The 70,586-nt window shown below is 48.3% G+C and overlaps 4 protein-coding genes across 5 annotated transcripts in view; 1 reads left to right on the top strand and 3 right to left on the bottom strand.

The window, feature by feature from the left end:
- The first annotated feature begins 27,684 nt into the window (after window positions 1–27,684).
- LOC136516410 (casein kinase 1-like protein HD16) lies at window positions 27,685–37,723 on the top strand. The gene is made up of 16 exons (XM_066509799.1): window positions 27,685–28,086; window positions 31,495–31,629; window positions 31,707–31,780; window positions 31,914–31,983; window positions 34,236–34,291; window positions 34,382–34,453; window positions 34,544–34,638; window positions 34,744–34,810; window positions 34,919–35,048; window positions 35,146–35,364; window positions 35,534–35,676; window positions 35,746–35,920; window positions 36,334–36,424; window positions 36,712–36,869; window positions 37,066–37,254; window positions 37,331–37,723. The coding sequence occupies exons 1-16, from the start codon at window positions 27,997–27,999 to the stop codon at window positions 37,388–37,390; spliced, it is 1,824 nt and encodes a 607-aa protein (XP_066365896.1). The 5' UTR covers window positions 27,685–27,996; the 3' UTR covers window positions 37,391–37,723.
- Window positions 37,724–40,743: 3,020 nt separating this feature from the next.
- On the bottom strand, window positions 40,744–42,398 carry LOC136518123 (protein trichome birefringence-like). Of its 2 annotated transcripts, none has more exons than XM_066511786.1 (4): window positions 41,684–42,398; window positions 41,437–41,616; window positions 41,195–41,353; window positions 40,744–41,101 (listed from the first exon to the last, which is right to left on the bottom strand). In XM_066511786.1, exons 1-4 carry the CDS (start codon window positions 41,773–41,775, stop codon window positions 40,759–40,761), a joined length of 774 nt encoding a protein of 257 aa, XP_066367883.1. In that variant the 5' UTR covers window positions 41,776–42,398; the 3' UTR covers window positions 40,744–40,758. The 2 variants fall into 2 exon arrangements, with proteins under 2 accessions (XP_066367883.1, XP_066367884.1); XM_066511787.1 differs by having other exon boundaries at window positions 41,437–41,630.
- A 14,157-nt stretch (window positions 42,399–56,555) lies between these two features.
- LOC136516187 (uncharacterized) lies at window positions 56,556–56,858 on the bottom strand. Its single transcript, XM_066509552.1, has one exon. The coding sequence runs from the start codon at window positions 56,856–56,858 to the stop codon at window positions 56,556–56,558; it is 303 nt and encodes a 100-aa protein (XP_066365649.1).
- A 9,625-nt stretch (window positions 56,859–66,483) lies between these two features.
- LOC136517825 (cytochrome P450 90D2-like) overlaps window positions 66,484–70,586 on the bottom strand; it is a 12,582-nt gene continuing 8,479 nt past the window's right edge. The window contains exons 5-7 of the mRNA XM_066511470.1: window positions 67,870–67,959; window positions 67,365–67,681; window positions 66,484–66,777 (exon numbers count right to left, since the gene is read on the bottom strand). Of these exons, the coding sequence (XP_066367567.1) occupies window positions 66,690–66,777; window positions 67,365–67,681; window positions 67,870–67,959 (495 nt within the window). The 3' untranslated portion in view covers window positions 66,484–66,689. The remainder of the gene's footprint in view (window positions 66,778–67,364; window positions 67,682–67,869; window positions 67,960–70,586) is intronic.

A 70,586-nucleotide genomic window follows, 5' to 3' on the forward strand; every position in this document is an offset into this window, starting at 1 on the left:
CTACAAGGATGGCTGTCTACTCAAGAAAGCAGTATGATCAAATCCCACACCCAAAAGGGTGGCAAAAAACAACTCTACAAACCAGATATCAACATGCAGTCGATTATTATTATCCGAAGAGCAACAAAACCAGTCACACAAAGTGGAAGGACTACTCAAAAATTACACAAAAGCAGTAAAAGAAAGGCAGGTCAAAGCCTGCTCATAGCAGTCAAAGATAGATTCAAAAGCAGGGCAAAGCCTGATCATATTCATAGAAACAAGTATATATTACAAGAAACCACAAGTTCATTACACAAAATGTCTAAGGAGCTAGAGGCACAGTAGGAAGCACATTCATCTATTCCAAGATTTGGTCTGATAGACCACTAAGCTCTACTTTGGCCTCCTCCCACTGTCTTGAAAACTCAGTCGTTACAGAAGCTTCAGTAATCTGCTCAAGAGGGGCATCAAGAGCAACAACCCGGACATATGAAACCACATTGTTGATGCATCTGTGAAAGCCACCCCTTACAAAATCATAAAACCGGGAAGAAAGCACCGGTATTATGCCTCCAAGGCCTAGATCTCTATCTTCTCGCCGACAGACTGAAGCAATGATTGGAGCAACTGCAGCATAAAGAGCCCGAAACTACTCATGGGCAGCCTTCAACTTCGCCTGCAGATCTCAAATATATTTTATGGCCTAAACAAGATCTCGGTTAGCGCCAGATTATATCAATTTTGCCTGAGCAAGAATATCTCAGGTTTCTTTCAACTTCAAATCAGTAAGGGTACTTACAGACTCAGTCTGATTTTGTGAAGTACGGAGGGTGTTAGTCATCGCCTCCCTATCTTTCAACTAGTTTTCTTTTTCATGAGCAAGAGCTGAAAGAAAGCAAATCAACAACTCAAAAAAGAAAAAAGAGCAAAACCAAGGGAAAGCAGTCGATCAACAAAAGATTAACTTACCAGCCAGCCTCTCCTTCAAGTCAGAATTCTTAGCCTGAGCGGTATCACATGCCTTCTCAGCATCAAGCACCTTGGCATTAAGGATGGCCTCCATCCGAGCACGCTGCTCCTTCTCATAAGTCAGGACAACTTTAGCCTGAGCCAGCTCATCTTCCTTTCTTTTCAAATTAGCCTCAGCAGTGGCAGTAAATTGTGCCTCATGAGGACTGAACAAGACATCCTGATCTTGAAGTAAAGACTGCAAAACAAAAATAGGTGAGACAGAAGCAGAAGAAACCAATATCGAAAGTCAAAAAAGAACTCGGATACCTTGAGCTCAGCGCCATAAGCACCGGAAAAGGTTTCCCAAGAAGAACCCAACTTGGCCAACCGTTCAACTCGGCCAAGCTGAGCCATTTCCTCTCCTAAATGAGTTAGCAGAAGAGTACTCGGCCTAGATGCTAATGGCTGGTCAGCAGCAGCAGCAGAAGCAGGGGGAGGGTAGTTATCTGAACCCTCACCCACTGCCGCATCAACTCGAGCAGCGGCCTCAAAGGAGTACAACAGAGATGACCCAAGTGCAGACAAGCAGCAGCAAAAATGCCCGAGGGACTACCCACAACCCGGTGCTCCTCCTGAGAGGACACCAGGGCCCCAACATTCTGTTCCTCAACATGTGGCTCAAGAGGAGCAACACGAGGAGGAGAAGCTACAAAAAGCAGAATTATAAGTCTACAAGGATATAGAATATATAAATTATACAAGAGATAGAAAGGCAAGGCAGAACAAGAGCTCACAAACAACAGATTCTTGTAAAGTTTTTTCAGCCCCAAGGGCTAGAGAAGACGAGGCATCCTCAGAAGGCCTACATTTGAAAAAAGAACCCGAATTAATCAAAGACAAAAGCAAAATTTATCAAGACAAAGAGAAAAGAAGCAGGAACTTACTTAATAGCCTTCTTAAAGCTACCTGCCACCCCCGAGAAGCCAAGACTCGGGAGTGGCACATCAAACAAATCATCCTCAACCACCTCAAAGGAGGGGATTGGGATGGCCCCCAGGATAGAAGCAGATACAACTATCACAGAAGGGGCGCAGGGTGCCGGTTCACGACTATATTGAAAAAAGCAATTCAGTTATTGTGGAAATGAGCAAAAAGACAAGCACAAGGAAATTTACAGCAGAAAACTTACGGCCAAGTGGTCAAGGGGACCTCATCCTCAGTCTCCACCTCGTCCAAGGCAACAGACTGACCTTCTATCAAAACAACAAACAGAGCTCGGATTAGCAAGACAAGTCAAAACAAAGCAAGGAAAACAACTCAGGAAAGGCTAAGCACAAGCTCACCTACAAGAATATTACCTGTTGAAGAAATTTGATGAGTTGAATGTCGCCTCTTGAGCAACGACTGATTAGAAACAGCCTCAGTTCACCGCTTCCTAGATGATAAGATATATTGAGCAATTCTAGGATCAGGGACATACTCAACATAGGAGTATTGACCTTCAAACAAGCCAGTAATAAACCTGGCAAAAGAAGAAGCTGGCCCGATGGCAGCAACTACCATAGGACCAGCAACAACATCATCATCTTCATCTTTTTCTTCAGCGGGCTCTTCAACGGCAGCCTCACCACCAGCAGCAATAGCTATCTTGAGCTTGAAAGCTTGGCCAAAACCCTGCAATAAGAGGTTAGGCAAAGTCAACAACAGATGCAAATCATAAACAACAAAAAAAAGAACTCGGGAAGGCATACGCATACCTTAGGAGAAGGGTGAGCAGCATCATACTCGTCCACACGAGTGGGCATCACTGAGACACCACTAAGAATCCACCCCAACCGTTCAAGGATGACTTCTTCAGACAACTCGGCATCCAGAATAAGCCAAGAAGGATCTGAAGAACCAGTGTACTCAAAACCAAAATGCACCCTCTGCATAAGAGGCTGCACCCGGCAACGCAAAAAACTAGCAACTATGCAGTTACCAGTTACGCTCAACTGCTGCAAAACCTTAACTCGGGCGAGTATAGGCTTGAGAGTAGCAGTTTCAACAGTAGAAAGCTTATCCTTCCAAATAAGTAAAGCACTCGGAGTCACAGAAAGATCAGAAGAAAAAAGAAGGAGCCGGTTTTGGGACATAAAACCATTTTTTAGCCCAATCTTTAATAGAATCAGAAAGAGTAAGAGAAGGAAAAGTCACCCCTTGATGGGTTTGAATAAGGCAGCAACCAAAGAGGGGAGGATTCTTAGAATCAGAGAGCCGCATATGAAAGAAGTAGCGGAAAAGAAGAAGACAAGGTGGAATTCCAAGAAAAACTTCACAAAAATGTGTGAAGGCAGATAGAAAAAGAACCCTGTTTGGGGTAAGATGATGAACTTGAATCTGATAAGATCCAAGAAACTCTAACAAGAAGTCAGACGGGGGATAACAGAGCCCCACCCGCACAAAAGGAACAAAAAGAACAGACTGATCAGGAGAAGGAGACGGAATCAAATGCTCACCAGGGGAAGAGAAATTAGAAAGAAATTTCTCCTAGATGAGTCAGTGGGCAACCAGCAAGTCCAGCTCCGCCTCCTACATCGTTGACTTCGGGAACTGCTTCTGCATCCGCCTCATAGCCATGAATTCAGGATTGTCAATTTGCTTAAGAGTTTTCTCCTCGTCAACAAACTCACCCTTGCCCTTGTTCTTCTTCACCATCAATCGAAAGCAAGGGCCAAATGCAGTAGCAGCAGCAGCAAGAGATTTGAGGCGGTGGATGCAATGCTAGGGTTTTCTCAGCAATGAGGATTGAGGAATTTTTCACCGCAAAGGCAAGTGGAGCAACAGTAACAGGGCAGTCATTTTTATAAAGGGAAAAATACACGGCCCACACGACCCAAGTGAAAACGGTCACCAAAAATTACCGTTCCGCAATCAATGACATGCACAACGGAAAAAGAAAGCAACGGTTCATTCAGATCTCAACGGTTAGATGCCAAAACCGTTCACAAGGAAGCAACGCAGAAAAAGGATACAACAAGTCGGCAACAATACTACACTATAGCCAAAGCATGTAGATACAAAGAAGAACTCGGATACAGTAATAGACAACTCGGCCTCCAGCAGAAACCATCTTATTCATTATTTCTTTCACTCGGAGAACATTGAGATTACAATGGAGTACAAGATTTGATAAATTCAAATAAAGCAAAGGAGATCATTCTAGAGTGGCAGCAAAGAACCTAGTGGAATTAGAGGTTGTAACCCTCTGCACCAAGATTCAATATAACTAGCAGAATAAACACAACCTAGATACATCACAACTATAGAGGATGAAGCAAATCCTAGGTTATGAACAGGGAGACAACCATGTTCTGGACAAGCACATCGATATAGTTACCTCCAAACCAAGACCAGCAAACAACAAAGATCAAAGGAGTATAAATCAAGAACCTTCTACCAGCTTCTTCTCAACAGAGAAGAACCCAGAGAAGGCTCGGGGGCTACAAGTACCCACCACAGAAAAGCACATTTTTAATTTTTTGACCCTCCAGCTTTTTGTACCAAAAAACAAGAGGCTCGGGGGGCTACACTTAATGAGTGCAATTTTTTGCAAAAATTGCACTCGCTGCACTCAAAAGAAAAGAACTCGGAGGACATCAAGACAGAGAGACCCTCTAGCTTTTTGTGCCAAACAGCTAAGGCTCAGGGGTTGCACACACTGAGTGCACTTTTTTTAGCAAAAGTGCACATCCGTCAGAAGAAGAATCAAAGAAGACCATATCAAGATTTCACTTCAAGAAGAACCCAGATCAAGTCTACAACAACTCGAACCTTGAAGCTCAATCATGAAATGCTCAGGGGCTTATCGATGGGGAACCCTACGGGCCCCCCATAGACCATACTATAGGGAAGTGGGCCTTGGTAACAAGGCCCACAACCCAATCACTAAGAAGAGCACGGAGCAAAGCAACGTGCAAGACCAAAACTCCAATTCGGACTATACAAGGAAAGGCGCCTGAAGCATAGCTTAGGACTCTAACCTTGTATCCGAGTAGAACACAAACAACTCCTCTCAGCATCTGGACTATAAAGGGCTAGTGAGGATATCCCTTGTAAACGATGGAACACACCCAATACTCAAAGCAACACGACACAAACAGGCTAACACCAAACTGGACGTAAGGTTATTACTCGACCAAGTCGAGGGCCCGAACCAGTATAAATCGTGAGTCTCTTTGTGTGACCGCTGAGTTCCACTATTCATCGAAGCCCGAACAACTGTCCCGGGTACCCCCGTGGTAGGCTATCAGTGGTAAAACATCGACAATGCTCTTTATAATCCTTTTGTGGGTGTTAATATCATGTCTGTATCTTTTGCTCAAGATTTATTGAAAGACATGCAATTAACCCCTACAACAAAGTTATTGAAAAGTCTTTCAGGATACATTCTCCCAAGTTTGGGAATTCTTTATGTCCTCCCTATCCAGGTAAAAGGAACCATGGTTCATTTAAGCTTTTATATCTTTGATATCATGGAGTTTGACCTATTGATAGGACAACCAATTGAAAGTTGAAAATAAGTCTCGAGAAAAAATTTAAGCTTTCTATACCCATTACTCATTCTCTAAATGTTGAGACTGAGCCAATTCCTGAGGAAGACCCAATGAAAGAGGTTAAGATTGCATCTCTTGCTGATTTCATCAAACCCAACCTTGAAGATGATGCCTAGTTCTTCATCGAAGAGGAAGACAAAAATCCTATGTAACCTAAACCTCTAGATGAATTACTAGAACCACCTAAGCCCTCCATTGAGCTTAAACCCCTACATTCTGGCCTTAGATATATTTTTCTCAATAATGATCTGGATTCTCCTATGATCATAAGTGATAAACTCTCTTAGGAAGAATCCCTACGCTTGATAATTGTCATAGAAAAGCATTGCTCTGCTTTTGGCTACTCGCTTCAAGACCTTAAGGGAATTAGCCCTGCTCTTTGCACCCATCACATCCCTACAGATCCTAATTCTATACCTTCTAGGGAGCCATAACGTAGGCTTAATAATACGATGAGAGAAGTTGTTAAGAAAGAGGTTTTGAAACCCCTGCACGCTGGGATCATCTATCTCGTTCCGTATAGTGAGTGGGTAAGCCCTGTTCAAGTTGTGCCTAAAAAGGGAGGCATGACTGTTGTTAAAAATAAAAAATGAACTAATCCCTCAAAGAACCGTCACTAGATGGTGGATGTGCATTGATTACCAAAAACTTAACAAGGCAACAAAGAAAGATCACTTTCCGTTGCCCTTCATTGAAATGTTGAAGCGACTGGCAAATCACTCTTTCTTCTATTTTCTTGATGGGTATTCAGGTTATCACTAGATACCGATCCATCTAGATGACCAAAGCAAAACCACCTTTACATGTCCATATGGAACTTATGCTTATCATAGAATGCCTTTTTTACTATGTAATGCTCCAACATCTTTCCAAAGATGCATGATGTCTATATTTTCTTATATGATTGAAGAAATCATGGAAGTTTTAATGGATGATTTTTCTGTTTATGGAAAAACTTTTGATGACTGTCTTGGAAATTTAGACAAGGTTTTGTAAAGATGTGAAGAAAAGCACTTAGTCCTTAATTGGGAAAAATGTCATTTCATGGTTAGAGAAGGCATAGTGCTTGGACACTTGGTGTCCGAATGTGGGATTGAGGTAGATAGAGCTAAAATTGAAGTAATTGAACAGTTATCTCCTCCCATAAATATCAGAGGGATCCACAATTTTCTTGGTCATGGAGGATTTTACCGCCGCTTCATAAAAGATTCTTCACATATTGCTAGACCATTAACCAATCTTTTGGCTAAGGATGTTCCCTTTGAATTTGATGATGCATGCTTAAAATCTTTTCAGATTCTTAAGAAAGTACTCATCTTTGCACCAATCATTCAACCCTCTGATTGGTCGCTACCTTTTAAAATTATGTGTGATGCTAATGATTATGCTATGGGGGTAGTTTTGGGTCAAACAAAAGATAAGAAGCATCCTGCAATTGCTTATGCTAGCAAAACTCTAACAGGATCTCAACTTAAATATGCAACAACTAAAAAAGAACTCCTGGCTATTGTTTCTGCTATTGATAAGTTTAGATCTTACTTAGTAGGAGCTAAGGTGATTGTTTACAATGATCATGCTGCTTTAAAATGCCTGCTCACTAAGAAAGATACTAAACCCCAACTTATAAGATGGATTTTGCTACTCAAATAATTTGATTTAGAAATAAAAGATAAAAAGGGAGTAGAAAATTTTATTGCTAATCACTTGTCCAGAATGCAGTTTGAGAATCCAGAGGAATTGCCCATCAACGATTTGCTTCGGGACGACATGCTCTTCAAGATCACAAAATCCAACCCCTGCTACGCAAACATTGTCAATTTTATGGTTGCAGGATATGTACCACCAGGGGAGAACAAAAGAAAACTCATCTATGAAAGTTGTCTCCACATATGGGATGAGTCATACCTCTTCAGAGTCTGCTCTTATGGCTTGCTCAGAAGATGTGTACCGGCAGAAGAAGGCATTAAGATCATTGAATGATGCCACTCATCACCATATGGAGGGCATTATGGTGTATTCCGCACTCATTTGAAGATCTAGCAAACTGGATTCTTTTGGCCAACCATGTATGAAGACATGAGGAACTTCGTTCAAAGGTGTGGATCATGTTAGAAGCATAGAAACATCAATTTAAGAGATGCCATGCCACTCACCAACAACCTCTAGATTAAGCTTTTCGATGTCTAGGGAATTGATTACATGGTATCATTTCCAAAGTCAAAGAACTGTGAATACATCTTGGTGACAGTTGATAATGTCTTCAAGTGGGTTGAAGCCATGCCATGTCGAGCTACTGATGCAAAGAACTCTAAGAAGATGTTTGAAGAGACAATATTTCTACGATTCAGAGTTCCAAGGATGGTGATTAGTGATGGAGGCACTCACTTCACTAACAAGAACTTTCACAAGTACTTGTTAAGACATGGGATCCGTCACAACATTGCTACTCCATATCACCCTCAGATAAGTGGCCAAGTAGAAACATCGAACAAACAAATCAAGAATATTCTATAGAAGACGGTCAAAGAGATAGGGACTATATGGAAGGATAGACTACTTGATGCATTATGGGCTTATAAAACACCACTTGGGATGTCACCATATCAACTCATCTATGGGAAGACTTGTCATCTACCTGTTGAGCTAGAATTCAAAGCTCACTGGGCTATTAAGCGATGGAACATGGACTTTGAAGCCACAGGAACCAAGAGGAAGATGCAACTCTCTGAGCTCAATGAATGGCATGAAAAAGCATATCACAACACCAAGATATACAAGGAAAGAACCAAGAGATGGCATGATAAGAGGATCAACAAGAAAGAGTTCGCCTTGGGAGATAATGTATTACTTTTTAATTCTAGGGTTAAATTATTCAGACATGGAAAACTTTGGAGTAAATGGGAAGGACCATTCAAGGTTATAAGCACCTCGTCACATGGAGCGGTAAAACTTCAAAATGACAAAGGTACGTTATTCAAGATAAATGGTCATCATCTCAAGATCTTTCTAGAACCTAAAAACCCACCTGAGGATTTGGATGAGGTAGATTTTCTTATTTTTCCATAGATTTACACCATTGCCCTTCTCTTTACATTTCGTAATGCGAGAATATCTTTTTTGGGATTAGTTAGGCATTAGAAACCACCGAGAGGAAAAACCCCCATAAGGAGATGGCATGTGGGGCTGGCCGACTAGCCCACCTGTCAGTCCCCTCGCCTCCGGTCGATTTTCTCATGTATTCTAGAACCTTCCCCTTTGCTATCCTGTAGTTTTCCATCACATTCGTTTATCCTTTGTTATGAAACCCTAATGGATAAAGATCTTGACCCCTACTACAAGATTCCCCCCCTATATAAACGAGCCCCTGCCTGCCTCCATAGCCATTCCGTCAAAGCCTTCCATCTCTAGTAGCACCAAAGCTCTCCACCTCCCAAGTTCCAATGGCTGATAGAGAGATTGTCCCCTATGGAGTTGATGAGCCCATACCACTAAGCATCATCCCGCCGTGAGAAGTAGCTCCTGTTCCCCCAAACCAATCTTACTTCACCCAAGCCATTCATCGTCTGGTGATTGCTCCATCGCCACCATGTCTACTTCTTCAAGACAAGCCATGCCAAATGGAGGCACCGAAGATCAAGGTCCCGAAGGAGATCAACCTCCTTCCTCCAAGGGTGAACGAGACACTGACCAGGTTACACACCAACAAGTTTAGAGATGTCACATGTGTGAAGTATAAGTCAGTCACGCCTCTCTTGAGCATAGATGGTGTTCGTGCTGCTCCTGACCAAGCCAAGGTCGTGCCGCTGAAGGAGAAGAAGAAGAGGGTGCCACCCTTTGTCCTAGAGAACGATGAGAAGCGCCAATGGCTGACTATTGCCATGCTGCATGACAAGATCAAAACTCTCACTGACTATACCCATGCTCTACAGTTTAGGAAAGATAAGGAGCACGTTTATCGCAAGAACCTAGAATATGAGCTTGCAATCTTAAGTCGCTATGTTGTCAACAAGGAGAAATATGAAAGTTAAAGTTAGGTAGTGGATCATTAGGGCACAATTTGGTCAATGTTTAGGTTGTTTGCTTAGCTCAAAAGTTAGAGTAATTGAAGTTTGCCTGTTAAAAGTTTGTGGTTATGTTTGATTGTGTAATAAAGTGCCCTATGATATTAATGAAATCTTGTTATTATTACATGCTCTCTATTTTGTATATGTGTTTGTCTCCACATGTTGTGCATAAAGGTAAATAGGAAACAAGTGTGGGGGAAGCACACCACGACAACAGAACGAAATCCAATCGTGAAAATCATGAAATTCAGGAAGTAATGGACCAAGGACCATGTTGACCAAAGATGGACCGATTGGGCTCTGGGGTAGGCCGCCCAGCCTCCTACATGGGTCGACCGGCCCATCATAGCTCTGCCTCACCTCGTGCTTTGTCCACGGTTAGGTTTGAGTCCTGTATGTTCTATTTTCACCTATTTTGCTTTCTGTTTTGAGCCGAATTGAAAATCCTTTGATAAACAACTTTAAAATCTGAGGAAAGATTATTTCGTCATGACTTAAGGATAAACTCACATAGTACTTTTCCTAGAAGTCTTGTTACTATTGGGAACTTATTATTAGGGACCCCATGTTACTTAAGTTGTTGTGGAATTATATATAGTAGAATAATGAAAACTTGATTCTTGATGTCTTGTTATTGGAGAATTTCATTTCAAAAAAAGTTAAAAGAATAGCTACACCTCTCCTTTGTGGTAAAGCAATGTCCTACCAAAGCCATACATGATATGATAGACTAGGAAAACCTTCTACATATACTACTTGTCATTGTATTGAGTTTGATCAAACCTTGTGACCCTTGTTGAGAAATTTATCATGCTCCCAAGATTAAGATCACATACACTCCACATATATTTGCTGCTCCTACACTAGGGGTATGCAACAACATGTTTTCCATTCACCCAAAAATGTTCTACTCCTACACTGGGAGTAGACACAAAAATATGTTTGATAAGATAAATGCTCCAAGTTCTTGTAAATGTCTCTCTTGAAAAGTTTCAATTATAGAAGAATAGGTAGGGGCTATGTAAGAGTTATTCATAGAAGAAAAGAAAAACAATTGAGAAAAAATGGATAAGCATCTGAGATATTCAAAACAATGGGTACTTTGATGCCCGCCTAAAGAAAGAAAGAAAGAAAGATGAATAAGATATCCCATGTGTCACGGGGTTGGAACCGCAGCAAGCATAGTTGTTCGATTTGGTGTCAGAGTATGGGTCTCCGGTGGCTCGGGTGGACTCAAGAACACAAGAATCACGCAAAAAGGACGCAATGGTTTATCCTGGTTCAGGCCAATTTGGTCCCTATGTCTAGCAGCGGATGATCCTTATACTCAAAAGAACCCAAAATCGAGTGGTTACAATAGAGTGTAGAGAGAGATTTGGTAGGGGGTTAGCTCGGTGCTAATCCTAAGGTTGCCTCACCGCTGGTGGAGCATTCCCCTTGTCAGAGAGGAGGAAGATGACGGGATGCGGTGGAGGAGCTCTCAGTGCCCCTCTCTAGGTTGCCTTGCTCCCGGTATGGAGCGAAGGCGGATGGAATGGAATAGAGTGTCTAGTGATCGATCCAGGATCCTCCCCCCTCCTAGGTCTAACCTTGTCCCTTATATAACGAGATAGGCCAGGTATATGGTGGTTTGGGGGATCTAGTCTATGGTCTATGTGCGCTGGAGTCTAGGAGGGTCTTGCAGCGGTGCGTCGTGGACCGTGGTAGTGTCTTGGAGCTAAAGAAGCCTTGAGCATTATCCGGCTGCTCTGTTCTGACACTCTATATGTTTGGATGTGTCTTCTTGGAATCGCCTCCCTGAGGTAGACCTTCTGGAGTCTTCTTGGAGGTGAAGGAGGTCAGCTCTAGGGGCTGACATGCGGGCCCAAAAGTCCTAGAGCCCCTAGAGGCTGAGGGAAAGCTTTGTCTTCTTGTGTCACGCCCCGAATGTGACCCTATTAGGGGAGCAGTTGGTAGGGCTATGCCTAGGGAGCGGTGCTAGGGAGCCCCTAGGCATCGATAGCTTGGGGCTTGTCTTCTTACGCCCAGGCCTTGGCTAGCATCGTTAGCCAGGTAGAAGCCAAGGGCCAGGCTCGGATGCGCCGTAGATCGGGAGCCTAGGTGTAATGACCCGAGTTCTATTACACCAAAGGCTCTCACTATTGGTCATCCAAGTAATACCATCGAGCTCCATAGCAGCTCCTAACAACTCCAACCAAAAGGACATATCATCTCAATCATCAACCACTCGGCAACGCCTCAAGTCGACCCCTGGTCAACCAGAGTCAACCGAACAACCAAGGAAGGAGAACGTCACTTGAAGAACCCAACTTCTAGCATTGTGATCATCAAGGATAACCAAGGTGGTTTTAGACCTCAACATGGCCTTAAGATTGAAGAGATCAGGTTCCTAACTTGGAATCAATAGAGCAGTAACCTACCAGATAGTCCGCCACAACTACCGGATCATTCGACATGAATGCAGAAACTATAGAAGGAGTGGGAAATGAGCTGTCATCCATTAGCATGCAATGGCCCACATGTCAGCACAAATTGAAAACATATCTCAGCAGCCGATCCTCAGCTCCACTCACTCTCCCACTCTCCCCATTTCCCTCATTCCTCTCTCTCTCTAGAATGGAATGCAAGAAGGAGAAAGGAAGAACTAGAGTGAGAAAGTGGAGGGGATGGAGAAGAGAAGGTGGATCCAGCTTATCAAGGACAGCAAGAGCAACTAAGGATCAAGATCATGGACTTCAACCATCTCTCATCTCATGGTTAGCTCAAGAACTCTCTCTTTTCACCATCTTGAGATCAATCCCCAACCCTAACCCAAGTCTATTCTCTTGCATGGATGGATCGTGGGGATTGCTTGATGAGAGACACTTCAAGGACGAGAATCAAGTATGTTGCAGCCCAATCTCTCCTCGTTATCAGAATTTCTCTTAGACTAGTGAGTCTTTAGTTGTGCTAGCTAACCGAAGCCATAACCCTAAGTATCCTAAGCCTAGCAAGTCACCCAAGCTACACTAGAGATGTCTTGCACATGCATGAAGGCCATCACTAAAGATCTAGGCATGAATCCCCAAGCCTTCACTTAAGAACCTAAGAACATAGGTTCTGTCGCCTGATTGATGGAGTGTTCGTCAGTAGGATGGAGTGTCTATCAAACCTAAGATTGAGTCACCAATAGCCTAAATACTCTTTGGGGAGGCACAACAGAGTGTCCATTAGTTTGACGAAGTGTCCGCTGAATTATAGGAGTTCATAACCGGAGAACATGAGTCATTAGTTCTTACTAGAGTGTCCGTCAAGTATTTGAACCATCTGATGTTAGCAGTGAACCCTAGAAATGGCTTTGTCCCAAACCCATCGGAGTCTCTGTGATTCCCATGGAGCGTCTGCCAATTAGTACAGAGCTAAACCAGAGGCAACCCACCTTGGCACCTGGCACAATGGAGTGTCTGTTAGTAGAATGGAGTTTCTGTCAGACTCAGAGAGTGTGAGGTTGGTTAGCGAGTGTACACCGAAGGTCATCACCATTAGTTCATACCCAATGATCAGTAAAGCAATATTAGGGTCATAGTAGATGTCTCTTCCTAAGTCCAAGTAGAACTCCTAGTTTCTTTATCTATCACGCAATTGTCTCCAATCATTGGATCCTCTACTTTTAGGCTTGGTTGTCCCGTATCGTGAGAATCATGTGCAAGTCACCACCACTAGCCTAGAGTCGTCAGGACCAACAACATCAATAGGCAGGTACCCCACTATTATGAACCCTACTTTGAATACTTATTGTAACAACCCAGGTTTTTGTGTAACCAAAAATATGAGCTTTTTAAAAATTTTCCTACAATGTGTGAACCATGTAGTCATTAGGTCAAGCTTAGGTCAACCCTATAAGGATTTATAAATAAATTGTTGCATTCATATAGAATTGATTGTAGGGGAGTGCATGTGTCATGAGTTGGTTTTGTGTCAGGGTTTTGTGTCAGGGTTTGGAGTGCACATATTCGTAGCAAATTCCCCTCAGATCCTTTTTGGGATTCCTCCCAACTCTCTTTTGAATTCATCTTGTTTTCCTTGAGTCATACATGGGGAAACTCATATCTTTTTCCCTAACAAGAAATTGGAATATCTTTTCCCTCATCTTCTTGAAATCATCTCAATTCCTTTTGAACTCCTCTTGAATTCCCTGTGAATATCTCTTAAGTTCCTTAAATCATAATTCATTTAAAAGGAAAATCCTTCTCCTTTTCCACCTAATCCAGCCTACCTTTTTCTTCTTGGGCCAAAACCCTTCTTTCCCCCCTCTATCCCTTCCCTCTCACCCGTTGGCCTAGCCAGCCCCCTTCCTTCCTTGTCGGCCCATCCCTCCTTTTGGCAAGATCCACAAAGGCCTGCTCACCTTCCCACCTGGACTAGCCAGCCTAGCTCTCCCCCACCCTTCACTCCCACCAAGTGTCCCAACAACTGCCTTTGGCCCAGCTGCACTATCGGCAGTGCCATAGCCCACTCACACCCACGTGGCCCCCATAGGCCCACGCGCGTAGCCCCCGCTAGCCCACCAGCTCAACCTGGCCGTGCCCTACCTCGAACCCTAGGCGTGTGACATGATGCTCCCAACTTGAGCCACTGCTTCCACTTCCCCCATGCTCCCTCCATAACCATGCCTCGGTGTCTGTACCCCCAACCCTGCATCTACCACCGCATGTCTTAGTCTACACTTCAAATGGCACAATGTCAAGATGAGCACGGGAACCCTACCCTCCATGCCTATAAGAGGCCTAGCCGCTGCCACTCTTTCTTCCTCCACTGGTAGCTGATGCTGCTCCTCTGCCTCTTTCCCCCATCACTACTACCCTGGCTTCTAAGGCCATGCAGCAACCAGGCACCGTCATGCAACAGCAGCCACCTCACCGTTCTTCTTGTATGACAGGAGCCCACCAAACCACACCACCATCTCCTAGCTCCATGTCATGGCCACAACATCATAGCCACTCCATGCTGAGCACCACGAGCCTATTTCGGCTTCCACCATGGTCGCACCTCTGAGTCCACCTCTCCTCGCCCCTGAGCCCGCATTGCCTTCAGCGGGAGCAGCCGTGACCCACCTCCACAGAGCCCTGATCGACAAACTCTATTCGCTGAGAAGCTAGATGCGCATGACCTCCCTGTCCTTCCCTAAGCCACCAGCAGACCCAACTGAGCCCAGAACATGTTGTGACCAACTCTTTGTCCTTTCCACCAAGCCATCGCTGAGCTCCTCGTTGATCTCACGTCAAGCTGCCACCTTGAGCCACTCCGATGCACCTCTGGCCTCCTTGATGCCTAATCACTGATGGCACTGACTCGGACATCCTTTCCACTAGGTCAGTTACACCCTCACCATCCTTTGCTCCGCATCATCCACGCCCTCATCGTTCCTGCTATCCACTCCGAGCCCTCCCTAAGTCACATCATCTCGTCCCTAACGTCCAAGGTCGATGCGTCCTTGACTCACTGCTCTGAGTTGGTTTGCTCTACCATGACGCACCTCCTCCTCCTCAGACCATGCCTCAACAGCGGCCACGCCACCACCTCTGCCGCCTTGTCCATAGTGCCAGCACCACCTCATCGGGTAGCAGAGCACCATCGTGGGCTCCTTCACCTCCGTTCTACGACAACTACGTCTTGCCATCTTCACCATGCCACCGAACCCTTCACTGATGCCATCCACTATTCACCATCACCTTGCTGACCATAGTAGCCACTACTAATGAGCCTCTATTGCCAAAGCCTCTGCCTTTTCCCCTTTCTGATGACATTCATGTCTGAGACTGGCCTTCATCCCGAGTTCTATGCCCTGTAGGAAGGCTGCACCTAGCTTCTTCCTTGGCGTGGCTACCCTAATCACATCCTTGCCATCCTATGGTGCCCCTACAACCTCCACCTTGGACGCCACCAGGAGCAACAGCTAACGGACATCAACGTCTACCTCGCTAGAGCTCTAATCACCTCCCATCTGCCTACTATCGAGTCTAGCCAGTAGCAGCCACCTCCTAGCCACCTGCTGCCACCTCTAGCCAGCCGTAGCTAGCTGTAGCTAGGCGCGACCAAGCCATAGCTAGCGAGCAGCTAACCGCAGCCCGCTAGGACACGCCGTAGCAACCCTTCACCATCAAGGTTGAACCTTTGAACCCATCGATGCCAACCTCAATGTTGAAAAAGCTCTTGGTTTTCATTTCATTTTATTGCATACTTGTCATCTATACTTGTTCATAGATGATCTATCTATCTATGCCTATGTCATGCCTTTGTGCCAATCTATCTCTTGTGATATGGTGTCTATCTCTTATGCTATGGATATGTGCTACTCTGTCTAGTCGTCATCGTGTTGGTTTAGCTCTTGTTCTTGTGTTGTTGTGTTACCGGTTGTGTGTCATTTGTCATCATCTAGAGACCGTGCCTTCGAGCCGGTTGAGGGATCATACTTTGTTCGATTGTTTTAGTCATGGGTTCATCCCGCCGTGGCTGTAACGCCGAGCGTAACTAGTTCCCTCTCTTCTTAATTGGCTTTGTAGTACTATGAATGCTAGCTCCTATCCATGTCCCTAGGACATGGCCATTGTGGACTTGATGTCGATATCGACGTGGTTCTTACCCGCACATTTCGAGGCCCATGTGACCTAGTCTAGTGGAATATGAATTAGGGGACAACCTTCATGGAACCGACGAAAGCCAACTCATTTAGGTGAAGCTCATGGCTATGAGTTGCCTCGCCATGACCATCGAGCTTTACCTCTTTTGCTTGCTTGTTTATCCTAACCACCTCATATGCTTGTACCACATTGACCATAGCATTCCTTCAGTTCTAGCGGTGACAACCGCATCGCTATGGACCTTAGGGATAGCCTTGTGGCGACTTAGTTGCATGGTCGTGGTGCCCTACGAGTGGGTTTGGATCATAGGACCGTGTCTCCTTTCTTCCAACCTTCATTCGTTCCATGACAAGTTGGTCGAAAGAGTACGGATTCAATTCTCTCCTCTCTTGTTCTCAATCCTCGTTGATCTAGTAAGACGTGGATTGAGACCTTCGCTTGTTTGGTGTTTATTGCTCTCTTGATTTGATTCCTTCAATTCCCATTGTTTGCTATGGTGAGTGGATCAAAGGAAGTTGAATCTCGTGTCCCCCTCTTTTGGTTCTATCATGCTTAAGCCCATGTATGCTTGTACCTATTTAGACCATAGCATTTCTTTGGTTCTTGTGGTGACAACCACACCGCTAAGAACCCTAGGGATGTCTCAGTGCAATTAGTGCACCTAGGTCATGGAACCCTACAAGTAGTTTGGGCACTCGTGTTCTTTTATGTGTCGCTCCTTTTGATGCCCCGTCTCTTGCCATGGCGTGTGGATTGGAAGAAGTATACCACCTCCCTTCTTTTCTCTGCCCCGTTCCACCCTTTCTTAGTTCCCATCAATTATAATGGCGGATGGATTGAGAGGAACTAAAACTGCTTCCTTTCCCCTTTAGCTACTCTTTTCGATTCTCGTCAATCTCCATGACGCCCGGATCAGAAGACCATGAACCATGGTGTTTGCTTAAGATGAGCCAGGGTCTATGCCATTTTTATTAAAGCCATACAGGTCGACACGATCAACCTGGGAAGTACTGGCTAGGCTAAGACTTAAGCTTGTGCTTAGCAAACAACCACTTCTGCTTCTTTTAGCCCAGGGATCAAACATCCACCAGGAGGGCTAAGCCATTTTCCCTTGGTGTTCTTCTGGTGTAGTTGTTCTTCTGTGTCTTGTTGCCTTTTTAGAGTATTGATTACTTTCTATCTTGCTCGATGCTCTATCAAGGTAGTTGCATCAAGGTTAGCATTGATTGGATCAGAACCCATTGGAGGAAGAACATGCGGATGGCAGTAGGACCTTAGAGGAGAACGACTATGAGTACACTAAGGATCGTGGAGATGACATTTAACAGGTGCCATGTCCCACCCAACCTCATAGAATCCTATTAGGCATGCAATAATATAGCTATTAGTGCTTTATTTCATGCAATTGAACTATGATAGGTTGCATGGTAGAATTGCTTGAAAGCCTTTACCTTGATGCAACCCTTACCCCTGCACACCGCTAATAGGCTAGACGCTTGCTTATTACTTACTACTGCTTCTACTAAGCATTATATCTGTGATGTGATGCTTGCTAGAGGATTGTTTGTGAGTGGCTAAGGCACATGGTGCCACTAAAACTGGTGATAACTTGTGGAGATCTTGGCGTGCGTTTTGGGTGTGTGGTGAGGGTTGAGTCGACCGGACAGGATTCTATGATGAGTCTTTGGATGAGTCTTGCTAGGGGGTGTGACCTAGGCATCCCCTACGAGAGGTACCTGTGGTAGGTACATATGAGATTAGAAGGTCCTAGGGTAGAGTGTCTCTATGGGATGAAGCCCCGGGATGGAGGTGCCATCGAGGCACGGGGTGTTGGTTATCCCCTTTGAGAAGATGTCATGTCTGGTCCCCCTAAGGACTGGTATGTTGAGAGAACCAGATCATAGGACCCTATGTGCACACCACTCATTCCTGAATGGGCGGGGGATGGATGCTGACCAGCTAGGACGGTGACACTACTACTAGGTTGTTAGCAGATAGTGTAGAGAGGTACGAGCATGGGACCCACACCCTCCTAAGATAGCGTAGTGACCTCTAGGGGCCCGACACTATGTCTCACAGTCTCAGAGTGTCGATGGACTCTAGGGTGGCCTAGGGGTGAGTGGTACGGTGGCATCGCACCAGTTGGAAGGTAGCCTAGTATTAGCCTAGGCGGGGCACCGCCAATGATGGTGATCTTGTGGTTCTAGGTGTACAAGCTCTGCAGAGTTGATTGATCTATACGTATAGCCGCGTCCTCGGATATGGACATTCCTATGACCAATGCTTCCCTTGATTAGTGAGTGGAGTCCTTTTTTCTCTTCCCCTGGGTTGTTGTTGGTTTTTGGCATTGGCCACTGAGTCAAGGCACGAGAGGGAGTCATCCTTGTCGCCTAGAGAGTGAGAGTGGTGAGATGTGTGTGATGGGATGGGTGAACATGTGGATGAGATGGGTTAAAACTTGATGAACTATTATAAAATATTGATAAACTTGAATAGGAAAACTATAGCCATAAATAGGTCTTTTGCTCTACCCTTGCATTCCACTTACCACAAAAGCAAACGCAAAGCATAGGGTGGGAGCCAGTGGCTAGTACAAATCATACTAAGAAAATATTTGGCAGGTTCGGATGTCTTCTATGACAATGACAATGGAGATTAGAAGGAATAGGTGGTCTCATTCCTGCGCTCAAGTTTGGTTGAGAGGTGAAGTCTATGCCCGCTAACATTCTACGCCGACTTTGATGATTGCCTGTGAAGGAGGAGCCTTCACCCGCTGATGCTCTATGTCTACTCTGATGATGTTCTACGTGTGTTTCTGCTAGTATGCATTGTACATAAATGTGTTATCAAGTGTTTTAATACCCTATAAACTTGTAATTCTTTGATGTATGAACTATGGTATCAACTGAATAATGATAATGTGATAGTTTCATCTTCCTGGACTCTCACATTATGATGTAATCTATGGATTCCCCTTCGAGGAAATCGTGGATCGTTTGACTTATCAAGTCACATTATGAGTTATGCATTGCATGTAGAGTTGGACAATGATCTCTTTCACATAACACTTAGAGTAACTCTTTAATCTGTTAGAAGCCTCTCATCTAAACAACGAGAATGGGAACGCTTAATGCTTATTACTTAGTTGCTTGGGCAACGGTGGAAGTTGAGCATGAGAAGGGAACTCATACTCACACGTGTAAGATGTTACACCTAGATAATTAACTACTAAAACCAGTGAGGGTACAACTTGACTCATCTTACTAATCTAGCTAAGGAATAATATCCCTAATGTGATAATCTTGATGATAACTTGGATATCTTGCTCATGCGAGGGGTAGGTCATCATGAGTGTGGGATCTCAGATGACATAGCTTGTGGAGTAGTAAGGACCATGTATTGGGATACGTAAGTCTGAGTAACCACCCGTATAGACCACATGTCACGAATGGGGTCGATAAGCCAAGTAACTAGTTGCGACCTATTTATCCATGAAACTGGCAAGGGGGTGGCATCAGTCCAGAATGTCCGGGACATTGACTAGGAACCCAGTCAAACCTTTCATGTGACACTCAGGCTAGATTAGGGAAAGGTTGGAGAACGTGAGGCAACCCTTACTATCGGGCCCGGTGTATGGTGGTTAGTCCCGTTTCTCCATGTGGGTATAGTTATACACCTCTGCAGAGTCTTGAAAGCCTAGAGTCCTTTAGGACAGAACTATTTGGTTGTTCTTTCTTTCTATACCCATGGTGGAATGAATGATGGGCTACAAGCACTTTTGCTATAGATGAAACATACTGTAATTCTAATGTTGAGAAAGCATGTCATACTCTTAACGAATATCATTGCTTTTCGCAACCATACAAATGCCTGATAATTACCCTATGCATCCACCAAATCTTACATGTTGGAATTAAGTCCTACGAGTACGCAATGTACTTATGGTGCAGCCGTTAAATTGTTTTGCAGGCAATTAGGGCATCTTCCTGAGACTAGCCTCGGCGAATGCAAGGGTTAGCAGACCTTGGAATGGGCATTTTCCAAGATGAGTTGCATGTAACTCGATAGTTAGACGAGCGACAAGTGCGACAACTTAGTGTAGGGATAGATTTGTTCGAAGCATTAGATTTAGTAATAATCTTATTCTCTCAAATCCTATTTTGTTATCAACAATGTTTCAGGAATGAGCATGAGACTAGAGTGTGTATGGGACTGAGTTGTCCAGTATGCATTGTATTGGGTATGTGTGTGTAACTCAGCGCAAAGATCCTAAAGAGGAGTTGCTACGTGCACTCCTAGGGGACTCGAAGTTGTTAATTCGATAACCCCCATTGGCTTCGATGTCAGTCCTTGATAGGACGAGCCCCCAAGCCCTAGTGAAGGTCGTGGCCAAGTCAGACTTGGGCGAGTCTATTTGTCAGAGGGTGTGCATGAGCGTGCCCGATGGGCATAGCCCCCGGACTCCCGGGCGATCCTAAAGGGGTCGGTCGGGGGGTCTTCTTTGGTGGGGAACCATTGGACCTGAGGCTTAACATACCTATATGTTAGGATCTCATCACCATGTTCTCTTAAAAATGTTTGAAAGTTCTCAACACGAGAGATATGTTTCAAGGAGCATAGTATAATTAGGTTAGCTACCATATGCATTCATGCACATGCACATCTTGATCTAAGAGTATGACATTTTTCTCCTCGGATCCTTGTTTTGACTTTACAATATATGCAATGCAAGTATGTTCACGTATTTATCCCTACCTGAGCTCCACATAATCTTTTAGAAGTAGGCAAAAAGAAGGCAAAGTTATCAATGCCTTGGTGAGGATCCAAAAATACTACATATATTGAGAGATTTGAGAGTACCACAAAAGGAGAAGGTAAGCTATATTTTGTTTTCAAAAATCTTAAAATGTTTCTCCAATTGACTTGATTGAAGGAAGATGGTGATCTATTTCAAGCTGTTCCATTCTTCAACCGCCCAAAGTTTCATGGTAGACACTTTGAATCCTACAGAGCATGTATGACTGGGAATGGTTTTATGTTGATGACTTGTCCTAAGGTTATGTCTTAAGTAATCCATCCTTTTATCGAGGACGAGTAAAAGCCTAAGTGTGGAGGAGTTTATTGACGGTAGTTAACATACATCACAAACCGTCAATATACCTTGCATAAATGACTAAAATGAATCACCAACATAGACTTAGGGGTTTAAACTAACAAATTTCATGAGTTTTTGTGAATCTGTGTTTCCAGCTGGATTTAATCAGAAAATTGCCAAGGATGACCTATTTGTCAAAGGAAATCATGTTTATCCACGATGGTATCTATGTGGGAAGACTCTAGAAGACTCTAGGAGGTACTCCACCGTAGCAGGCCATGTGTCCATGACAGGTGGGACTGGTTAGCCCCACTGTCATGCCGGCCGGCCTGTGGGACCCCTATGTTAGCCTCCCATCCCTACGTTGGTTCTCCACCGCCTTAGGGTTTGCATCTATGCCATCCTTTTAAGTCGGTTTGATCCGAGGGTCTAGGATGCTTGAAGGCCCCTATATATACCTGCCTGTACCCCCTCTCTAGGGCATATCCATGCATATGATCCTAAGAGCCTAAGGGCTAGAAACCCTAATTCATATTTACACCAGGATTAGAGCTAGCAATCAAGAGAAGATTAGTCCTCAATAGGATCTAGTCTTGTATTAGAAATAGAGAGATAGAGTGAGAGAGAAGAGTTTAGAGGAAGTGTCGGTCTATCGGTGCTCCCTCTACGGCTTGTACCCTGTCAGAATCAAGTTATTCTTGAGCTTGCTTTTGAGATTCTCTGGTAATCAACTTCTAATTCAAGTAAGCATCTTATTTATATTGTTCTTCAGGTTTGCGACTCTTTTGAGTACTTTAATCCTTGTAGCTCCTGGGTTAAAGTAGTATTCATAGTGTAAGCGTGGTGATTAGACTTGGTTACTCATGGATGTACACTACTTTTCGGATCAGTGGTAGCTCGCGAGGGTGACTCATATAGCCTCGTTGAATCCTTTGTAGTCCACCTCCCGTTTGTAGGCCTAGCAGGACCTTGTTACTATAGGAAACATACTATGTCTGTGCTTTCTTTAGTAATATCCCTAGAATTGAACAATAGAAGACAAAGCTGACCGAAGTTAGAACTAGAAGACCGTAGTGATCTCCTTTATACTCCTGTTATCTAACCTTGATTGTGAAGTTGGGTTAAGTTAGATTTGGTTATTCTCACACACGTTTTCTTGAGATCGATATAAAACTGGGTTACTCCCGGGGAAGTGCTACATTGGTATATTATCTATGTGCTTGCGGATTATTCTGTGTGCATTAATTTATACCAACAATCGCCTCTAGCTGTGGGAGCATGGTGTTGCTTGTTGTAGATGTGCTGAGCTCACTATTGTCGGTATCGTACAAGCTCACGCCCTCCGGCTCGATGTCTATGGGCTTCACAACACCGGATCCTCCTCCGGGCTCCATACCTCACGCGGTGAAGCATACATGAGGTAACCTGCTCTAATACCACTTGTAGGATCTTTGGTTAGCCTATAGAGGGGTGAATAGGCTTGTTAAAACAAAACTTGAGCAAATGTTAAATTTCACCCGTGGCACTACTGCTCTGAGCCCACGGCACTACCGTGCTACGGCACTGCCGTGCTACGGCACTGCCGAGCTAGAATAGCGGCACTTCCACACCTACAGACAACTTTAAGGCACAGTTCAAAATCTATGAATGGAAACTTAGATGGGAGAAATTACTAAGCTTCCTGCAAGTATATGGATCACAGATCGATAGCTAGAAGTGGTAAAAGTAGCACACATAAGTAGATCGGCCACAAACCCTAGAAATCACCTCAACAACAATATGAATAACAAGTATGTAAATCAAGCACACGGTGATACAATGATTTATTCTGTGGCTCAGCTCGCCACTAAGGCTTGCCTAAGTCCATGTTGTTGAGGTTAGCCACTAAGGTTTAGGGCTTTGCAACCCTTCCTCGTTCTCAAGTCAAGAGACTTAACTCTTGAGATGAGGGGTAAGTTTACTAGCTTCAAAAGATGGTTACAAACCTTCTGGGACTGCCATACAAGTTGGCAAGCTCCATGGGCGACGCTCTAGCCGGCTAGGAGCAAAGCTCCAAGAGTAATAAACACAACCGTCGGCCAAAACATGAACCAAGTGCTCTTTTGAGTTGGGGAACCAATGAATCTGCTCTCTAATCGAGTTTGGAGCCTTTTTTTTCTCAAGGATTGATGGAGAAATCAAAGAGAAGAACTTGAGAGCTTTAGGGCACCAATGGAGGAGAGAGAGAGAGTGAGCACAAGTCTGTTCTTGTCGGTCTGAATGAGCTAGGCGAGAAAGAGGACCATTGTGGGGGAAGGGGAGAGGTATAAATACCTCCCCTAGTCCCAATGGTCAGATAAGTCGCGATAGTGCCGCTATGCGACATAGCCATGCTTCAGGTGTGGCACTACCGCACCAAGCCAAACAGTAAGGAATAGAAGGGAGTTGAGCTGGCTGTCGTGGCTGAGCTTTAAGGATGCGTTTGTGTAAGATTGAGCACTTGGTTGTACATGTTGACTTAAGCATTGTGTCCCCCTTTATAGTATGACTTTTTCTATACTCAAATTCAAAATATAAAATGAGATAAACCTCCTTTTGAGCTTGATGCCGTCATCTTTTGTAATTGGGGGCTCCTACGTTATGTACCACATCTTCTCTTATGATTATCTTACTTGTCATCTTGATAAATATTATTAGTTCTCTAATTGCGTGGTCATTATCATCAAAACCCATAATTAGGGCTTGATTGCACTTATAGGCTCGTTGACGCAGAGCTCGACGTCGGTGCGGAGCTCGATGCCATAGAGTGGCATGAAGGTCGTCCATGGTCCACGGACCTCGGAAGTGGCCACAACAGGTGGATGGATTGCGGCCGCGACAGGAGGCACTAGACGTGCAGCGCGATGCACGGACGGCACGTGGCGTGAGGCACGAGGGCAGACAGAATGGTCCCGTTCGAAAGAACGGACACCATAAGGGTATCATTATCGAATAAAATTCAAAGCCCAGTCTTCGATTGTTTTAATAATGGAAAGAGTATATGACTTCATCGTCATTGAAGAGGAGTCAGATTAACTTATTACAACTTACTTAAAAACTCAAACAACTCAAAATCTAATTCTAAACAAAAGAAGATCATCCATAGTGATGAGGACATCACTTCTTCATCACATACAAGCCAAGGAGAGGAGGAGGACCAACATGGGCGTCCAATTCATCTTTCTCATGGTGGAGGCCTAGTCCAACTGAAGTTGGAGCCCATCTCAGGTTCCAGGACCAGTCTGCCTTAAACTGGTCACCCAGGATGCATCCGGACTTCGTTTTCGATGATCCACATATGGATGGAAAGCTAATTGGATAAGGAAGCCAACCCAATTGGTCTCATGTCAAAAGCCCTTTAGAATCAACGGAAATCATCGAAAGAAGTCAGCATCCAGAATCTGCCAGGGTGCTGCGACACCGTCTTTTGATCCGTTGGACTGTGTATCGTATTTGGGCCCATTAGGGGGTGCGTTCAGGGGGGTGATGCCCAAGACTCTATAAATAGCAGTCGTCGCTCTCCTTAGGGTTTGGGTTTTGTTTAGTTCTTGATTTCCTCGTGAAACAGACATCGTTTTGTTGCAACTGTGTCGCAAAGGCTGCTTGCTGTGAACCAGGGCCCCAGTTCTTGATCTTGTTCGCCTGTGGCAATTAGTCCTTTCGAATAAAGACTTGAACTCCTTCTTATTTTTATAAGCCTCATATTTATTTGTAATTTCAGATTGCGTTCATCCCGTTCTTGCTTGTGTTCTCGATTCGCTTGCAGGAAAGCCTTCTCGACGAGGTCAATCGTGTTCGCGTGGTTGATAACCAACGGAGCAGTGGTGTAACAGTTGTGGGGGCCCGAATCAGTCTTGGTTTGAAGCCTAGATCGTGAACGTCGAGTCTCCACCAATCGACGCTATCATACCTTTCGGAAGATTGGGCCTAATCTACATCACGTAGGACATAGAGACTTATTGCCACGGTCTCCGAAGTTCGACAAGGCTCCACCATAAGCGCTCGTTGAACCTCACAGCATTGCAATTGAGCCCACGATTGAAGCAAATAGATCCCCTGAATAACACCTACAAAAGAGAATTAGGTCGATAATTGTCAAAAACAACTTTATTCCTTGTTTTCCAGATTGACCATAAAATGGCCGCCACACCAATAAATAAGAGGGATTGAAAATTCTTATTTTTCCAAGAGTACCATACATTAAACAAGTTTTGGGCATTTTGAGATGGCTTAATTCCTAACACCATATGGACCGCTCTTTACAAAAACATGGCACAATTAAGAACCCTGCCAAACGCTTCCATTATTTTTGATTGTTTTGATCACCGCTTCAGAACTTTAAACTGGCACAATTAAGAATCGAAAAAATTCCCGCTATTGTAATCAAATCGATTAAAAATAGGGCATAAAATTATATATGCCTATTCGCCCAACTTTTATGAGTTCAGTCTCGTGGTGAGTGAGTGTTGCATGATAAAAAAATCATTAACATGAGATATATTTATATCTTTTATCTATACCTAATAATAAAGAGATAATTTTTTTCTTTTTTTTGGTTTGGCATTCTCTAACTAACTATGTGAATGTGAAAATTGTCTTTGTTGGCCCGTCTATAGCTCTTTTGATTTTTATATGATAGAGGTTTTGGATAGCTAAGAATCCAAATCCAAATAGATCTATGTGATTCCAAATAAGCTGAATATGAATTCTAATCTGTATCTAATACTCCCTCCGTTTCTTAATATAAGCCATATAGATTTCTAAAGAAAATTCCAAAATATAGGTACGTATTAGCTCCCACGCCGATTAGTTTGGAAACCTTCCCACCGTACATAGCACATGCCCCAACCAATTTCTTAGATTTAGGAAGCAATCTGATTGGGAGAGAGAAGATGACTTGATTTTTCTTTTTTTTTTCTCGGTCTCACATCCTTCTCCAAACCATACGTTAACATTAGTGCTAAAAATTATATGGCTTATATTAAGAAACGGAGGGAGTACTTTTTTAGTAAAAAATCTGTATCTAATAATTAATACTAAAGGGTGAAGCGTTTCCTCCCATCTACTTTTTTACCTCCCATAATAATACCGTTGCTTTTGGTCCGTTCTTTTAAAGCCACGCAGGGTGACCGAACCGACTCAGATTCTGTTTCTATCGTGTAAAAATCCTAAAGTTCAGGTAGAGAAAAAAAAAACATTTGTCCGTTAATTAACGAAGAAACGGGCTAAAACTCCACCGTCGTGTTCGACACGGTCACACATGGAAAATATAAAAAAACACATGTCTATAATTATATATGTCATTATATATATAGAAAAGGAAAGAGTAAAACTCCAGCTTATCCGACATATATAAGGAAAAAACAGAGTAAAAACTCAAAGTGAAAACACATGCGATGTATAGAGCTCAAATCCGGGCTACGTTTCTTCTTGCATCATTTTATTTAAGTTTTTTGTTTTGCTCTTTTTTCGGTGTCTTGCTTTTTTTTTTTGTCTCGGCAGTTTTGCTTCCCCATCGTCCCCATAATCCGCTAATCTGTTTCCATTAAGAGGGAGAAAAGGAACGAGGGAATATTTTAGGTTTTTGGAGATGTTCCAACCTTGGCTTTATACAACGTGAAAATAGAAGGTCGTTCACAGAGCCAAAGATGAGCTGAGATGGGATCACCCGGAATTTCCAGAGCAGCTGTGAAGGCGATTCAGGAAGCGACCGCACCCCTGACCTCAAACTTGATCACCAACTTCGGTGATGTGGATTTGCAACGCCGGCGGCCACTCCGGTCACGGCGCCCACGCCCCGTCTGCCAACTCCGGTCGGCACCGGCCACCGCAAAATTGACGGTTAGTTGCTCCTGCGTTGTTGACCACAGATTTTTTTTCCCCTAGGAACTAGGGCCGCTTAGGAACCCTAGGTCGACCACAGATTTTTTTCCCCTAGGGACTTTCAAGCCTGCACCCTGAAACTTGGGCGGAGGACCTGATAGAAGAGAGGACTGGGCCTGAGCGAAATTAGGTAACCGCAATGAGCCATGTGTCCCGTTGCAACACATGGGCATGTTTGCTAGTAACGCTAAATCCCACTACAATTCTATCTCGACACATGCAAGACATTTACATCAGCAGCCCATATGACACTTATCTATTCATGCAAGCAATCTATACCATCATGCCACATCTCTCACTAAAATTCACTTGTGATTCTTGTAGCAACGCGCAGGGTATGCTTCTAGTTTAACAGGATTTCCTGGGTTATCACAATCGGTTCTAAACATGGCTATAATAATAATTCTCTAGATGAAAATCGAAGCCGTAAACACTAGAGTACGTATCTCCGCAACAGAAGCGGAACTATGAGTTGGAGGAAGGAATCGTCCAGGGCAGGAGGCGAGGAGGGAGATCTCCGTCCAGGATCTTCCAGCCGCTCTCGTTTCCTCTGCTTTTGCTTTCCATTTTGTTCTCTCATCTCCTCGCCGTCGCCGACCAGGACACCGCCTCCTCCTCATCTCCCTCGCAGACTCGTCTTCGAGCCCTAGCCCTTGCTGCCTCGAGTCCGTCTCCCTGCGGGGAGCACCCATCGCCACCGCGGAAGCGAAAGCAGCGGTCGCCTCAAGGAGGAGACCCCCGCCGCTGGAGTAGAGACCGGGAAAGGGAGGGGCTCCCTCCGCGCCGGGATGGACGACGGCGATAGTGCCGTCCGGAGCGTCGACAAGGCCGTCGCCGCCCCGGGCGACGACGGCAGCGCGACACCGCTCCCTGAGACGGTCAGGATCTCTCGTCTCTTTCCTTAGCTCCCGCGTGTTCCGAAGTCGGGCGGCGTTTGGGGATTTGCACCCACTTTTAGACGCTGGTATCAAATGGCTCCCGTCGGATGAATTCGATCGACTTGGTATGCTGGCATGGATAGGTCGCATAGGTGTTCTTGATGGAAGTTTCTGGTTTAATTGCTAGCTAAGGGCTTGATTATAGATGAATTTGGTTTCTTAGGGTTGCCACCTCATTGCCAGAGCGTTAGGAACTGCTCTAGTGTGGAATGTGACTTCACTTGACGTGCTATTTTGGGAAATATGAAGTTTATTTTTTTTAAACGAGAAATACTCTGCTTATATAAGGTCTGTTTCACCAGTCTGGTCCTCTGGGGATACCAGAACGCTAGAGGAGTTCCTAAACAAACAGACATAACAAATAATATTCCTCGCCAGCTTACTAGAACAAAAGCGGCCTAAATTTTGCCAACATCTGAAGACAACAGCTTGGTGTGCTACAATGCCAGTTCAGCATCTTTTCCGTCATATGTTCTTGCTTTTTTCCTTTTTACATCACTTGGTTTGTTGGTGAAGTGATGTTCTATCGCCATCCTGTTTCTGTTAGTCCAAAGCGCCCATGCTAAACCTGCAAACACAAATAAACCTAACTGTTAAGGGACTCTGAATCTGTTATTGAGCCACCTCTCCCATAAGTCAGCTCGTGATGTCGGGAAGCCATTCCAATCAAACACCTCTCGCATGCCACACCATAGCATCTGTTCTATAGAGCATCAAAGAAAATATGATCAATTGTCCCTTCCTCTCTCCACATGAACTACAGTTACTTTTACCTTTCCAACCCCTTCTCTTCAGTTCCACTCCGGATTGCAGTTTGTTGTGTAACATCTGCCAAAGGAACACTCTAACTTTCATTGGAATCTTGCATTTCCAGAGCATCTTTGCTTGAAGATCTACTCCCCCATGAGTTAAGAAATTGTATAAGGACATAGTTGTATAAGATTAAATTTATCTGAGGCCCACTCTGCATCTTGCTGCCCTTCAGCTGGATGGGCGTACCCAGTGCAGAGAGCTCCCGCTCTGTGCGGGGTCTGGGGAAAGGTGTCAGTGGCAAGCCTTACCCTCGCTTGTGCAATGCGAGGAGACCGCGACTCGAACCCAGGACCTTCCGGTCACAGGCGGTAAGACTCTACCGCTTGCACCAGGCCCGCCCTTCGCCCTTCAGCTGGATGAATGTTACTAATTGTCTCTGCCAATGTTTTGAAAAACGTTGTGCGTTGGGCGTGCGCTAGCCTAAAGTTTAGAGTTTAGGAAGTTTAAACGAGATTAAACGTGATTAAACGTTTTTGTTTTTTTTATAATTTTTGTGATACTGAGAGCAAAGTCAGTACTAATAACACAACTTGAAGTAATAACAGTGATCATACCTCTTGCTGCACACTTGTTTTCGACATGAGTTCCTTTCCTCCTTGGTTTCTTGCATTGAACAGCAGCTAACAATCAAAGAGAGACAATTTAATAATCTGGAAACAGAAAATTCAAATAATAGGTAAAGAATAGAAACTCATCTATGAGGGTAGCAGCACAAGGCAAAATTGATCTAGCAAACAACAGGGCAGCAGCACAAGAACAGGGCAGCAGCACAAGGCATCAATTCTGGTCAATATTGTACATGACTCCATGTACATCCAAGCTTCCAAACAACAGGGCGCGTTTTTTGACCGATTACGCGCGATTAATCTCTGCCACGCGATTAAACGAGCGCCTAATCACGCACAACGTTTAATTCAACGTTTACCCCCTAAACGCAACGCTGGGCCAACGTTCAGCGTTTAAACGTGATTAAACGACGTTTAATGACGTTTTTCAAAACATTGGTCTCTGCATCTTGCTGCCCTTCAGCTGGATGAATGTTACTAATTGTCTCCCATAGGTCCTCCCACTGATTTATCTCAGCAATGATTAGACCCCTTCTATATTGTATTTGCCAGTCAGCATTGTTGAAAGCCTCTGCTACTGTAATATTTGATATTGAGCAAATATTTAAAATATCAGGGAATTGAATTTTCAGTGCAGTTTCACCGATCCAAGCGTTGTTCCAAAAAGAAGTCATGGCTCCATCTCCAATTCTGACTTTATGTAGCCCCTAGAAATAGGAGGCTCATGTCATGCCATGTGTCAATTAGGTGCAGTTTTCATTGGTCTATTTTTTTTGTGTGTGGCATGAACTTGATGAGTGAAAGAAAAATCCACTTCCATATTTTCTAATACGTAGTTGCGGTATAATGTTGTATTTGACATATGCCGAAATGGAGCCAATTGAGGCGAGCATAGTTGTTTGTAAATTGAAAGGGATGTTCTGTAAGGGGGCAAAATATCTAGTGATGCTGTTATGTTTAGATTGGCATCCATTTATGGCATTTGTTTTTCAAATTATCAGATTACTATGTTTTTCAATATGAGTAATGTCAGCACATCTTGTAGTACCATATTAATCATACTCAAATTCCAGATGACTCTTTTTGCTGTTGCTTAAAGCCTCAGAAAGGAAACACATGAATGCCTGCATGTTGCAAAGTTTTATTTGTTATATGAGCCTCATATATTGCCTGTAGCACTCTAGAAAGGATCAATTTTGTGTAATGAAAATGTTGAACACATGTTGGAACATAGAGAAATAGATGCATAGTATATATCCATATCCAACTCAATACTCTCCTTGGTAATTATTGAATATTGAAGTTATTAAACATGATGACTGCTGTGTAAGGCTTTAAGGACAGGTTCTGTCATAACTTTTGGAAATTACTACTTATGCAACAATTTAAGTGAAAGTTCTGACAACTGAGTTCCTCAAAGTAAAAAACTTGAAAAAAAAATGGATAGACACAATTTACGTAAAAGTTTTGACCAGTCTGAGTTCCTCGAGGTTAAAAACTTCAAATTATGGATATTATTTGTTCCGATTAGGGATGAGAGTTTCCTAGTCCAGCTGCTGAAAGTTCCAGCATTTTTTAATAATATCTTATATTTGATTGCCTTTACCCTATTTCTCTGTTTTCTTGCAACTGCTTTTGTTGTGTTGTGACTAAACCCTAATAAGCATAAGTGCATCTGGAAAAATGATATATTTAAACAATGCGAGAACCTTGCACTTTTGGCATGTCAGATCTTTCTTTGTCTACTACTCTACTTGTAAGAGGGCCTATGGCTGTATTACACATTGACTTGTCATTATTCACTCCTTGCAAGTGGTTGGTGTATAGATCTCATTTGTGCCTTTTGCAGTAACAAGGTTAGATTAACATTCAAGATAGGCTGTAGGCATATAGCATGGGAAATTCAGAACCATGTATGTTGTGTTTGACTATGGTGGCATGCTCATCATTTCCTTATGTGCTGGAACAGGTTCAAATTGGCAATTCGCCTACTTACAGACTTGACAGAAAGCTTGGAAAGGGAGGATTTGGGCAAGTATATGTTGGTCGCCGTATTTCCTCTCCTAGTGTTAGTGACAGGACACCTGGTGCAAATGCTTTAGAGGTCTTTATGCCTTCTCTGGAATTTTTAATTGTAATTCATTGTAGCTGCATTAGCATAAACTTTTTTCTTCATAATAGGTTGCAATCAAATTTGAACATCGAACCAGCAAAGGTTGCAACTATGGTGCTCCTTATGAGTGGCAAGTTTACAAGTAAGTGACCAATTTGTCCTTCTTGCACTGATTTCTACAAAAAAATTCTTTGGCCTTGTTTTTCCATTTATTGTATGTTCCAACTGGAATTACATCTTAACTTTTGTGTTTATATAAAACATCCATCCTGCAGCACTCTTAGCGGAATTCATGGCGTACCAAGAGTACACTACAAAGGGAAGCAGGGAGAGTATTATATCATGGTAATGAAGCAGGCAACACTATTGTATATTGACCATGCACACACATTCTTGCTACTACTTTTCAATATTTCCTGGTTTCACGCGGCACCTCGTCTAAGCCATTATCTTTTAAAATTTTCCTGTCTAAGCCACCATTATTTAAAATTTTCCTTTCATTAAGGGCCTGTTTGGTTGCCTGCACTAGTCTATATTTAGGCTTGTCCAGTGCAGTTTGTCTATGTTCGGTTGCCCGCAGAAGCTCTTATGCATGCTTGCACAGTGCTCAAAGTAGGTCCAATATTAGGTCGTATCAGGCAATGAAATTTTGCACAAGGTGATTGGGCCACAAAAATGAAATATTCTCACCTCCCCTCTCTACTAGAAACATAAGACACCTTCTAGAACGTGGATGTGGCTACAAGCTACATGCTACACAATGTAAGCAACCAATGCCTGTGCAGAACTACCAAATACAAAGACATTGCACATGTTTATACTGGCTGGGTTGTGCTACATAAGGTCTAATGCATGCTAAGGCTAATGTAAGCAACCAATCACACCCTAAAGCTCCCACACACAGGTGGGGTCTAGGGATGTGAATTTCTAGACAGCCTTACCATTGTAAAATTCTGAAATGAGGCTGGTCCAAACCTCAGGACCTCAAGGGCACAAGTGGAGACACTCTACCACTGTGCCAGGTCTGTCCTCCTTTTATTAAAGTTAAATCTGATTAATTCTTGTCTTGCTGTTGCTTCACTGCTTCAGTTTTCCCAAACATTTACTATAATCAAAACTGGCACTGGCATTAATTCATTATGCGTTCAGGTAAGGTATAGTCACTACTCTGCACCATTATAAATATAATGAATTGGTGTCTTGATCATTTAAACTAGAGACCCATTTTTTTCCTCCTCAGAAGGTATGCACCTCATGATTGATGAGGTGACATAGGCATACAAAGTCAATAATTAGTGATTTTCTTTTCCTTTTTGGGCACTGGTGGGCCTATGGAAAGAAAAGCTTTACCCTTTAGCACTGCCTGTTCAAAACTAGAATAATAGTTTTCTTCCAGTGAAAACCAATCAGTTACTTAGTATTCTATACAATATTTTTATGTTAAGATTGCTTATAGACTAATAATTCTCAAATTACTTTCACAATATTTAGCTGGTGACTGTCTTTGCTTGATACTACCTAGCATGCTGCATCTCTGACTCCGCTCAATTGTATGTCAAATAAATAGTTGTATTGACTATTTTTTTGAATAAAATAATAATTGAGTTTCACCTGACCACATCCAGACTACCTGACTCATTCCACCTCCTTCCGCTTGTGTTTTTTCCATCTTGGTCACCAAAAGTTACACATCTGATTCAATCAAGTATGGCTTTCACACATCACACTACATTAGCTAAGTTCGTGCATATATATCAGAGAAAAAAAGGAAAATGTATGAGATGGGGACCACTATTGTACTCAGATAGTCAGCTGCACACTGTATCTCAACAGCTCAATCTAAGCACCGCTTGCAACCCACTTGTGCCTAATAACATGATGAGTTTGTCCCCTAGTGGCTGGTGGTGGACGGCATGGGTGCCCTCAGCTTGACTAGTTTACGAGAGAATTAAACAACAGAGGTGGTTTCTGTTGCCTCTACCACTGTTGCAACTGCTTTTGAAGCTTGCCATTGGCACCATCCATTTCCACTGTGCCACCATAGCTACTGATTATAGCTTCAAGATGGGTGCAGTAGTCAGCAGCAGAAGCTGCCATGAGTAGGAGAGAGGAGTTATGAGAGGGAGAGTAGAGAGAACGAAGCAACAGGTGATAGTGGATGGTTTGGAGATGGTTGTCTGGTAGTTTTAAGGGACAGGAATACAGGTAATCCAAACTGCCAAGCTTCCAAAATAGACTGTGTTGTTCAAAATAAGTAATCCTAACTTGCAATGTGTAACAACAAATGTGTTGCCCAGTAAACTTTTCTATCTTGTATCACAAACCAGTGCAGTGTTCACTAGGACTACTTGTCCATTTTTATTTGCGCAAGCAAGCGTGATAGCTTGGTTCTTTTGTTTTTGCATTTAGCACATCTTATTTAGTTGCATGAGGTAACTTTTAATCAATTTCAGTGCCAATGCATTACAATATTTTTAGCTTATTTGATTCATGATCAGTCATGGCTGGAAAATATTTGAAGGCTTGGTTACTTCATTACCTAAAGAACCCTGTTTGCTGGTGGCATATGTTTCTCATGCAAGGTAACTTCTATGCAGATTATGGACATGTTGGGGCCAAGCCTGTGGGATGTTTGGAATAATAACTCTCACTCGTAAGTACCTAATGCAGTACCAATTTTTTCTTTAACGTTCTTGTCTGGTTTTCTGAGTTCCTTAATTGATTCAATTTGTTCCGTTTACAGTATGTCTGTTGAAATGGTGGCTTGCATTGCTATAGAAGCAATTTCCATACTGGAGAAGATGCACTCAAAAGGGTATCTGATGTAGTTTTGTCAAAGGATACTAATATATTTTGTATACTGTGTATACAATAATAGCTAAAAAAAATCTCTTGTTTATGACAGGTACGTCCATGGAGATGTAAAACCTGAAAACTTTTTGCTTGGACCTCCAGGCACCATAGAAGAGAAGAAACTTTTTCTTGTTGACCTTGGTTTAGGTATTTTTGTTTTATCAGTTTAGGGAACATTCTGGTGACACATTGGGTCCAGTGGGCCTTCAAATATGCATGTTAGTCTGACATAACATTGATTTGTCAACACAGCTACCAGATGGAAAGACACTGGTACAGGAGAGCATGTTGAATATGATCAGAGGCCTGATGTCTTCAGGTTTGCAATAGAAATACTTCACTAGGTTCTATCTTCCATGGCTTTATTCCCCCCTACTTCTATGCTTACATTTTTTTTTTTGTCATACATCACTGTTTAATGGAACAGAGGAACTGTTCGGTATGCTAGTGTGCATGCTCATTTGGGGAGAACTGGAAGCAGGAGGGATGACCTGGAATCTCTTGCCTACACACTTGTATTTCTTCTGCGTGGTCGCCTTCCTTGGCAAGGATACCAGGTGAAGTTTGTTACAACTTTGAAATTTTCTTAATTATTACTGACATGCTTTTCTTTTGTTTTTCCCCTTACTCAATTTTTCTGCAAAATGATTTTAGGGGGAGAATAAAGGTTTCCTTGTCTGCAAGAAAAAGATGGCAACTTCTCCGGAATCTTTGTGTTGCTTTTGCCCACAACCTTTCCGACAATTTATTGAGTATGTTGTGAACTTAAAGTTCGATGAAGAACCAAACTATGCAAAGTGCATTTCTCTTTTTGATGGCATTGTTGGTCCAAACCCAGACATAAGGCCAATCAATACAGATGGTGCTCAGAAGGTATTGTTCTATCCAACCTTGTTGCTCCTTGTACTTGCTAACTAAAGATTGCTTCCAGCCATTGCTTTTGTACTAAGGCTTCTCGGCCATTGGTTGTTTGGTACCAGTACACTTCTACATACAATGATTTGTATAGATGCTAATATATTCTTTTATGAATTTCTACCAGCTTATATTTCAAGTAGGCCAGAAGAGAGGTCGCCTTATGATGGAGGAAGATGATGATGAGCAGCCCAAAAAGAAGATTAGGATGGGAATGCCTGCGACCCAATGGATTAGTGTTTACAATGCCAGGCGGCCTATGAAACAGAGGTACGAACTGCATAGGTGTATGCTTTAGTTAGAAAGAAAATACTTCACTCTAATCATGATTCTTTGCAGGTATCACTACAATGTTGCAGAGGGCAGGTTAGCTCAGCACATTTCAAAGGGAAATGAAGATGGCTTGTTTATAAGCTCTGTCGCCTCTTGTTCTAATCTGTGGGCTTTGATAATGGATGCTGGCACTGGATTTACTTCTCAAGTGTATGAACTTTCTCCATATTTTCTTCACAAGGTAAGCTATTAATTGCTGCCCCATTTTTGGTGTTCTAGCAATCTCATATCACTTTATTTTATTTGCTGTACTCCCTCCGTTTCAAATTCTAGTTCACTTTGGCTTTGTCCTAATTCAAACCCCTCTTAACTTTGACAAATTTTATAGCATAATGTACCAACATCGAATTAGTTTCACTATTAAATTCTTTCTCCATGAAATATGACTTATGTCTTGATAGTGCATTTATTTGAACTTGTAGATGTTAATATTTTTTTCTAAAACTTGGTCGAAATTAGCTAAGTTGGACTTAGGAGAAAACCCAAGTGTACTAGAATTTGGAACGGAGGGATTAGCATTTAAAACTTGATATTAAGCTGGTCTGCTCTTTTCTTTTTTGCAATTGATTTTGATACAGCGTGTGTTGCTTTCAGGAATGGATAATGGAGCAATGGGAGAAGAACTTCTATATCACTGCGCTAGCAGGGGCAAACAATGGCAGTTCACTGGTGGTCATGTCGAGAGGTAATACAATTGGTGCCTGGGCTCCGTAAAAATACTCCCTGTTAAACTTGTGTAATACAAAGATCTACATTTTCGTGTCCGCCTATAGTATAAAGTTGTGTAATATGAAGTTCTACTTTTTGTTTCCACCATGTTAGTGAGATATACCAGACTAGTTTAACCTTGCATAGAAGTGCATATGTTCTTTGTCAAGCTGTGACTGCAAGCTTTTAGCTGGAGGCTGTGACAGTTTATGGTATTACACCTGTGTATACACTGTAGATTGGAATTGACTTTGTCCTCTCCAGGAACACAATATGCCCAGCAGTCCTACAAAGTAAGCGACTCATTCCCTTTCAAGTGGATAAACAAAAAGTGGAAGGAGGGTTTTTATGTTACTGCTATGGCCACAGCAGGAAGTCGGTGGGCAGTGGTCATGTCCCGGAATTCTGGCTTTTCGGCACAGGTATGTCGATGTGCTCATGTCTAGTATGTGTAAGAGTTAAAGACTGGCCTTTTGCTTTGAATTGTCTACTATCCTGGAAAAAAACATACCTGACATGCCTCGTTATTGCTGAATCTCAAGACAGCTTCAAGAAAAGCATAGGCTGAAAAACTACATTGTTAAACTTGGTGCTTATTTTTAATATTTTTGGTTTTAGGTTGTGGAGCTTGACTTCTTGTATCCAAGTGAGGGTATCCATCGACGCTGGGAAAATGGATTTCGCATCACGTCTACTGCAGCTACATGGGATCAGGCAGCGTTTATCTTGAGCATCCCCAAAAGGAAACCTGCTGATGAAACACAGGAAACCCTAAGAACGTCTGCTTTCCCCAGCCAGCATGTGAAGGTGATTTGATATTCTTTCCCTTTTCTCTAACCTCAGATTGAACATCCATTTACACATACTAATGATCTGTTTACAGGACAAATGGGCGAAAAATCTCTACTTAGCTTCCATTTGCTATGGAAGAACAGTGTCATGAGGTCTGCCCTGTTTGGCTGGTGTACACTGTAGAGTTTATTTATATGGACTACTGAATTATTAGATTTGGAATTTTGAACGGTGACAATATTTCTAATTTGCCCACCTATAATTAACCAATCTGATAGATGAGGAAGCCTGCCTCTGTTCAGTTGATAGTTGCCCTAGCTGCCTAGCATGGTTGTAAAAAAAATATATCTTGTGGTGTTTGGGTGTTGTACTTGCTTGTTCATAGATTGTTAAAATCATTGTGCTGTAATTTGTAAACTTGATTATCTATCATGCATATAGTTTTAAATTGATATTTAACCCTGAAGGCTAAGATGTATCTGCATCTTGTTCTGTTGCCATTTAAGCTTTACAATTGGATCTCACGCAACATGTATAGGGCTCTGTCTGTTTGTTAGACCCATCCTTGCATTGGATAATTTGGGTATCTGTGCTGCATAAATCTATCATGTGATTGTTTTCATTTCATATATGTGGATAAATCTATCATGTGATTGTTTTCATTTCATGTGATTCTTTTCAGCGGTTCAGTATTGTATAATGTCAGTATTAGTGTTGCTCTTTACTCGTTTTTACTGTGTATTTGAGCTCCTTTTCCATTGGCAATCCTGTCTGTGAAGGTCCGAGTGAGGATTCTATTTTCTGTTAGCTCACCTGATCTTTACCTACATTGCCAGTATTTGTTTTTTTTTTTTGGTCTATTGCTTCAAGAAGGAAGTGTTTATGTCACAAAGAATTCATTGTTCAGTTTGGTTTGATGTCCAATCTTGTTAATCAGAACAAGAATGATGCAGTAGCTTCTATTGCTACTCTGCTGTGCAAGTTAATTTCTGTTGGTGTGAATTGCTATGGGAGTTTCGAAGGGAGGATGCACTAACCGCTGTTGCTACTCTGCTCTAACTCAAAAGACTCTGTTTTGAGCTAGTGTGGAGGATAATTCTGTTCACAAACTGAATACTCTATTGTAAAACTGTGCGAGTTGATGCAGTTGCATCTGTGATTAATATTGGTTTTCTAGTTACATCTGTTATCAATGTTGGTTTTCCAAAGGAAACAGTAGAGCGAGCATTGAAGATAAGACTTCTTATAGCAGACGATGAGCTTCTCTCTCTTCCATGTTTGTTTTTCATTGCAACCCGATATTATAATGCATCATGACTATTGCCAGGCTCATGATTATCAGTGAGAGTTGCTACTTGATGAGAAAACCTTTGGCGATCACTATCAGAACCTACATTTTTGGTTTGCCCATGTATATTGTCTACATGTATTGTATAAATCTACCTTAGAGTGTCTAGTGCTCATTTGAATCTATCTGATTCCGATCTCCTTGAACAGTTACAAGAAAATATTGACCTAAGAAACTATATGGCGGCCCATAGTTTTTTGTGGATAAGTCAGGGTGCATTACTGTCTGCATTTATATAAGATTGTTGTGTCTGCATTCCGTACTAGGAACAGCAAAATCATTACCAATGAAATTGTGTTTTGAGAGAACACGTGACCCCTTGCCAAATGATTATGGGATTGAAAGTCAGAACCAGAAACATTTTCCAGGTTCTAGAATTCAAAAAACAGAAAGATCAGTTTTCATCGAGAATCAGTTTTTCTCTCTTTAGAACGTGGGAACTTTTTTTATGTTTCATGTGATCTAAAATAAACTGATATCTGCAAATTTCCAAACAATTCCTATGAAATTTTTACATTACAAAGGGTTCCTAAAATTTTGATGTACCGACCGCACATTTAAAGTGTGTTTGGTTTCCTGGCTTACTTTTAGTCTAGCTAGAATCAAGCCTGGACAGCTTAGCGAGCCAATCTGGTTGTCTGGTTTGTATTCAATAGAATTACCTCTCTCTAACCTGGTAACCTTACCCCCTCTCAGTCATTTCGTCGAACACTTGGTATGCATCCCCATAGAATGGCTGCCACAGCGTGGCGGACGAGCTCGCCGCCGGTGCCGTGCACACCACCCTACCGTGTCACAGCCCCCTGCCGCGCTACTCCGCGGCCATCCTCGCGAGCATGGCAGGAGTGGGACGAGCTCGCTATTGCGCCGCCCGCCCGCCCACGCGAGTGCGCCGCCGTGCGTCCCGACCGCGCGAGTACGCTGGCCGCTCGCCCGCCCGCGTGATTGCGCCACCGCGAGTCCGGCCCGCGCGCGTGCGTCAGTGTGGAGCAGAGCTCGCTGGCGCATCCAAGCCACGGCACTGAGCTTCAAGACGAGCTCGCAACCAGCAGTGGACCTCAACAAGCACGTGGTGCTCCACTGCAGGACGAAATCCAACACCGCGGCGCTCCACCACATCGCAGCCCGCCGTCGCGCTCGTGCGCTCTCCACTGTGGCATTGTCCCCTTCCTCACAAAGCATCGGCCTTTCCGAGCGGACGCGAGCCGCCCACCACACGACCTCAGGTGCCTCTTTGCGTGCTCCCGCTGCTCCTTGCACAATGGCCACCGCCTGCTGCCTCGCCCCGTTACCCCGCGGCCGCGCCTCTGCCGGCATCGTGGCCGTCGCCCCGTGCGGTGAGATCGAACACCTTCGCCGCCTGTCTCGCTGCAATCCCACTCGGTCATCACTCGTCAGGCTCCAAGATCCCGAGAGGCGTTGCTGTCAGGGCGGTGGTCGAGGTCGCGAGGTGAGGGCTCCGGACTGCCGGAGAGAGGGCCGCGGAGACGGCGAGGGGAGAGGGGGCGGCGCCGGCGGCGGCTCGGGGCTGGGCGCGCTCGAGGTTTGCGGTGACGACTCCCCATTCGGGCTTAGCCAACCCTGACTCCAAAGAACGGCCAGCTCCGGCGTTTATCTGGGCTGGTTGGTGGCTCCCTGCAGCCCAGCCCGTTGTATTTGTCTTATAAGCGAGGATTTATTATGATTTATTAGCTAATAAATAGTATTTTTATATTAAATTAGTTAATAGTACTTTTAGTCATGACTTATAAGTCAGACCAGCCTAAAAGAACATGTTGGTTGTATTTGGCTTATAAGCCATAGTTTATCAACTAACAAACAATATTTTTTTTTGGGGCTCTTGCGTTTGTACCCTTGTTTTGTATCAAAATTGTGATTTTGCCCCTATTTTTTTGACTTTGTGAATTTACCCCTACTGTGCCATTCACGAAGCATCAGTTTGCCCCTGCTCCGTCATCCACCCCTAACGGTGTTAAACTTTATATAAAAGACATGAATGCCCATACGATTTTGCCCCTTATTTTTATGCCTAATTGTGATTTTGCCCTTGTCTGGCCAAGGCTCGGTTCCTCGGTCTCATGCCGACCTTACTTTCATCACCGTGTTGACTATTATCCTAGAAAACAACAGATCATATATAGGTACACAGCAAAAAAAAACAGTAGTTGCCTTTATTGTTGGCGCATTTGATGCTGCCTGATCAAAAGTTGAGCATAAACCAGTTCATTCCAGGAATCTGGTACTCCAGGAAGGCACCAGTGGCTGCAGTCCTGATATCTTTCCGGCGATCTCCTCTCCTCATCAGTAAGGTTCTGCTTGCGGTAGATGGAAGGGTGTGCATCCTTTCTGTAGTCAGTCATTCTCGTTATGTTCAAATAAACAACAGGAGTTTTCATCTTGTGGATCACATCTTCCAGAATGCTCATCTTTGGTGGGTAGGTTGAAAGGTACTGTTCATTGGTTATTGGTTCGCTCTCCTTGTCACAGCTACCGCCTGAATTCCATTGGCCGCCACTGCATAGTGGAGATGCACAGCAAAATATTTGTTCAGTTGACCAAGATCAAATATATCATGTGGTAATTTGCAATATAAAAGGTGATGCACACCTAAAATGAGATGCTGAGTAGCCTCTGAATAACACAACAGTTTTTCTGGGGTTAACATTGGCATCAATCCACTTGGACCAGGTGAGAAGGGCTTTATGAAAGGCATCCATGACATTTAGCTCATTATACACATGGTTACCTTCCTGATAGTAGTCCTTCCTGTGGCACATTAAATCTGTCATCAGTGTTTAAGCAATAATGAAGTCGAGATTCTTGTTCAACCAAAGAACAAGGTGAGTTACCCAAGAGCAATTTTCTCATGTGTCCACCAATGCCCAGTATTGAAAATGAGAAAGTCTGCATCCTTGTACTTCAATGATGATTGCTCGACCAGATCAAGCCTGAGAGTTTCCTTTTTCTTTCCATTGCTCACTTGCATCTCCCATTCCTGGACTAGGAATGGGGAGCGAAAGAACTCCACGCTGCAGTTATAATCCTGAATGACACGAGTGGAAAAGAAAATTAGGCAACAATACTAAATAGTTCAACCTTCGAAGGAGCCGACGATGGTGACCCTCCAGGCAGTGTTCTCTGGCTCCGCCGCATCGAATCCTGCAGCAAGGTCGCTCGCCCGGGGACATCTCAGCGCGGAGAAGAGAATGCGCCGAGGGTCAGGGAGCCTCAGCCGGTGCTAGCGGCTCTTCGTGTGCGAGGACAGCCGCGCGACGATGGCGGAGCAATCGGCGGCCGTCGGCAAGGCAGTCGAGCCCCACCGGAGCTGCGCCCGGCACCCGCCGCCGCGCTCCGTAGCGCCGCACGCCCCGCCGCCGCTCTCCGGAGCCGCGTCCTCCGGGGTCGCGCCTAGCCGTGGCCGCGCCGGCTGGGACAGCACCCGCTGGGGCCGCGCCCAGCACCGGCCGCCGCGCTCCGGAGCCCCGGCCGCCCCACAGCTCTCCGGCAACCGCACCGCCGCAGGGAGCCGCCTCCGCCCAGCGATGTCGGGACGTGCGTTCGGACGCCACCGGAGCCCCGCGGCAGGGAGCCGCCGCCGCCCAGCGTGCGCACACCGAGACCCGCGGGGGGGCGCTGCGACCTCCCCGCGGCCGCCTGGAGGAAGCCCGCGCCCCGCCGATGCAGCCGCCGCGCCCAGGAGGCAGCCGCGCCCCGCGCCCTAGAGGCAGCCCCGCCCCGCTGGTTCTTCCGCCGCTGCCGCCGCTGGAAGCCCGCGACCGGATGCAGCCGCGTAGGAGACTTGGGATGAGGCTACCCGTGCTTCTGTTTGGGACGAGGCGATAAGGATAGAGGGCAGTGTGGTCATTTCGCCTTTGCTTTTTAGATTTATAATTTTTTTAATTCGTTTAATCCATGTCCATCTAACGGATGTCTAAAGCAGGGGCAAACGGACCCTTCATTTCAAAATAGCAGGGGTAAAAATGCAAAGTTGAAAAAGCAGGGGCAAAATCACAATTAGACTACTGGAGAAGGGCAAGAACACCATTCTCCCTTTTTTTTTCATACCAAACCAGTCAAGAGTACTTTTAGCCATGACTTATAAGCCAAACCAGTCCAAACAAACAGGACACTAGCTTCGGCCTCCAAACAGGCATCCAAATAGCCCAAAGGTGGTTTCCTAGAGCCTGATTGGAGAACCAAACAGGCCATTAAAGTATGTAGTGGATGCTAGATCTGACTTATAAGGGTTTGTTCGCTTGAACTTATTAGCCGTATTATTAGCTAAAATCTACAGTATTTTTTTTCTCACAACAGAACAGCTGCAGCCGGCTTTAATGCCAGCCGAACAGACCCTAAATTTCAAGTCATTCCAACTTTCTTGAGAATCACAAGCATCTCAAGTTTGATCAAATTTATGTAATAAAATAATACTCCCTCCGTTCCTTAATATAAGCCAAATAGATTTATAAAGAAAATTCTAAAATATAGGTACATATCAGCTCTCACGCCGATTAGTTTGGAAAACTTCCCACCGTACATAGCACATGCCCTAACCAATCCATTAGATTTAGGAAGCAATCTGATTGGGAGAGAGAAGATGGCCATATTTTCCTTTTTTTCCTCGATCTCACATCCTTCCCCAAGCCGTACGTTAATATTGGTGCTAAAAACTATATGGCTTATATTAAAGAATGGAGGGAGTAATGTTTATGATACTAACTAAACATCATTAGATTTTTTATTAATTATATTTTCATAGCATACCTATTTGATGTTATAAATTTTTGTAATTCTCTCTATAATTTTGATCAAACTTGAGATGTTTTAGCTCGTTAAGAAAGCTGGAATGACTTACATTGAAATGGGGGAAAATATTGGTGCAAACCACCCTCTTGGTGCAATAGTGAAAACTCTTCCAAAAACCCTACTTAGAGGTTTCCAAAAATTGTGAAACGATGCATATCCATAGTTCATTCATAGAGGTACGTTGTAGCAAAAGTTTGGAAACAAAATCAATCTTGAAAAACTCATGGAAATAATAAATTTCATGTATATTTGCACTAGAAGACAAATTTCCAAGAATTTTGTCTTCTAGTGCACTTGCACTTGAATTTTGTTATTTTTCTTTGGATTTTCACACAATAAGTTTGCCTCTCAACTTTTGCTACGACGTACATCTATGAATGAACTATGGATATGCATCGTTTCATAATATTTGGAAAGTAGAGTTTTTGGAACGGTTTTCACGATTGCACGAAGAGAATGGTTTGCAACAAATATTTAGGGAGTACGAAACATCAACAAAGAGCTTGAGTTACCGTCTAAGAGCTAGAGTTACCGTTAGACATACCTTCGGCCGCACTATTTGGGCATAATGAGAAGAGGAAAATGGTTATAAATAAATTGGCATATAATGATGCCTAAAATGATGTTTACAAATGCACAGGGAATCTGTTCTTGCAAAGGTTTAAATTGTGCCGTTTTTTTTCCTAATAACATAGGACCTGTTTAGAACGGAGGAATGTAAAACAGAGGAAAGAAAGAAAACACAGAAATAGGACATGAGTGTAGGTAGAAAACAGAGGATTGAAAATCATAGGATTTTTATAGAAAATGGGTGTTTGAAACATAGGAATATAAGCACATGTTTATCCTCTTGACTGCTGCATCATGACCACGCCGCCGCGCCCATCTCGCATTTTGTTAAAAAAACAATAATATCTGCTCTCCCTTTCCTCTTGACTACTGCATCACGACCGCGCCGCGCGCGCCACACTACTATGGTGTGCTCCACCATGGCGCTCTCCACCGCGTTTGGCCATTCGCCATCCTTCCTCTCCACCGTGCCCGAGCGCCACGCCCGCCTTCCTCCCTCTCCACCGCGGTCATCGTCTATTGCGCAGCTTCCATTCTGCATGACACCCGCCCCGGTCGCTTCTGTCCCTTTTTCGGCGACAGTTCGTGCCAGGAGCGACGACCAGTAGGCCTCCCCCTCTCTCTCCACCACGCTCGGTTCGCTTCCTTCCTCAGCGATGGCATCTAACGATGCGGATGAGATCGGGCAGTGCTGAAGAGCATGTTGCTGTTTCAAGTGTTTTCAGGTGTATTAGAGGTATGTTGCAAGTGTTTTATTCAATGTTGCAAAAGTAAATCAGAATGTTGCATATGTTGCACACATATGTTGCAAACATCTGTTCCCAATGTTTCATCTATTTTTTCAGACATATGTTGTAAGTGTTTATCTGGATGTTGCATATGTTTCACACATATATTGCAAATGTTTTATTTGGATGTTGCTTATGTCTGCAATAGTTTTCAAGTGTTTTCAGGTATTTTCGCAAGTGTTTTAGATATATGTTTCAAGTGTTTTATCTGTCTTCAGCAGACATATGTTGCTAGTGTTGTATCTAAATATTTTAAAAGTAAATCGGATGTTGCACTTGTTACCATGTGACCCTCATGTTGCACTACTATACAGAAACTTAACTAAGGCGTTTGGAAAAAGAGCTTCGAGGCGGTTGGGTCGGTTGCCTGCCTCGGTTATTTGTGGCAGGGAAGCCGGTCCAAGAACCACCTCGGTTAATTCTTAACTGAGATGGACAACGTAATGTAACCGCCTCGATCAATGCCTATTAACTAAGACGGTTTGCCTAACATAAATGTCTTGGTACCGAGACGATTGGTTCAAAACAACCACCGAGACACACGTTTAAGGATGTTCGCCTGGATAAATAGATTTAGGTAAAAAAACCCCGCTTCAATAAATAATTTATGGAGAGGCACATTTAGATTGTCTCCAGCAACGACGACCTATACACAGCACTGTCGGTGTTTTGGACCGAGGGGTCCTCAACCAACCAGTGAATTTGAACTGCGTGCCCCTAATCCCGGATGGTGATGCAAAGAGACACAAGGTTTATACTAGTTTAGGCAATCAATGTCCTACGTCCAGTCTGAGAGATCGATCTTGTATTCCTTGCACCGAAGTGCTTGTAGTAGGGGGTTACAAGCTAGGGGAGAGAGGGAGCTAGTTCTAGATCTCGGCAAGGTGTCATGTGGGCCGCTTGAGACATTGCTCTCAGGCGGCTGGGATGTGTGCGTGTGTGTGTGTGTTACAAGGAGTTCTTCTCCTCCCCCCCCCCTAAGTGGCCCAAGTCCTCTCCTTTTATAGTCAAAGGGAGGGCAAGGGCAGTATATGTGCTAACTATACGGCGTCGTGCCAATAGGGACGGCATGTTTGAGCCCTGTGGCCTATTCCTATGGCGGCGTGGTCATTGGAGTGGTCCGTCCTTGGAGTACTGGGGAGGCGTGCCAGTCCCATCCGATCCTGTGCGTCGTGGGGGCCTCGGGACTGCCTTGGAGCTGGTGCGGCGGCGGACGTGCAAGCCGCTGTGGACGGACTGTGCGCGAGGCCAAGGCTTGGTCGATGCCGAGGCTGCACCATAGTGGGGGGTCTCGGCGGGCACAAACCCCGAGATAGCCGAGACCTTGGTGCACAGTGCCGAGGCCCGAGTGGGCGGCTGATCTGGTGCGTCGGTTTGGAGGCGGTGATGACCCAGGGCAAGTTGTCCGTGCGATGTTGTTTTCGAGGCGAGGATCGCGGGACACAGTGTAGTGTGGGCGCTGATCGTGGGCATAGCGTCAGAACATAGTGGCCGATAATCCCCGTCGTGCCCTGTCCCAGCCGGTATGGCGCTGATGCGAGCTCAGGTCCCGTCAGCCATTCTGTGGCATCGAGCCATCATCCGGCTGAGATTATGGGAGTGGTTGAAGTATTAATGAGACATGATGCGCTGTTGGGAGGGTCGGTCGAGGCGGGGGGCGATGGGCTGCGGACGAACCGGCCTCGAGTGACACAGAGAGTGAGGCCTCGCGTGAGATGGAGATCGGACTCCTTGCCGGGGCCTTCCGCGAGAGGCCTCACGCGATATAGAGAATGCACCCCCTACCGAGGCCTTCCGTGGAGAGCCTCGCGTGAGACGGAGATTGCATCAGGACGCCGAGACCTCCTGCATGAGGCTTGAGGTGAGGCGGAGGGCCTGGTGGGCTCGGACGTGGTGGGTGAGGGGCCCACGGCTTACCTTCTAGCTTTATTTTTTGATGGGACATTAGCGACCCCTTTGATGTTCGCTCGGGGTACCCTGTTCTAAGGTACCTGACAGTAGCCCCCGTGCCTCCGGGGGAGTGCGTGCACTCTCCCTGAGGGTTTGTCGAGGCTTGGTTTATACCCACTCCGTAGGAATTGGGTTTTGTTTCTTGAGGTTTCGGTGGGTGCGCACGAGCGCACCCGCCGAGTGTAGCCCCCGAGGCCCTAGAGGAGTGGAGTTACTCCTCTAGGGGCTTTTTCATTTTCGCGTTTGAGCGAGTAGTTCTTATTGTATTTGCCGAGCCCATAAGCGCAAGTTTGGGTTGCGAGGGTCTCGGTGAGGCTGCAGGAAAAGCCCTCTAGCCTTCGCACAGAGCGAGAGGTTCGTCAGGGGTCCCCCTGACTTTGGGTACGACCCTCACACTTCCTTTTCACTTGGAAGGAGGGGTGGAATGTGCTAGGCTACCCTCGATGGGCACGAGCATGGACACTTTCGGTGAGCTATTATCGGGTGAGTTAGAGTGGAGGCCCGTACCCCGTTCGCTAGGGGACGGCTAGTGGTCCAGAGACGCACTCCAAGAGTACCAGAGAGTTTCTCTAGTGGGTGCCGAGGCCGTTCGCTAGGCCTCGGTGGCTCGGTGCCTCCCTACGATGGGATCCCATTCGGAGACTTCCCTGTCGGTCTCGGACACGACTTAGGATGCCTCGAGTGATTGCTCGCTCGGGCCTTGGCCATTCGTAGGCTCGCCCCAAAGTTGTCCCTGACTCTATTGCCCTGGGGCGGCTATCGAAACCTCTTAGAGGCCCAGCCTTCGAACCCCTGGACCGTAACGGGCTCGGTGCCCTTTATCGTGTTTGTAATGAAACCTCTAGCGTGGACTTGGACCGTTTGTCTTTGTCTTGGGTGCAAGAGAGCCCTCGAGCTCCGCCTGGAGCAAGAGGGTGGTCGGGGGTCCCCTGACCTTTTCATCCAACTCTCACATATCCTTTTCGTTCAGATGGAGGGTTTGTTTACTGAGCCCATTCTAGTCTCGGCAAGGTTACAGGAAGAGCCCCTAGCCTCTGCATGGAGTGAGAGGGCCGTCGGGAGTTCCCCTAGCTTTTTATATGCCCCTCGCGCGTGAGGGTTTGTTTGCCGAGGCCCCTTTGGGCACGAGCCCAGGTCGTGGGGTCTCGGCGTATTTGTAGGAAGAGCCACTAGCCTCTGCGTGGGGCGAGAGGGCCATCGGAAGTTCCCCTGGCTTTTTATACACCCCTCGCGCTTCCTTTTTGCTCGGCAGGAGGGTTTGTTTTGCCGAGCCCCTTCGAGTGCGAGCCGGGGTCGCTGGGTCTTGGCAAGGTTGTAGAAAGAGCCCCTTAGCCTCTACATAGAGCGAGAAGGCCATCGGGGGGTTCCCCTAACTTTTTATGCGACCCTCACGCTTCCTTTTTGCTTGGAAGGAGGGGTGAATGTGCCTTGCTACCCTCCGGTGGGCACGAGCGGTGGCACTTCCGGTGAGCTGTTATCGAGTAGTCCGAGTGGAGGCCCGAACCTCGTTCGCTAGGGGATGGCTAGTGGTCCAGAGACACACTCCAAGAGTACCAGAGGATTTCTCTAGTGGGTGCCGAGGCTGTTCGCTGGGCCTCGGTGGCTCGATGCCTCCCTACGGTGGGATCCCATTCAGAGACCTTCCTACCGGTCTCGGACACGACTTTGGGCATCCCAAGCATTTCGCTTGCTTGGGTCTTGGCCCCGTATAGGCTCGCCCACGGTCGTCCCTGACCCTATTATCCTAGGGCGGCTATCGAAACCCCTTGGGGCCCAGCCTTTGAACCCCTGGACCGTAATAGGCTCGGAGCCTAGTTCCTTCATATGAAAGGAATAGGCCGTGGGGAATATCTTCCCTATTGGCTCGGCAATGGGTGGCGCGCCTTTTGAGGCAGTTTCCTGGGGAGGCAAAACGACGCCTACTGCCGTAGTGGCCGAGTGTGACATGGTGGATGGGACGTAACTGCTCCCGCATTTAATGAGGGAGATGTGGGCGCGTGGGCCGGCGAAATCGGCTCATGGTTAACTGCGCCGGATCAGGGGGGGAAACTTCCCTGATTTCGTCGCTCGTTCATTTCGCCTCCTTCCTGCATAAATACCCGCAGAGTCTCACCCCTCCTCGTCTTACCTTGCCTGCATTAGCACTGCCTCCGTCGAGCCATCGCTAGAGCAGCGGGTGTCGAGAAGAAGAGGAGAGAAGAGCGAGCCTAGGGAGAAAGCGAGAAAAAAAAGCGAGAGCATGGGAGAGAGATAAAAACTCACCGCCGCACCCGATTCCTCCATCGCACCCATGGCCGGCGACATCGTCGTTGTCGAGGTGGACCCCTGGGATCCTTCGGACGTCACCGAGGAGATGCTTCAGTTGCTTGTCGACGGTGGACTCCTCCACCCGGTGACAGACCCCACTAGGCCGGAGTGGATTGCTCCGTACAGCGAGCCTGAGCCGAGGCCTCGCGATGGCTATGTCGTGAGCTTCGTCTCCTTCCACGAGCGCGGCCTTGGTGTCCCGGCGGACCGGTTCATGCAGGCGCTCCCACACTACTATGGCGTGGAGCTCCACAACTTCAATCTCAACTCCATCGCTCAGGCGGCTATCTTTGTTGCCGTCTGTGAGGGGTATTTGGGGATTGCTCCCCATTGGGAGTTGTGGCTCCACCTATTCCGGGCGGGGCACACTACCAAGCCGACGGGCACGTCAGGTAAGAGGAAGGCGACGAGGGCTGGCGGCTGCACTCTCCAAGTGCGCCAGGACCGCCTGCACCTCTACATCCTGGCCCAACTCATGTCCTCCAATCGCCGGTGGTACATGAGTTGGTTCTACCTTCACAACGACGACAGAGGACTTCCCCCCTACACTAGGCGGATTGTGGGAGTTGCCCGGAGCGATGGAAGTATGGCGTCCCGAAGGACGACCAGCCCAAGCTACAGCCACTTCTGGAGGGGCTGGCGAGGCTGCGGGGCCACGGTCTCACCGTAGCTGTGGTCGTGGCCGCCTTCCACCGTCGGAGGGTGCTGCCGCTGATGGCTCGGTGGCGGCAGCTGTTCAAAATGAAGCCAGGTGAGCCCATTGAGGGCACCCGGATGTCCTCCTCTATCCTTTCCGATGAGGAAATTCTTCATTGGGTGGGGGAGACGGTAGAGGCGAAGCTGAGGGGCGACAACTTGACCCCTATCATGATGCGGCCGTCGCGGGGGTTCCTCTCGCTGGTAAGTTGTGCTGTAGCCTCCGAGCCTCCTCAATCTCCCCTTTCCCTTTATTTCCTTATGCACGTCTGTCATTCCTGTAGGGGATGAGGGACGTGCGCTCCTCTCCGCCGCCCGTTCCCAAGGACGTGAGGTGGCGAGCGATCAACCACGCGCATGCCGATGCGTAGAAAAAGTGGAAAGGAGCTAGAGGTCTCCCATTGGAGGAATCCCCATCGACGTTGTTGTCGACGGAGGCCTCAGATGGGGATGACAAGGGCGAGGTGGGGCGAGATCCCCTGGACCACCTTCCGAACGTAGTGGTGGTGCCCAAGGCGTCGGCAAGCAGCTCGGCAGTCCTGGGAGGAGGAGGAGAAGCAGACCCAGGGCCGATGGTTGCCCGCTCTGGGGCCAAGGCCGACACGCCCGAGGCGCGGGCGTTGGGCAAACGCGTCGTCAGCCTGGTGGGCTCGGCGGCCGTGGTGGAGCAAGTGGCGGTGGAGACGACGCCACCGCCCTCGCAGAGGACTAAAGGGGCGCCGGGGTCCATTGAGGACCGACCGACACCGATGGATACGGAGGCGACACCTCTGCCGCTGCCTCCGCCGTTGCGGACGAGGTTTGCCGTGGCGAAGCGGTTGCCGCCCCATTCAAGGTAAGTGTATTTTTGGTAGGGTCGTAGTGCCTTCCGTTCGCTTTTTGGTCTCGCGCTGACCCTGTAGATTATTTTTCCTTAGTCAGAAACGGCCTGCGAACGAGCTCCCCTTGGCGCCCCTTAAGGCGCTTAAGGCGAGCCCCAGCTCCTCCACCCACTGGGTGGTGGAGGCACAAGCCGCTATCCAACACGGCGTGGCGTCAGTGAGGGCCAACCCGAAGGAGCCGGCCGCCTAAGGAGGGGCTGCCAAGGCGGCCCCTATACAGACGAGGGAGGGAGCGCTTCCGCCCTGTGGGGGCATGGCTCATGAGTCGGATGGGGCCGGTGTGCCCTTGGTTGCTGAGGCCCCCGGGGTCTCCGAGGCTGAGGCGATGGAGGACAGGGCGCCCAAGACCGCCGAGACCACAGTGGCCGCGGTCGGTGTTTCTGCATCCTCCGAGGCCACGATGGTGGAGGCTAGAGCCCCCGAGGCCGTCGAGTCCATAATTGCGGAGGCTGGAGCCCTCGAGATCACCAAGGCCGTCGTAATGGTGGCGAGGCCGTCTGTCCAGGAGGTGGAGATGAAGGCGGTGGAGGCCTCGGTGGCGTCCTTGGTTCAAGGGTCGCTGTTGTTGTGAGAGAGCGCCCAGGAGGCGGAGGTCTATCCGATCTCCTCCAACAATACTTCCCAGGTGCGGGAGGTGGTCGACGCCGAGGATGCCAGTGCCGTGGAACAGCCGGTGCCGGTCTTGAACGAGGGAAGTTTGGCCCTCGTGCGGGCGCGACCTGAGCCTCGCGGGTGGGATCACCCGTGGGTATTGTGGCGGAGCCAGGATGACCCTAAGGGGGAGCCTCTATTCGCCCTTGAGGACGCGGCCGAGGGCGGGCGCTGGGGCACCTTTGAGCAATACCGTCAGCTGGCGGAGCGGTCGCTACGGACAGCCCTGTCCGTGGTGGCCGATGAACTGCCCGAGGTCGCCCAGGTTCGCGTTTTCCTTTCTCGCATGACGTTGTTCTTTTTTGGCTTTGTTGCAATCAATGACCCCTGTTCTGCTTCCCCAGGAGCTCGAGACCCAGTCCCTTGGGAAGTCAGTCTTTCTCCGGCAGGAGAGGGGAGTCTGGGACCAGCTTCAGTGGTAGAAGGGCCTTCTTGCCGGCGCCAACAAGCTCCTATCGGCGTGGAGCGCGGAGGTAGAGGACCTCCGCCTTCATTGTCCCGACACGAAGGTCGAGGTGGCCATGGCCCAGACGCAGCTCGCCCCTCTAGCAGCACGGGTGAAGGAGTTGGAGGAAGAGCTCACCCGTGCAGTCAGCGATCGGGATGCCTTTAGGGGCTGAGCCGTTGAAGCTATGGCCTCGGCCGCGGCTCTTGTGGGGCAGCTAGGGGTGGAACAAGGGTTGCACCAGCTGACGAAAGGTGCCTTGGATGAGGCCCTTGCTACAGCTGAGGCCTCGCGAACCGAGGCTATGGTTTGGAGGGGACGGTTGAGGGTGAGTTTTAGTCCCCTCATTTTGTTTTTCCCTTATGTTCGCTCCCTAACTCCCTTGTGTGACGCAGAGCTGAGGAGTGAAGCTTCCAGGGTAGCCGAGGCTTCTTAGGTTGGGGCCCAGCGCTTGAAGGAGGAGGCCGAGGCTTCTCGGGCCGAGGCCCTGTGCTGGAAGGAGAAAGCCAAGGCCTATTAGGTCGAGACCCGACGCTGGGAGCAGAAGGCCAAGGGTGAGTTCCATGGGCTTCCGCCCCTAACTTAGGTTGTTTTTTCCCTCGCTCGACCTCATTCCATTTTCCGCGGTGCAGAGTCAGAGGCGGAGGTTACTCGGGCCACCGAGGCTTCCAGCGCGGTGCAGACGGTGCTCGAGACCAAGATCGGGGAGCATGAGGCGCTAAAATGTGCTGCCCTTTCCACCTACGAGGCCTTGGAGGTTGAAGGGGTTCAGTTAGGCAGCTCCCTGGGGAGCCGTTTGATCACACTGAGCAACTAGATGCACGAGCGGCTCCGAGGAGCACTGCACACGGGTGTCAAGCATGTGCTGGCCATCATCTCTTCTCACTACATCAGCGTCGACCTCCCGGCCATCAGTGATGGGTATGTCCTGCCTGATGATGACGAGGAGGCTGATGCGGCGGTCACAAAGCTGATGGAGGCGGTGGAAGGCCCTGGCACGGCGCTGGCGACGCTCTTCAAAGAGGAGGTGGTTCCTCCCCTACCATTTGCCGGTGTTGAAGGCCCTGAGCCTTGATCTGGGCCCCAGGGGCTATGTAAAAATAGAGTAGAAGTTATTTTTGTATCATAACGCTTGCGGCCACCGAGGCCTTTATTTTTGAAGTATTTGTTTTTCTTATGTTTCCGAGCCTCTGCCCTATGTTGCTCCTGATCATATTTCATTTGCAAAACACCCCCTTGGGGCCTAAGCTGTCCCTTGGGCGAGAGGTAGTGAGGGAGTGCCGTAGCCCGGAGGCGTAGGCCATCTCGCGGCTCTACCGGCCTCTTGATTAGGAAACAGACCTTGGTCCGAGGGGTTTTTACAACTGATTCGTCAGAGCCTGCTAGTGTCTTGGCATAGGAATTTTTGCGAAAAACAACAGAAGAATGGTGCGTGGGACCTAGGGGGGAGTCCCCCATCTGGCCCCCGAGGGAGGCTTGGTTCTGCCGAGGCAGAGCCGAGTCTCCCTTGCTGTGTTACTGTATTGCCGAGACCTACAATGGGCTCGGGGGGATTTCTCGAAAAATTAGACCAGCTAAAGAACGCTTTTTAATTGTATTTTGAGAAACGACATATACAATGCTTGGAAATTTAGGGATAAAAGCGATGTAGCTATTCTATGTTCCAAGCGTTGGTGAAGACTTCGCCCTTCTCGTTGGCCAGCTTGTAGGTCCTGGGCTTCAGTACTTGGGCGATGATGTACAGTCCTTCCCATGGCGGGGTCAGCTTGTGGCGGCCCTTGTTGCTCTGTGCTAGCCTCAACACCAGGTCGCCTACCTTCAAGTCTTGGCCTCAAACGTGTTGGGCCTGATAGCGCCATAGGCTCTGCTGGTATTTGGCTGAGTGTAGTAGGACGACGTCTCGGGCTTCCTCCAGTTGATCAAGGGCGTCCTCTCGGGTGGTGTGGTTACTTTGTTCGTTATAGGCTTGTAGCCTCGGGGAACCATACTCCAAGTCAGTGGGAAGGATGGCCTCAGCCCCATAGACCAGGAAGAAAGGTGTGAACCCCGTGGCTCGGCTCGGGGTGTTCCTCAGGCTCCAGATGACCAATGGGAGTTCGGCGAGCCATTTCTTGCCAAACTTTTTCAACTGGTTGTGAATCCTTAGCTTGAGGCCTTGTAGGATCATGCCGTTGGCATGCTCTACTTGGCCGTTGGTCCTTGGGTGTCCTACGACCGACTAGGCCACACGGATGTGGTGGCCATCGCAAAATGTCAGGAACTTTTTGTCGGTGAACTGCGTCCCGTTGTCGGTGATGATGGTGTTGGGGACCCCAAATCTGTGGATAATGTTAGTGAAGAACAGCACCGCCTGCTCGAATTTGATTCGATTGATTGGACAAGCCTCGATCCATTTGGAGAACTTGTCGATTGATACCAGTAGATGGGTGTAGCCCCTGGGGGCCTTCTGCAGAGGCCCGACCATGTCGAGCCCCCACACGGTGAACGGCCACGTGATGGGGATGGTTTGCAGGGCTAGGGTCGGGAGATGTGTCTACCGAGCATAGTACTGGCATCCTTCGTAGGAGCATACTAGCTTGGTAGCGTCGACGACCGCCGTCAGCCAGAAGAACCCTTGGCAGAAAGCATTCCCCACGAGCGTCCGAGGCGCCGCATGGTGCTCGTAGGTGCCTGCGTGCAAGTCCCAAAGCAGGGCTCGGCCCGCCTCAGCAGTGATGCATCGTTGGAGGACACCTGAGGGACTTCGCCTGTACAATTTGTCATTGTAGAGGGCATAGGTCTTGGCTCGGCGCGCAAGCCATCGTGCTTCGATTCTGTCGTTAGGAAGCTCCCCCCAATCAAGCCAATCGAGGAATGGGATTCGCCAATCCATGTCCTGATCAGTCTATGGAGGCTCGGTGTTAACTTCCATGACCTCGGGCTCGGTCGAGGGGGTCTCGACAGTGGAGGGGGCGTCGAGTTTCGCCGTGGTTTCCACCGGTGGGCCCTCCTCTGTTTCCAAGGTGTAGTTAATGGAAGGCTTGTGGAGGTCTCTGGCAAAGACGTTCGGGGAGACCGGTGCCTGTGCCGAGGCCATTTTTGCCAGCTCATCGGTGGCCTCGTTGTACTTCCACGTGACGTGATTTAGTTCAAGACCGTCGAACTTGTCTTCTAGGCATCGTACCAACTTGCAGTAAGCCTCCATTTTGGGGTCAAGGCAATTTAACTCCTTCATAACTTGATCTATGACGAGCTACGAGTCACCTCGGACGTCGAGGCGCCTTGCCCCAAGTTCGATGGCGACTTGCAAGCTATTGATGAGGGCCTCGTACTCGGCCATGTTGTTGGAGGCGGCGAAGTGGAGCCGCACCATGTAGCGCATGTGTACTCCGAGGGGCGAAATGAAGAACAGTCCCGTGCCTGCCCCGGTCTTCATTAGGGATCCGTCAAAGTATAGGGTCCAGCACTCCGTCTGAATTTGAGCAGGTGGCAGTTGGGTGTCTGTCCACTCAGCTATGAAATCGGCCAAGACCTAAGACTTGATCGCTTTTCGAGGCACAAAAGTCAAGGTTTCCCCCATAAGCTCGACGGCCCACTTGGTTATCCTGCCTGAGGCCTCCCGGTTATGAATTATCTCACCCAGGGGGAAAGATGACACCACAGTCACTGGGTGAGACTCGAAGTAGTGACGCATCTTGCGCCGGGCCAAGACTACGGCATAGACCAGCTTCTGGACGTGGGGGTAGCGTGCTTTGGTCTCAGAGAGCACCTCGCTAATGAAATAAATAGGTCGTTGCGTGGGCAGAGCATGCCCCTTTTCCTACCTTTCTATGACTATGGTAGCGCTGACCACTTGGGTCGTTGCGGTGACATAGAGTAAGAGGGCCTTGTCCCTGGTCGGGGGTACCAGGACTGGAGGATTCGCGAGCAGCGCTTTGAGCTTATCGAGGGCTTCTTCGGCCTTGGGGGTCCAAGAAAAATGCTCGGATTTTCTCAAGAGTCGGTACAGAGGCAAACCTTTTTCGCTGAGGCGTGAGATGAAGCGGCTTAGGGCCACAAGGCATCCCATGACCCTCTATACTCCCTTGAGGTCTCTAATTGGTCCCATGCTGGTTATGGCTGAGACCTTCTCTAGGTTGGCTTCGATGCCGCGTTCCGAGACTATGAACCCCAAGAGCATGCCTCGGGGGACCCCGAACACACACTTCTCGGGATTGAGCTTGATGCCCTTCTCTCTAAGGCATTTGAAGGTTATCCTCAAGTCGTCGATGAGATCCTCGGCTTTTTTGGTTTTGACCACGATGTCGTCTACGTAGGCCTCGATGGTCTGCCCAATGTTGTCGCCAAAGACCTGGGTCATGCACCGCTGGTACGTGGCACCTGCGTTTCTGAGGCCAAAAGGCATAGTCACGTAGCAGTACATGCTGAATGGTGTGATGAAAGAAGTTGCGAGCTGGTTTGACTCTTTCATCTTGATTTGATGGTAACCAGAATACGCATCAAGGAAAGATAAGGTCTCGCACCCTATAGTGGAATCAACGATTTGATCGATTTGGGGTAATAGAAAGGGGACTTGGACAGGCTTTGTTCAAATCGGTGTAGTCTACGCACATCCTCCATTTCCCATTTTTCTTCTTGACTAACACGGGATTAGCCAACCACTCTGGGTGGGACACTTCTTTGATGAATCTGGCCACGAAGAGTTTCTGTATCTCCTCACCGATGGCCCTACGCTTTTCCTCGTCGAAGTGGTATAGGCGTTGCCTCGCCGGTCTAGATCTGGCCCAGATGTTGAGGGCGTGCTCGGCGACCTCCCTCGGTATGCCCAGCATGTCCGAGGGACTCCATGTGAACATGTAGACATTTGCACGGATAAAGTCAACGAGCACGGCTTCCTATTTGATGTCGAGGGTGGCGCTGATCCTTAGTGCTCGGTCGTTGGGGCAGGCGGGGTCGACCGGGATGTGTTTGATGGCTTCCACGGGCTCGAACGCCCCCGTGCGACGCTTGGAGTCAGGCGCCTCGCCACTGAGTTGGTCGAGGTGGGCGATGAGGGTCTCAGCCTCCGTAAGAGCCTCGGCGTACTCGATGCACTCAACGTCGCAGTCGTATGCATGTTTGTATGTGGACTCAATTGTGATGATGCCGCTGGGGCCTAGCATCTTGAGCTTAAGGTAGGTATAGTTGGGGACTACCATGAACTTGGTGTAGCACGGCCGCCCTAGGATGGCGTGGTAGGCTCCCCCAAACCCGACTACCTCGAAGGTAAGGACTTCCTTGCGGTAGTTGGAGGGGGTGCCAAAGCAGACGGGAAGGTCGATGCGCCCGATGGGTCACGTGCGCTTCCCTAGCACGATGCCATGGAAGGGGGTGACGTCACCTTAGAGCCTCGACCGGTCGATCTCCAAGAGCTCCAGGGTATTGACGTAGAGGATGTTGAGGCTGCTGCCTCCATCCATCAACACCTTGGAGAGTCGGGTGTTGCCGATGATCGGGTCGACAACCAGTGGGTACTGCCTGGGATTCAGAACAAGGTCAGGGTGGTCATCTCGATCAAAGGTGATCGCCTCCCAAGACCAGTGGGTACTTCTCGGCATTCCCTCTTGCGCTGCCGCGCTGTAAGGCATGCCAAGGGTCCACCGAAGATCATGAAGGCGTTGCGTACCTCGGGGAATCATCGTCCTTGTCCTCGTCCCGGTCGTCGGTGCCCTTCTGCTTGGCGTCGTCGTCGGGGAGCCCGAGCCTGGTGTAGTAACGTCGCAGCATGGAGCAATCCTCGAGGGCGTGCTTGACCGGGCCTTGGTGGTAAGGGCAGGGTTTCTTGAGCATGTCATCGAAAGGTCTAGGGCCTCTGGGGCCTCGGGGATTCTTGCGTTCTGCGGTCCTGACCAGATCAGCCTCTAGGACCTCCTGCTTCCCTAGGCGCCCCTTTTTCTTTCTCTTGGGGAGGTGGGAGGCCGAGGCCTCGGGGGCCTCGTCCCTCCGCTTTCCCTTGGTGTCGCTGTCGGGGAAGATGGCTCCAACAGCCTCCTCGCCCGAGGCGAAGTTGGTAACGATGTCGAGGAGTGTAGCAGTGGAGCATGGTATGTTCCGACCTAACTCTCAAACCAGGTCTCGGCACGTGGTGCCGGAGAGGAAAGCCTGGACGATCTTTGAGTCGCCGACGCTAGGCAACTCGGTGCACTGTTTGGAGAAGCACCGGATGAAGTCTTGGAGAGACTCGTCTGGCTTCTGGCGACAGCTTTTAAGGTCCCAGGAGTTCCCAGGGCACACGTATATACCTTGGAAGTTCCCGACAAAGATCCTAACCAAGTCGCGCCAGTCGTGGATTTGTGAGGGAGGAAGGTGCTCGAGCTAGGCTCACGCTGAGTCTGACAAGAGCAAGGGGAGGTTGTGGATGATGAGCAAGTCATTGTCCATGCCACCTAGTTGGCAGGCCAGGCGATAATCGGCAAGCCAGAGTTCGGGGTTGGTCTCGCCGCTATATTTCGCGAGATTGGCTGGTTGCTGAAACCGGGCCAGGAAAAGGGCAGCGTGGATGGCCCTGCTAAAGACCCAAGGGCCTGGCGGTTCAGGAGAAGGACTGCAGTCGTCCTCGCTATCATAGCAGCCACCTCGATGCGGGTGGTAACCCCAAGCATGCCCTTCGTTGTCATGGTGTCATCGCCTGCTGACCATCTCATGGTCTCCCTACACCTCGCATTGATTGCTGAGGCGGTCCAGAAGCACAGGGACCCTATGGGCTATTGATGCTTGAGCGGAGCCGAGGCTTCCCTATCCTGTCGAGGCAGAGCCGCGGGCAGGTTCAAGACGCCCCCGTGCCATCGGGAGGTGGAACTCTCGGCCTGCTGAACCGCGGCTGTCTCTAGGAGATCCCGGAGCTCACCGCGGACCCGTCGCCCCTCCGTGGTAGAAGGCTCGGGCATCGCGTGGACCAGCATTGCTGTAGCCGCGACATTCTGGGTAGCGCGGTTGAAGACTGGGGGTTGCTCACTTCCTTCGTCGTCATGGATGCGGTGATGCACATTGTGGACCCTCTGTCAGGCTCCTCCACCTTCGCCGCGACCTCGCTGTTCCTGTTCGAGAGAGTCTCGAAGCTGCTACAGAAGAAGTTGATCTTGTTTGACCTTGGCCTGGAGCTCACAGAGCTACTCTAGGTCTGGGCGCTGAGGTCGCGCAAGAGCGACGTTCTTGTTCCGTGCTGCCGGCAGGACAATGCGCGGAGGTGTGGCGGCGCCTATACCCGGGCAAAGCGGGGAACGGCTACCTACCCCCTCGTCCTCCTCGCCCGCTCTCGGCATCCCGAGCCCGACGTGAAAACACTCACGAGTGGGGTCGTAGGTGCCTTCGTCATTGGAGTCGGAGTAGCCTAAGCAGTAGTCGCTTGTGGCCAAGAACTGGCGCATGGCCCCAGGGTCATGGAGTCCAGAGAAATCCACTCCGGGCCATGCCTCGTCCTCCTCCGAGGAGTCGGCATGGGTGCTCAGGTCGAGAGTGAAGCACTGGCGGCGTTCTGAGGGATCCTTGTGAGTGGTAGCGTAAGCGTAGGCATAAGAGGCGGCGGCATTTCTCAACCCAAAGGGGTATGGGGATGGTGCCGTCGCCAGACTCTGCTCCGTCGGGATTGGCTCCTCAGGGAGTGGTGGAGCGAAGCTTGACGACTGGGCATCGCCGCGTGCCACCGGCGATTTTCCTTTGTCCAAGCTCAGGCTAGACAGGTCCCTAGCCAGGGACCCTATGCCAACAGCCGGTCGTAGGATATTAGCAGGGAGCGGCGTGCTGCCCCAGATTCGCATAGCATCGGGGTGGTCTTGCTCGCGTCGTGCCTGGCGAGCGCGGCGAGAGCGGCCGCTCGGGCGCCGCCTGCGCCTGGGCTGCCGGTGCGTGACTTCATCGTCGGTTGGTGGGGCTCGAGGAGTGAGGAGTACCATGTCGTACTCATGCCCTAGAGACATGAACTCTAGGCTCCCAAACTAAACCACCGTGCCGAGACGCAATGGTCATAAAGGGTCTGCAATCCGGAACTTGCTGGGATGACGAAACTAACACGCAGAGGCCCCTACCTGACGCGCCAACTATCGGTGTTTTGGACCGGGGGGTCCTCAACCAACTAGTGAATTTGAACTACGTGCCCCTAATCCTGGATGGTGATGCAAAGAGACACAAGGTTTATACTGGTTCAGGCAATCGATGCCCTACGTCCAGTCTGAGAGATCGATCTTGTATTCCTTGCACCGAAGTGCTTGTAGTAGGGGGTTACAAGCTAGGGGAGAGAGAGAGCTAGTCCTAGATCTCGGCAAGGTGTCATGTGGGCCGCTTGAGACGTTGCTCTCAGGCGGCTGGGATGTGTGCGTGTGTGTGTTACAAGGAGTTCTTCTCCCCCCCCTAAGTGGCCAAAGTCCTCTCCTTTTATAGTCGAAGGGAGGGCAAGGGCAGTACATGTGCTAACTATACGGCATCGCGCCAACAGGGGCGGCATGTCCGAGCCCTGTGGCCTGTTCCTGTGGTGGCGTGGTCGTCAGAGTGGTCCGTCCTTGGAGTACTAGGGCGGCGTGCCAGTCCCACCCAATCCTGTGCGTCATGGGGGCCCCGGGACTGCCTTGGAGCTGGTGTGGCGGTGGACGTGCAAGCCACTGTGGACGGACTGTGCGCGAGGCCGAGGCTTGGTCAGTGCCGAGGCTACACCGCAGTGGGGGGTCTCGGCAGGCACAAACCCCGAGATAGCCGAGACCTTGGTGCACAGTGCCGAGGCCCGAGTGGGCGGCTGATCTGGTGCGCCAGCTTAGAGGTGGTGATGACCCGGGCCAAGTTGTCCGTGCGATGTTGTTTTCGAGGCGGAAATCACGGGACACAATGTAGTGTGGGCGCTGATTGTGGGCACAGCGTCAGAACACAGTGGCCGGTAATCCCCGCCGTGCCCTGTCCCAGCCGGTATGGCATTGATGCGACCTCAGGTCCCATCGGCCATTCCGTGGCGTCGAGCCATCATCCGGCTGAGATTGCGGGAGTGGTTGAAGTATTAATGAGACATGACGCGCTGTCGGGAGGGTCGGTCGAGGCGGGGGGCGATGGGCTACGGACGAACCGGCCTCGAGCGACACGGAGAGTGAGGCCTCGCGCGAGACGGAGATCGGACTCCTTGCCGGGGCCTTCCGCGAGAGGCCTCGCGCGATACGGAGAATGCACCCCCTGCCGAGGCCTTCCGTGGAGAGCCTCGCGCGAGACGGAGATTGTGTCAGGACATCGAGACCTCCTGCGTGAGGCTTGAGGCGAGGCGAAGGGCCTGGTGGGCTCGGACGTGGCGGGTGAGGGGCCCACGGCTTACCTTCTAGCTTTATTTTTTGATGGGACATTAGCGACCCCTTTGATGTTCGCTCGGGGTACCCTGTTCTAAGGTACCCGACAAGCACGTATTCTATAGTTTGGGTCATACATAGGGAAAAAAGGTCCGCACCCAAATTTAGCGTGTCCAACAGCGAACGCAAATCCACCGGTAAAAATCTCGCGCGGTCTCCTCCTCTCCTCTCTCTCTCTCTCTCTTCCCTCTCCCATCTCAGGCGAGTCCGCCGCCCTAGGCACCCCGGCCTCGGCCGCTCCCGTCCTCGACCCCGCGCCGGCCTCTACCCTCACGCCCGCCTCCGCCCCTAGGCCAGCAACCTCGCGTCCTCGGCGAAGCGGCCTCCGTCGGCTCCAGCTCCGGTGGATCGACGGCCCCGTGGCCGGATCCAGCTCCGGCGGCCCCATGGCTGTCCAGCTCCGGCGGCCCCGTGGCCGTCTAGCTCCGGCGGATCGATGGCCCCGCGCGCTGGATCTCGCTCCGGTGGCCCCGTGGCCATCCACCCCCGCGCGCGCCCTCCTGCTCCGGCGGCCTGGCCCCGCTCCCCGACTCGCCACGCGCTCCTCCTCCAACACCGGTGGCGGGCGAGCTCCGCCCCGTCGCGGGTGCGGGTGAGCTTGGCCCCGGCCGCCGCGGGCGCGCGCTGGCGAGCTTGGCCCCGGTCGGACGCCGCGGGCGAGCTCGGCGATTTGCATAGCGAGGAGAGAGGAGACGCTTTTTTGCGTAGCCTTTGGGGCGAGTAGGCAAAATGCGTCGGATCTTTGGGTCTGCTGTTGGATGATGAATTCGGCTAGGCAAAGTACTGTGCCGGACCCATTTTAGGTTTGGATGTTCCGCTTGTTCGGCTAGGGTGGGCTGGCTGGGCTGGCTGACCAGCCCCCTTACATGCACACTAATCATATAAACCAGCCAGCAATACTTCTCTCTCGTATAAATGAATCAACAACGATACGAACCGACCAACGGTACAGGCTGGTTGTTGTTGGAGACAGTCGAGACAGTCTAAGGCGCCCGACTCAAAAATCAGCCGTGCGCGCAATGGAAAAGAGATGCAGCGCAGAGTTGCAGCGTCGGGCCCACTGTCCTCCCCTCGATCCTCGCTCCCGGTCCAAAATCACCGGCGCCGCCCCGGTTTTAACAAACCACCGTCACGTGGCATGAGACTAGTGGCCACACGCCTGGACGCCACACAGTCGGCCATAGGGATCGGATCCACACCGCCCATCCCACCTCGCTCTCTGAGCTGCCCATGCCTCGTGCCGCGCAAGTTGGATCAGTCAGCCCCGGATCCCTGACGTGGACCTCTTGGACGGCTGGATCGAAGGCCACATGGAGATATATCCACCGCCAATTCATTTGTGTTTCTTTACTGAGAATGACACGTGGGCCCAATGTGATGTCATCTCCAGCTCAATGGAGAAATATCTTCCTCCGTCTCCCTCGGCGCATCTCTCTCGTCGCATCACTCTCACCCGAGAATGACCGCATCTCTCCTGCCGGCCCCCTCCACCTCCGGCCTGTCCCCTCCATCCCCACGTCCGGTGCAGCCCTCCATCTCAGGCCGGCCCCCTTCACCTCCACCTCTGGCAGGCCTCTCGACCTCCACCTTCGGCTTGGGCGGCGCCTTGGCCCCCGACGATGGCTTGTGAGGGCGCGGCCCCAGGGGCGTTCTCCTCAGCACTGACTGAGGCACACGAGGGCGCGGCCCCAGCGTCAGCTCACGAGGCGCGGCCTCAGCGGCGTTCTCCTCGGCCCCGACAGCGGCACGCGAGGGCGCGGTCCCAGCGGCGTCTCATGAGGGCACGGTCCCAACGGCGGCTCAGGAGGGCGTGGCCCTAGCGGCGTTCTCCTCAGTATCGACGGCGGCACGCTAGGGCGCGGCCCCAGCGGTGTTCTCCTCAGCCCCGACGGCGGCACGCGAGGGCGTGGCCCCAACGGCGTTCTCCTCTGGCAGCTGGTGGCTCTTCCGGCAATGGCATGGTGGCGGCGGATCTCTCGGATCCGGCGAGCGGTTGCGGCGGCGGTCGTCGATGGTCTCGGCGGGCCTCGTGGATGGGCTTGCTGGGCTCGTCGATGGGCTTTTTATTTTTTATTTTTTTAATCTATTAACGGAGGCGGGCATTTTGGCCGCATGTGAAAATAGCGGTTAATGGAGGCGGGCGTATTACGGCAACTATTAACCGAGGCGGTTAGAGGGGGCATGAGGGGTCGGGTGGGTGTAGACGCCGCGTGGGGTCAGGCGAGGTTGCTGACACCGCTTGGGGTTCGGACGGTAGGCGGAGTGCAGGCACAGGAATGGGTGTCAGGGCGCTAGCAATGCCGTTGGTAAAAATGTAAGGAAAAATTCCTCATGGTATTAAAAAAGATCGTAATATCTTCTGTCTCTCCGAGTTTTAACTTTTTTTATTCTTCGTGCCACCGTCCGATTGGGCTCTAATGCCTTCGAACCAAAGTCGAAAGTACCTTATGTTTAAATATGTTGTTAATTTTTTTTAATATCTTAACAACTTTAAATAAAAAAACTTAAAATTGAAAGTTGTAGATCTCGTTGATATTTATAATTTTTATATAAAAATTATTTTTATTTAATTTTGAAAAAATATGATTTTTCTAAGATATATTAATAATATTAAATTATTTTTTTTTTGTGGAATTAAATGAAGATAATTTTTATATGAGAATTATAGATTTCGACGAGATCTACAATTTTTTAGTTTTGAGTTTTTTTATTTAAAGTTGTTAAGATATTTAAAAAAAATAAATAATATTTTTAGACATAAGGGTATTTTTGACTTTTCATACCTATAGTTTGACGGTGTTAGAGCTCAGACTGACGACAGTAGCATGTAGGGTACAAAAAAGTTGAACCAGTGGTGCTGAATTTTTTCAGAGATTTAATGACACACAAGTCAAGGAATTTCCTCAAAATGTAACCATTACTACACGTCGTTGAAGCTCCACAAAGGAGGATATGCTACTGGTCATCAGGTCTTTCTCTGTTTATGGTGTTGGGTTTGCTACCACCTACCAAGGTTCCCACCAATCATGAGACATGACAAGTGTGATGTAAGCTAAATCGAAATATCATCCTCTAACTAACCTCAGCTAATCAAGTTGTCCCTGGTATTGCACTACCTATGCCAAAATATGTAAAAAACTAAGATCAAATGTGTATAGACAATACATAGTACACACCGTGGTTCTTAACGAATTAAAAGTAGTTAACTTTTACGATACATGTCTTGCACAATTAGCTCCTATATGCTAGTTTTCAAGGCAACTTTACTCCTTGGCGGGGAAGGGAGCTGTAAGGTTTCGTGAGTCTTTGGAGGCACGTCCTCCTCCATGGTAGTGGCTGATAACGCTAGAATCTTCTCTAATGCGCCTCCGAAGCCTAGAGCTGGTCGTCAGAGCACAAAGAGGTTGTTGTGTCTCTCCCAAGTGTACCTTTACCCTCACGTCCGTCTCATGCCAACGAGGGAGAAGCAGCCCCGAGAGAGACCAACCAGAGGCCCCATGTTTCCGTCTCCCCACGGTGTAGAGATGGCACACGTCCCCTATCGTGTTGCGTCATGCCCCATGCAGACCTTGAGCCGGGAGTGGCCGACAAGGCCTTGTGGAACCGGGGGTGGGGGCAGAGCTCTGGCATGGCCAGGAACGCTGTGACTCTGCCTGCGTGTTAGGTTCCTGATTCCTGCCACGCCTGCCAGGAGATTTCCTACATTGCCACGGGCGTAAGGTCGGTCGGGACGATGGGGCATGAGCCTATTGTTGCTGAGCCACCTTGGTTGGTCATGGGCATTTGCGCCGAGGCTTCGGTCGGGTCGCTTGATTGTTCCTAGGCTCCCAGGCGAGAGACTTGTCTGCTAGCCTAGCAAGAGGCGCTTTTCCTAAGCGACAAGGCTTCTCGTTGATCAGGTCACCTTGGGCCTAACAAACCCTCTCTGTATTATCTAGCAGGGGCACGTGAGCGCACCCGCCGGGTGTAGCCCCTAGCCCCTGGTTGATTGGGAGAATGGGTTTGGGGGTTAATCATGCTATTATGACACTAATCCAAGATTTTAGGTAACACCACTGTTAGGTACAAAATAGGAGCCCTCCGAGCCCCTCGTGGTCTCTCGAGTCATCGTCGGGACGACGACGACAGGATCACCCCTTTTCGGCAGTCCAACTGAGCCAAGGCCCCTGAATTGGGTTCGATGTCCTTCGAAGGACGTGAAGGATGCTAGCCCAATGTTTAGGTCAGGAGACACCCTCCTTGAACTTAAACCAATTGAGCATGAGCGAGGCGTAGATGATCCCTCGGGGGAGTTCGGCTTGGTCCTACGTGAGGCGCACCGCTTACCCAACTTGACGTGGACCAAGCGACTTGTCTCGATGCCTGGTCGGCGCTTGGAGTCCCACCCCCACCGAGGGGTTCGATGGCAGCTTCACTGGCTTAGGTTGCATGCTACACGACAGCCAGGGCACTTCGCACGCCTAGGCTAAGACCGCTGGTGGGCCTATCGTGGTGTGTCTGTCACTCATTTCCTTGGTTTGGAGGCTCTGTCAGGAACCTCTAATTAATAATTGTAAGATTCCAACACAACCTCCAAAATTGAGCATCCATTACTTGAAACTAAACTTGTTCATGCAATACTGAAAAAGTTCAGAGCAAAACAGACGTCAACACTCATTATCGATAAACCAAGATATTTCTCAACTTTTGGTCTCTCAGTTTTGATTCACAGCATTATACTCTGCATGGAACCAAACTGAACAAGTGATTTCTTGTAGGACATCACAATTGTAGAAGCAATTCAGTTAGGGCGCGTTTGGTTTGCTTCTCTGGACAGCCTGCATCGCATCCGGCATACAGGCTACCGTCGGCCAAGCTCTGGTGATACAAGTACAGGTGTTTGGTTGTTTGGCTGTGCAGATACAGGATAGTGGAAGAAGTTGTTTGGTTGCCGGAGACTACATCGTGGGGACCGCATGGAAGTGCCTTGCCACCAAGCGCGCGTGTGCGACGGGAGCCTGGCTCCGGAAAAACGAGTTCCGATTTCGTTTCCCGGGAGCCTGGCCGCAGGGGGCTGGTTGCATGAGTCGGGCCTGGCCCAAGGTCAGATACAGGCATCCAAACACATCAGTCTTGCATCTCAGCAGCCTGGCCCAGCCATATGCGGGCAACCAAACGCGCCCTTATATCTTAATGCATGGTCAGACGACCAAAAAGCACCACTGTTGGTTCGCCTGCACACGTCCATCCTCTGTCATCACTCACTGTTCATTATCCTTTGAATTCTAGTGCCATTATTCAGTATTCTCTGCCTGGTCCAGCGGATTTGTCTGCTTGAAGAAGCAGGATAAGGGGAACAAAAGACTCACTACGAGGCATCAGGCATGGTGCACCTTAGTGTAACAGTAAATTATAGTAGTATAGAATTTGCAAACTGGCCTTTTGGCAATTGGCACCAGCTCCTGCTTTCTTCTTTGCTGTGCCAACTTTTCGCCCTCCATTACAGTTACATGTACTGTATTTCTCACACCTCTTTAGTTGTTGATTACAGTATAAATGTATGGTTATTCTTTTCTGCTTGGAGAAAGGAAACTAGCTATCCTAGTCAAATACTTGGACGACAGAGACGAGGCTACAACGAGATCGACGACTGGATCCTCCTTCTTGCCTGCCATTCTGCCTAGTTCGTTGTGTTCAGGTTCTGGGCGTCAGTGCGATTGGCATCCCTCGCTTGAGCCTCACCGTGGGGAAGTTGACGACGGTGTCCTCCTCCGCCACCCACCTGCAGCAGCAGCAGCCGGCAAGCATTCATGGAGCGCCAACAATCCAGCAGACCAGCACACACAAATTGAAGATAGCTAGTTCGACGGTCCATCACACACTAGTTGGTTGCTAGCTATCTTTTGACTAGCTGGGAGTGCTGCGGCGCATGCATGCAAAATGCATTGTGCATGTGCAATGTGCATACATGCACCAGCAGCCCCAGGATTAATTGCAAGCTCTCGTTCACATCACACGTGCACAGAATTCGGGAGTGAGCTAGCAAGATTTGTCGTCCCTATTTTAGTTTGTGAAAAGTTTTCCTAAAAAGTGCTACAGTACCCATCACATCGAATCTTGCGATACGTGCATGAAGCATTAAATGTAGACGAAAAAAAACTAATTGTACAGTTCGGTTGGAAATTGCGAGACGAACGTTTTGTTCGGTTGGAAATTGCGAGACGAACGTTTTGAGCCTAATTAGTTCATGATTGAACGCTAATTATCAAATAAAAGCGAAAGTGCTACAGTAGCCAAATTTCCAACTTTTCACCGACTAAACACGGACGACACACGCATCGATAGGAATAGGAGAATCGATATTTGTACCTGAAACTGGTGACGAGATGGTGCAGAAAGATGGAGGCCTCGAGCCTGGCCAGATCGAGCCCAGGGCACAGCCTCTGGCCGCCGCCGAAGGGGGTGAAGCCGCTGCTGCTCATGACCACGTCGGCCCTCTCTTTCCACCTCCAGGGGTTGAAGGCGTGCGGGTCGTCATGGACGGCGGCGTCGAGGTGGACGGCGCGGAAGTAAACGAGGACGCGCCAGCCCTTGGGGATGAGGTGTCCCCTCACCTCCACGTCCCGCACCGCCTTCCGCATGATCCCGTTTATGATGTTGCCCATCCGCAGCGTCTCCGTGATCACCTGAATCAATGTGCATGGGTCGGCGGTGGCAGTCAATTGTCAATTTCGTTGGGAAAATTAAGCAATGCATGCTGAGATGCATGTCTATGTTCTTAGGTGCTGAAAAGTAAATTAAGCAAACCAGACAAGATCAGACGAGTGCGGCTGCTATGCTATGAAATGATAAGAATGTCTGTATATGTTCTTACGTGCTGTGTGAAGGTGAGCGACATGTAGTCTGTCCATTCTAGGGTTTCTCCGGTGTCTGGTTTCTGCCTCTTTAGCTCCATGTTCTCCTCCTGCATACATATACACACATTTACTAAGATCAATACAAATAAACTGATTACACGGCCGGTGTTGTCATTGTCAAGGAAGAAAGCATTTTTTTTAACACCGTCAGGAGCACTAGCATATCATGTAGACTCGTATTGGACACCTATATTGACCGCACGCTCAAGTACAGATGAGACAGCCCAAGAAATCTCAAAACGCGTCTACCAGGCACACACACTACTCACATACCCGCTTGGTTCCCTCTGGGGAAAAATCCCCAGTGAGGCACGCGAAGTTTGTCCCAACCACGGATCAAACCCACGAGCGGCCTCTCCGACACCTGGGAAGCTTACCAACCGCGCTAACACTCGTTTCCTCAAGGATGTAACTATATACACATGTGCAGAATATGCCTAAGTACAGGAATGTCCTAGTCAGTTTATTGACATAAGTTCAAAGTGTTAAGTAATCTGCTGCTCCCCTTGTGTGAACGCACGGCAAGGACAGGTGGCGCTGAAAAAGGGCTCCATGTTATTGCACTGTACGTAGCAGCTGCAGGGGCAGGCGCCGAATGGCTTTCCTACTGCACTGTAGCTACAGCAGGGCATGGCAGCCTGACATGTCTGTGTACTAGGATTAGATGGGTAGAGTTGTATATATAGTTTGCCACTGCAACTTAGTAAAGAGAGCGAGTTCGGTTTTGCCATCCCCTCTGCAGAGCTCCGGCCAACGCTGATGCTTGTGCTGTGTGTGTGCTCTGTTATCTCTCCCTTCTTCTACCTCTAGCCATAGTGAGTGATCGGCAACGACAGTGCGTGGTCGGCAACGGTGGTGAGTGGTTGACTTACTCGTGCCGAAGATCTAGGGGCTACCAAGTGGTATCGGAGACGTACAAGCGCCGTCGCCAGACTAACCACTGGCGATGATGGACGGTTTGGAAAATGGGCGACAGCAGCGGTGTTGCTGTGGCTGCCCAACCAAGATAGGAGGTCGTTGTGCGCATGGTGCGGGAGGTCAGCGGCACCAGTTGGCCGACGCTGACTCGCACCAACTATGGCGAGTGGTCGGTGACCATGAAGGTCAAGCTCAAAGTCCGACGGCTCTAGAATGTTGTTGACAAGGGCACTGAAAACAAAGAAGACGACATGTCAGCGTTGGAGGCTATCCTCGCTGCTATACCACCGGAGTACAGGGAGCCGTTGGGGGCGAAGAGCTCTGCTAAGCAGGCATGGAAGGCCATTGCGGCGATGCCCGTCGGGTCCGACTGTGCAAAGAAGGCGACGGCCCAGCTGCTGAAGCAGAAGTACGCCAACCTCAAGTTCAAGGATGGTGAATCGGTGGAGGACTTCTCCCTCCGCCTGCAGACGCTCATCAGCAAGTTGAGAAGCCAAGGCGTCACCATCGACGAAGAAGAGGCGGTCTCCAAGTACCTCAACTCCGTGCCGACAAAGTACATCCAGATCGCTCTCTCCATAGGGACGATGTTGGATCTATCCACCCTCACCATTGAGGATGTGATAGGTCGTCTACGGGCGGTGGACGAGCACATAGAGCAGGCCACAACAACGAAGGACAGTGGCAAGCTGCTGCTGACAGAGGAGGAGTGGGCTGCCCGGAGAAACTCTGGGGAAGCCTCCTCCAGCCGTGGTGGCGATGGCAAGCACCACGGCAAGTCTTCTTCGGAGAAGAAGAAGAAGGTCGGCCCCAACGCCTGTCGGCGCTGTGGGAAGACGGACCATTGGGCAAAGGAGTGCCCAAATCATAAGCAGGAGAAGAAGGCTGAGACTCATATGGCATAGGCTGATGATGATGAGGCCACTCTCCTAATGGTGATGTTCTGTGCACTGCACGACGTTGAGGCCAAGGAGAAGGGAGAGGTGATGGCGGTGAAAGAGCTTGGGAAGGCTCTGAAAGCTATCTACCTTGACGAACCACGCGCCCAAGTCCACCTCGGACATGTGGACGGTGAGCGCGGTGGTACCTGGACTCCAACGCCAGCAACCACATGATGGGCTCTAAGGCAGCCTTCTCCGAACTCAACGACGACGTGACTGGCACGGTGAAGTTAGGTGACGGCTCAAGGGTGGCGATCCGAGGGCACGACACCATCATCTTCAGGTGCTAGAACGGCAAGCACTGCGTGCTAACAGATATATATTACATCCCACAGCTGCATTCGAGCATCATCAGCATTGGCCAGTTGGATGAGCGCGGTAGCGAGGTACTGATCAAGGACAACGTCCGTAGGATCTGGGACGGGGAGCAGCACCTTCTTGCCAAGGTAAAGAGGTCCTAGAACTGGCTGTACCTGCTCGACTTGAAGGTGGAGTAGCCGGTGTACCTGGCAGCATGGAACACCGAGGAGCCATGGTTGTGGCATGCCCGGTTTGGCCATCTCAGCTTCGATGCGCTTGGTCGGCTGGAGAAGATGGTTCGAGGGCTGCCCCACATCAAGCACGGAGATGAGCTGTGTGACAGCTGCCTGGCCAGGAAGCGGAGGAGGCTGCCATTCCCAAAGGTAGCCAAGTATCGCGTGGAGGATGGTCTCGAGCTCATCCACGTCAATCTCCGTGGGCCAATCACGCCAGCCACAAAAGATGGCCGGTGGTACTTCCTCCTTCTCATGGATGATTGCAGTCGCTATATGTGG

This window comes from Miscanthus floridulus, chromosome 17, assembly GCF_019320115.1.
Source record: "Miscanthus floridulus cultivar M001 chromosome 17, ASM1932011v1, whole genome shotgun sequence".
Lineage (NCBI taxonomy): Eukaryota > Viridiplantae > Streptophyta > Magnoliopsida > Poales > Poaceae > Miscanthus > Miscanthus floridulus.

Coding starts and splice junctions, on each gene's coding strand:
- LOC136516410 (XM_066509799.1), top strand. CDS start 27,997: ATGGACGACGGCGATAGTGCCGTCCGGAGCGTCGACAAGGCCGTCGCC. Junction 35,921..36,333: donor CTCCATATTTTCTTCACAAG/GTAAGCTATTAA, acceptor TGTTGCTTTCAG/GAATGGATAATGGAGCAATG. Junction 36,870..37,065: donor ATTCTGGCTTTTCGGCACAG/GTATGTCGATGT, acceptor TTTTGGTTTTAG/GTTGTGGAGCTTGACTTCTT.
- LOC136518123 (XM_066511786.1), bottom strand. CDS start 41,775: ATGTCCCCGGGCGAGCGACCTTGCTGCAGGATTCGATGCGGCGGAGCC. Junction 41,617..41,683: donor CATCGTCGGCTCCTTCGAAG/GTTGAACTATTT, acceptor TTATAACTGCAG/CGTGGAGTTCTTTCGCTCCC. Junction 41,354..41,436: donor CATGAGAAAATTGCTCTTGG/GTAACTCACCTT, acceptor AATGTGCCACAG/GAAGGACTACTATCAGGAAG.
- LOC136516187 (XM_066509552.1), bottom strand. CDS start 56,858: ATGGTAGTCCCCAACTATACCTACCTTAAGCTCAAGATGCTAGGCCCC.